General features: G+C 45.3%; 1 protein-coding gene across 1 annotated transcript; it reads right to left on the bottom strand.

The window, feature by feature from the left end:
- Positions 1–31,849: 31,849 nt before the first annotated feature.
- On the bottom strand, positions 31,850–37,334 carry Spata31e1 (SPATA31 subfamily E member 1). The gene is made up of 5 exons (XM_085830839.1): positions 37,073–37,334; positions 36,485–36,536; positions 35,910–35,973; positions 35,222–35,636; positions 31,850–35,182 (listed from the first exon to the last, which is right to left on the bottom strand). Exons 1-5 carry the CDS (start codon positions 37,268–37,270, stop codon positions 31,850–31,852), a joined length of 4,062 nt encoding a protein of 1,353 aa, XP_085686965.1. The 5' UTR covers positions 37,271–37,334.
- Between the last annotated feature and the right edge of the window lie 34,755 nt (positions 37,335–72,089).

Below are 72,089 nucleotides of genomic sequence, written 5' to 3'. Positions count from 1 at the left end.
ACCAAATTTCACGCATATGAAGATAAACAGTGTCACTTCTGAAAGCATGAGTAAGTTTATACATTGAGATACATGTTGTTACATGCTACAGTCCCGTTCTTCAACCACTCACTTCCATCACAGTTTGGGCAGCTGATAGAATTTAGAAGTTATCAGGAGAACAATCGTGATGGTCTCACAAACCACTGCAAGTGCTTGTACTTATACAAAAATCTCAGAACTTAAAGAGAGTGGGGACTGATGATCGCAGGGGCCGCATTCCGGCGAACCAGCTAAGCCTAGGACTGGCTAGATGCTTGGCTTTGGAGCACGTAGTTAGGAATTTGAACTAACTGTTAAGTCTTAAAAATTGCCAAGTCTTGTTTAAAAGAACATAAATGATCATAGAACCAAACAAGAGGAATACTATAGAATACATAACAAAATATTTAATACAGAACACTGCTGACAACCCTTTCAAATTTCATCAGGTTGTTGGTTTTGTTTCTAGGGTTTTTGTTTGTTTTGTTTTGTTTTATTTTTAATGTTGAGTGACAAATGTCTTTGTAAAAACAACTAGCGATTTCATCAATGCTTCTCTGTCCTTTGCTATAAAATACAGGTGCTTACTAGCCTGTTCCAAGTTTAGGGTAGCCTTGGCTACCTGTTGAGACAGTGTGTATGAAACTGGTTTTGTTCTTTGAGAAATGTCCCTGGGGGAGTGAATGTCCTGGAACATTCACTGGTTTGTGAAAGACTGCATGTGTTTTAATTCCTTATCCCAATCTTTAATAAAGAGAGTTATGTTTGACTCTAAAAAAAAAAAAAAAAGATTTGGGGTTTGTGAGGATTTTTTTCCCAATATGTTGGTTGTAAATTTGTTGTATTGGCTATGTCCTTTGCTTTACATAAGCTTTTCAGTTTCATTGGGTTCTGTTGGTCAATTTTTGACCTCAGAGTTGTGTTTAGGAAATTTTGCCCCATGCCAATGAGTCCAGGGCTCTTTTCCACTTTCTCTTCTAATAGATTCATTGTATCTTGTTTTATGTTGAGGTCCTTGATCCAGCTGGATATGTGCTGTGTACAACATGACAAATATGGATCTGTTTTCATTTTTCTACATACCTACTACCACTTAAACTATCACCATTTACTGCAGATGCTTTTTTTTCCATTGTATATTTTTGGCTTCTTTGTCAAAGATCAACAATCCATAAGTGTGTGAATTTATTTCTGTATCTTCAATTCTATTACATTGATCCATCTGCCTGTCTCTGTACCAATACAATGCTAAGAGAGCACAGAATTCTACCAGACTTTCAAAGAAGAGATAACGCCAATACTTCTCAAACTATTCCACAAAATAGAAACAGAAGGAATAGTGCCAAACTCTATGAGGCCACAGTCACCCCAATACCAAAAACACATAAAGAATCAGCAAAGCAAATTTCAGACACATTTCCCTAATGGCCACTGATGCAACATTATTCAAGAAAATACTTGCAAACTGGATCCAAGAAAACATCAAAGAAAGCAACCACCATGATCAAGTAGGCTTCATCACAAGGATGTAGGTTAAATATATGAAAATCCTTCAATACATTGTAATCCACTAAATAAACAAACTGAAAGGAAAAAACCCACATGATTATCTGCCTAGATGTCTAAAGAGCATCTGATAAACCAACACCCCTTCCTGATAAAAGTCTTGGAGAGAGCAGGAGAGAGGCCCAGAGGGTCAGGAGAATGAATGGAAATACACAGCTGCTGGGCCAGGGTGGGGTTTGGGAGAGAGTTCTCTAGGAAGCTCCAGAGACCTGGGATAAGGGAGGCTCCCAGGAATCAGTGTAGGTGAACTTAGCAGAAATTCCCCACAGTAGGAATATGGAACCTGAAGCAACCACTTCCAGTAGCCAGACGAGACCCTCAGTGGAAGGTTGGGGACATGAACCCACTTGTAAAATGTTTGACCCCCAAATTGGTCCTATCTAAAAGAAATGCAGGGATAGAGATGGAGAAGAGACTAAAGGAATGGCTGACCAGTGACCTGCCTATTTTTGGACCCATTCTATGGTCAGGCACACTATTAGTGATGCTACAATGTGCTTGCAGACAGGAGTCTATCCTAGCAGCTCCTCTGAGAGGCTCTCCCCAGCAGCTGACTGAGACAGATGCAGACACTCACAAAACACTGGAAAACCTTGGATGGAGGTTGGGAATTCCTGTAGAAGAGTTAGGGGAAGGACTGAAGGATCTTAATGAGATGGCAACCCCACAGGAAGAGAAACAGTGTCAACCAACTTGGACCCCTGGAAACTCCCAGAAGACTGAGCCATCAACCAGGGTATACAGGGGCTGGTCCAAGGCCCCCAGCTTAAATGTAGCAGAGGGCTGCATTATCTGGTCTCAGTGGGAGAGGGCAGGCCTAATCCTGCAGACTACAGGGGTGAGGGGATACTGGGACATGGGGGAGAGTGCTGCTGCCTCAAAGGCTAAAGGGGGGGGGGATGGGAGAGGAACTCTGTGAGGGATGATGGGGGCAGCATTTGGGATAAATAACTAAAAGTAAAAAAGTCTTTAGTGTACTTGGGTAGATCTATAGACTGATCTATAGAGTGTTCCAAGACAGAATTATACAGAGAAACCCTGTTTGGGGTCAGGAGGGAGGATCAGTTGTTGTATAAACACAATGGCAAGTAAGCTGCAGTTTAAAAAGTCAAATCACTCTACCTCAGTCTTCTTTCTCTTCCATCAGCCTGGCCTGGTGCAGCTTCCCTGACCGGCCTAGGCCCTTAAGTACCCCACTCAAAAGCCGCCCACACAGGTTCCAGCGCCCTGGACACAGGCCCTGGGGCAGCAGAGTGAGCATTGCTGAGCCGCACTGTCAGTGGCAGCAACTAAGTGGGGAGCAAGGAGAAACTGCTGCTCCAAAGCCTGTGATCACTGGACTCAACAACCAACTGCTGCACAGGAGATCAACTGCTTGAAGACCTAGAACCATTTTTCACCTGAGGCTCCAACTTCACAGTCTGACCCTGCCCCTACAGAATCACCTTCACAGTCCCGCCCCCTGCTCTCAGCCCCGCCCCAAATAAGAAAGCTCCGCCCACTTGCCCAGTTCTTAAGCTCTGGGATCCTGTGAATGGGTGGGGATCACTAGCCAGGGCAGTGGCTCTGTGAAGGGTCTGCCTCCCAGGGACTATGCCTCCTACTGGAAGCTGACTAGCAATGTACAACTGAAACTGCACTCCTGCAGGATCAGTTCTCCAGATTCCCAGATCTCAGCTGACAGGTAACTTCAGGCCTGGTGGTCCCAGGAGTCATTCGCCTAGCTGCTTGCCCTACAACTAAAACACATTGGCATCGACCTTTAAAAGCTGGGTTTAACCTGTGAATCTCTAGGCAGCCTCTGCAGCTCTGTGCGTTTATTAATCTCCAACTGCAACAGGTCAACTGCTTAAACCACTACAGAAAATTATTCAGACAGCAGCTTAGTCTCATATATACATAAAAAAAATGAAAATATCTTCTATGGACCACATGAAATATGGAACAGTGATATACATAGCTATTTACACACAGAGAGAGAGAGAGACATGTGTATATGTATGCATATGTATATGTTTGTGTATACATATATACAAAATTCAAGCTAGAAAGCACTAAGCAAATTCTTAACTCTGGAATCATGTTCCCAGGCAGGAAGGGTTTCTTGTTTTGTTTTTGTTTGTTTGTCTGAAGTGTGGCATAATAAATTCCCATTTGGGAGGATGGCCAAAGAAATGACATCTCCATGGAGTATGCGTTAAACACTCATTGGAGTAAACTGATTGGCTGATTTTTTTTCTCTATCTAAAACAACCATACAAAGTATACATTTATCAGAAACACCACAAATAGAATACCAACAGCATAGTTGTCTTTTGGGGACACACATACATACAGTTAACACGACCAACAGGAATGTTCTCAAATTTTACCACTTTGACTATATCAGCCCGCTGCCTTCTGGCCTCCCAAATTCCTGATGGCAGGAGGATATACTCATCATTTTGAGTGGAGATTTGCCTTCTCTTGGTGTTCTCTTGAATGTAGAGCTTCATGTCTGTTTTTCCAAGCTTTAGGGAGATTTAAGTCAGGATTGCAGAAAGTTTTAGTCTACCCTGTGCTAATAGCAAGTCCTTGTCTCAAAAGAACATCAAACGATTCTTTTTGATTCTCCTCTTACAAAGTTTGATTTTAGAGAGTGTCAGGGTAGTGTTAATCCCACAGATGGGAGGAGAAAGACCATTGATTGACCCAAATCATCATGTTTAAATTAATCAATGCAGGCAATTGATTGGCCTGCGGATCAGATGCCTGTTGCCAGGTGGTCTGCAGGAATGAGCACCTCTCAGTCACCCTGCAGTGAGGAGTCCATCTGCAGCCTGTAAGCAGTGGGGCTCACAAGCTCCTGAGCTACCTCTGAGGCCTGACTGTCAAGCTGTGCAGCTTTGCTCCCTGTGCCTCAGAGAGGGTTCTGAGGAAGATTGAATGTCAGCAATATTGTCTGCCTGCATCTCTTAGGAATCTCCTTAATTATTGAACAAAGAGTTGCTCTTCTTTCCCACCAAATCGCGCCTTTATAGTCAAAATACGAAAGAAGGAATCCCCAAGAGTGCTGGGCTAACCTGGCACTGTGAACTTTGTAAGGAATCCTTAAGATTCCTTTAAATCCTGGCATACAGTGGCAGGGCCCATCAACGCTCATACTTGAGTGACCTGGAAGGACGAAAGAAATGGGACTGTTGAACTCTAGTTTGGACAAAAACCAATGAGGTTTGTCCAATGTGGCTACCATACAGAGACCTGTGACCTTATTTGATATATGAACCAAGGGTAGGTTAATCCTGAAACTAAGCAGTCGAGTGTCAGCCAATCACAGCAAAGAAATTCCAGCCAATCACAGAAATGGAGCCAATCACAGGCTGCCAGAGGATCACATGGAGCCCGGTGGCCATGATGCCTACAGCCAATCAGGATGTATCTGAAAGGTTTGCAGCTCTTCCACTGTTTAACTACCTGGAGTAGAAAGATCTGGACCTTGTTAATGTAACTGCTGGAAGCCTTCCTGTAAGGATCCCTACCCAGGAACCTATGTCTCCCATGGCTTTTGGGGGAATTCAGAGGTGATAGGGGTGCTGGGACTTGACTGGGGGAGCTGACATGCCTGGCAATATTGAAACCATAGCATCCGGGGCCACTAATCTGCGAGATTACTTTGCCAACCTGAGAGCCTAGCCTGAGAGTCCTGCAGAGTCTGGCTTGGGAGGAGACAAGGAAGTCTCAGAGCAGGGCTGTGGAGACCAGAAAGGGGAGGCAATTTCTAGGGGAGTGCTGGAGGAATGTTTGGAAGGGGGATTGGAAGTGGGAGGAGCCCCTAGGAACTCAGGCCCTATACTGCCCCCCTGTGGGCTACCGAAAAGGTTCAGGCCTCCAACTTCTCTTCCTCTTCATCCCAGGGACCTGTCTGGAGGAAGAAGGAACTACAACAACACAGGAAACAAAGCAGGATTTCATATCAGAAGCCTCCACAGGTGTTGCAGGTGTGTGACGCACATGTAATCAGACAGACAGATATGCACGCATTTGCACCTAAATTAGGGGAAAGGTGACCTGTGTTCTCATAGTGGGAATCTCTGGAAGACTTTAGAGCAGCAAAACAGGCTGCTCCTCTGTTTTGATGCATCCTCATGCCCAAGTGGACAGACCCTAGGACTTGAAGCTTGCCCCGAGATGAGTGCTGCCTAGCCAGGGCCCTTCCTGACCTGCTCAGTGCCCAGGTAATTCCTACACTTTGAACAAGCCCCTTCCTTTGTGTGAGCCAGGCCTGTAGGATAGCCTTAGCCTGGCCTCTGGCTAGTCTCCTAGGACAGCAAGTGCTGGAAGCCCAGAAGGACTTGCTGTATGAGCCCAGGTCATGCTCTTGATAACATTAGGTACCCTCCTCTGCCCTAAGTGTGGTGTTAGTGCTTTGTGTATGTATAAAGTTCACCAGGGTACAGAATTCTTAGGTCTGGCTTTCCCATCAATCAGGAATTCATGCTTTCTGGAGTTAAAAGTGCTCTTAGGAAATAATATTTCCTGATTGAAGGCTCTGCTTGCTTTCAGAAGTCTGTGATGGAGCTTTTCTGTGTGCCCTTTCCTTCTTGAAGCTTTTTCAAGGATGACCAAATGCTTACCCAGCCTTGTGCCCAGCTCAGTGCAGAGAGAAGTCACTACACTGAGAGAGAAACAAAACCAGGAAGCAGTCCCTGCCCTGAGAAGAAGCAGCCATTAGTACACAGAGGGTATGCTCACATAAGAAGTAAAGCTTTCCTTTGTGGGACATATTTTTATTGAAAAATATTTCTTCTGTTAACATGCATGAGAAGCATTGTGTTGATCTGATGTGCCACCTTACTGATGTATGCCTGAGGGACATGGGAAAGGTGACCCAGACTCCTGTCTCCTGTGGACTATGTGGGAAGAGTCTCCTGGACACAGACTTTCTGGGCAGCAAGGCCTGATTGCTGTCCCTATTTGTGATCAACTTGTTTTTCACTGGATGTCTGTGGCCTCTGGGGCTGATATGATTTATGGCCATGGTTTATGTCTCTCATCACTCTGCTTTGTTCTAGGTTATAGCGACCCCCACTGTTGATAGGAGTAGCTGCCCTCAGAGGGCTGGGCATTCCTCAGCATGGCATCTTCATTATGATGGGCCTCTTTGTGTCAGAGGCTATCTTTTGCACTAGGCTGTCTCTAATGATGTTGTGAGCATCCTACTGTCCCATGTATAGGAAGAGATTTCTTTGGACTTAGATCCAGCTCTGGACAGTAGCTGCAGGGACTTTATACTAATCTAAGAGTATTCCGTTCCCTAGACAATGTTATTCACATACTGCAGAATATTCCTAATCCTTCTCTTAAAATGCCTTTCTGGGTGAGATGTCACTTCTCTGATGGGCGTAGGGAGGGCATGCTCCCAACAGTGCCCACCTAGTTTCCTGAGCTGAGCATGGGCTCAGCTCACCAGCATGGGAGGCATTCACTTCTGCAAGCCCTTTCCTTGCTGTTCCGCTTGGGACTCCCATGGCCACCTCTCTCCTGGTTGTAGAAGTATCCTGCTGGGGCTCCTTCTGAAACCTTCTCTTTGGCAACATGCTCCTTCTGCTCTCTGCTGTACCTCAAGCTCATTCAGAGAGCAGAGAGTCACCAAAGTCTCCATGTTGCTACTAGATGCTCTGGAAGATGGAGAGAGAGAGAGAGAGAGAGAGAGAGAGAGAGAGAGAGAGAGAGAGAGAGAGAGAGAGAGAGAGCAGGCTGGCTGAGGTGGGGAGTGTGGCACAGTGAGTCGGTGGAGGACCAGGGGACCATTCTGAGACTATTTTGTTAGTGTATACCTCTCACTATCGTGCTTTCAGGCCCACATGCCTGCATTCTAGAGTAGAGTAAAGGTTTTTAAAGGTCTCAAACCTGACTTTGCCAGATTCATTGATAACTCAGGCAGTGACACCAGGCTGCCAGAGAGGCTCAATTAGCACTCAGCAGTGACCTCACTGCTGCAATTCCAGTGACTCCACAGTCATGGTGATTTCATCATTGACGACTGGAATCCTATTTCAGTCTTCATGATAGTCTCATGTCTTCTGTGTCTTCTGAGGCCACCCACCCACCCACCTGCTGTGTGTCACCCGTCATCTTTGCAAGGCTCGGGCTTGACTACATGCTGAATCTCTGGGCTCCCAGGACAGCCTTGCTCTGGCAGGTTCTAACCAGGAGAGAGCAAACTTGGTCCTGACAAGGCAGGCAGTGCCTGTGTGCAGTTGTATGGCCCAGGCAGAAGCAGATAGGGTCCTGCTTTGAGGCCCCTGAAACCCTGCAGATAACCAGGAAGAGAGAGGATTCTGTAACATGGCAGCTGAGCTGCCTGTGCTCTGGACCACCTGCTACCCGGCTCTCCTTGCCCTTGGGGGTTGGAGATGAGGTAGAGCACAGACTCCAGGAACAGGTGAGAATGCTACAGCAAGCACATATGAACGCTACTGCAAGCTTGTTCTATAATCCTCGGGGTGCCCTCGGGGGCACCCTTTATACCCTCTACCCACATCTTATTGGTCCCAAGCCAGCATCTCTTCCAAGCAGCAATTCCCAATTGGCTGATTTTTGTCTGTGTCAGCAATCCTTGGTCTCTCAGGCAGTCTTCAATTAGGTCCTCCTGCAGAAGTTGCCTTTGTGGGTATGTGGGCCCTGGCATTTATGCAGAGGTAGCCACTGCCATTCCTCCTGTAGACTTGAACCTTTTGATGAAGGAACATGGGAACGTTAGCAAGAGACACAGATGGTAGAAGTTGGAAAGGCAGCCCAGGGAAGGGATGAGGCTGGACTGTCCCTCAGCATGGCATCCCCTGGCTCCAGAACCTGCAGGTTTGGAGCCTGACATCACAAGATGTCAGGTGTCTTACTTTCTGACTTAGGTGAGACCTCAGGTCAAGGAAGTTAGGCTCCTGGGGGTGGGCATTCTCATGGGATGTTCAACCTTTCCAGGATGCTGGGTTTATGGGCTGAGGAAGCTGGGCTTTGGGCAAGTATGGTAGACAGCAGGCAATGATCAGCATGCATAGCAATCACCCTGCGTGTCCTGCTCCAACTTCCTGCCATGATGACTTGCAAGATGTTCTATAGATGTTTCTTGCTTGGGTCACTAGAAAAGGGACTTCTGGAGTGGCACTTGCCAGGCCTCAGCAGGCAGGTGATGCTTCAATCCTAGTGTAGGTCTTCTGTTCCACTCATCTCCCTCTAGTCTCTTCCTTACATCTTTAGTTTCACCTCTTGGCCCATCTTACAGGGCCTTTCAGAGCTAAAGGACCCCATCATCTACACAGTCTTGCTGCCTTCACAAACAAATGTGGACATTTCTGTCCCTGGCATTGACATGTCCTTGAGAATTTACCCTTCCCACATCAGACTTGCCCCATCTGAAGTGGGAGCCTTGGTGCTGTTCATGTCTGGTGTCTGCTCCTGGCTGTGTTGCTCCTTCACTGGTGATGATGGAATCTGCATGAATGACAGAGACTGACATGGAGATCTGGGTGGCCTGGTTGCCCAGGGAAAGGTTGAGAGTGGGCTCACTAATTATATCTTGATACACCTGGAGGAGAAATTTTACCTTTGCTCATTTCAGTCACTCCAGGAAGGACAGTTCATTTAATTGGCACCTTCTGCTGAGATAGAAGGCCGTTATTACACAGTCTAATCTAGGATGTAGAAGGTTCTGGTTTTTGCTGAGAGTATAGGAGTTTGGCCTGGGTCTGGACCTTAGCCACAGGTCATGAGTTGGGGCTAGGTCTCATTGCAAGGCAGCACTAGACCTGGGAGGAGAATGGAGGTCTCAAGTAGTCAGAGCCTGCTGTTGAGGTAGGAAAGAATGAGAGATTGTGTAATGAAGCAGCTTAGGGTGAGCAGAGGAAGAGTTTCCAGAGACCAGGCAGGAGCCAGCAGAGACTCACTGAGCAGGGAGCACATTCCATAGCTGCATCTCTGCTCCAACTTACCCTCCAAGCTCATGGGGGAGATGGCTGCTGAGAACCTGGGAGTCGCTCTTCCATTTTATGCTGCAGAAGAGAGAAGAGTGAACTCATCGTGGCTCAGTTATGAACTCTTGTGGTGGCTTCAGGAGGAATGGGGGTGCAGTCTGTAGCCCAGGGCAGGTGAGGTTAAGAGGCCTGGAAGGCAGAGTAGGGTCAGCACCTATTGCCCATGGGCCCACAACTTCCCTGATACCCTTCTTATCTCATGCACCATAGACATATCCTACCTTGCCTTAACTTTCTGTACAAGGTAAGGCCCAGGCCTTGGGGTCACATCAGAGATCCTGTTAAGAATTATGCAGAAGTGTGGCAAGTTCCTTCTTGTATTTGCACAGTTAAAGGCAGGTTCTGAGTCTCTTCTACTATGAGCCATCTCTACAGGCTGAGTGGGTCAGAGACTGGACAGAGAATGGACCCATAGACTGACAGGACATTGTCTTTTAGGGGAACCCAGGAAAGCAAAGCCCCAGCTGTCCTGGGTTATTCCCGTCCCGCAGGAACGCACACAGGACACAAGTCAAAACCTTTCGTGGTTACACTTTATTCATAATCGTGAGGTAGAACAAAGAAGGATAGAAACGTGTTGCTATATATACCCACAGGTGTGACGTGTTAATACTACTGGCGGTTCCACCCACAGTCTCAAATGTCCCGGGGCACGGACTAGTGACTTGGCGGGCATTTGCTCCGGCACATGCGCACAATGGAGCTTTAGCGCCATCTAGTGACGGCACGTATTATCACGGCTTCCTACACCCTGCATAGGTGTCCTGGGACAGAGGCCAGTGACAGTGACTGCAAAGGTTCAGTGGGCCCCATCACTTATAGGGTGCTCCTTCTACCAAACTGGTTTCCAAAGTCACTGTATGGGTGAGAAAGAAGGACTCCTTTGAAAGAGGATTACTTCTAAGGGAAGTGAGATGATTTGTGCACAGAAGGACCTGGAGGCTTATTTCTGCACTCAGTTTTCTGATACATGGATCTGTACTCAGGGACAGGAGAACAGGAGATGAAGGACCTACCTTCAATGGCGGGACTGTCGTCCCTTCTTTGCTATCTGCTAGCAAGACTCAAAGATGTTGGGCTAATGGAATAAGGGTGCCAACCCAATTATTACTAGTGCTCTCATTTTATAGACTATGCTGTTAGTCCTGAGAACACAATGTAGTATGGCATTTGTCTGCCTTATAACCCCCAGGCAGCAGGAATTATACCTTTTTGGCCAATTGGACTGAAGCCCATAGAGAAACATAACCATTGAACCCCACATGACTGTCCCTTATGTACACTATGGGGCTCTGGCAGTTTCCCCAGAGACTGACCCTGTCTGATCTGCACCCAGGTGGCCCACTGCCAGAGCTGATGATGGATGAGATAGCACTGCTGTAGTGTCCAGAATGCCTCAGGTCCCAGGGAGTGGGCAGCCCAGTGAGAGTCAAGTGGCTTGTCCACCAGGAGATGGGTCACCTAGCTCCTGTCACAATGTGAGCAGTCTCTGGCCTTCCTAACACAGTACACTTGATCCTCTTGTGTCTGTTCTGTTACTGGTTGTGTCCTGAATGGGCTAAAGAAAACTCCCCATGTCACAGTGGTCTCCTGGTCCTGTGCACCACTTTGCGGTCAGTTGCAGGAATGATGCATGGGCTCCCTCATGTTAGCAAGTGTGTGGTATGCTCCACACTTACACCCCCAGCAGCTTCCACCATGGTGTCTGTGGGAAGGTGCCAGTGGTGCTGTTTTTACATGGTACCGACTGACTGTGACAATTACCTAGTAATCACTTATTTTCAACTCTATTTCTGGTCGCCTCTATCTCTATATTGTGTGTAGAAAGTGCTGTCATCAGAACAAAATGCACCCTCATCTCTGATGTCACAAACCACATCACATTAAGCTCAAATTAATGCCTTGACTACTGTGTCTCTGCACGGATGATGCTGGATCGTTGGCTTTGTTCCTTAGTCTCCGCGTGTAAAACAGTTGGCTGTTGCTCATGTTGCACAAGTACTTTATGCCTTAGCAACACTTGCCTCCCTGTGGCTGTGGATTCTGTTTACAAGGTGCACAAATCACTTCCTGGATGTTGTCTACAGCCCCTCGCAAGCTCAGTGAACACTGCAGAAGAACAGGTGTGAGATTGTAAGAGCCTATAAGGAAGGGTATATAATAAGTAGATTTCCAGTTACCATGACTGTAGCTGACTTGAGGTCAGACTGCTAGGGGTATTACAGAATAAACCTAGCTACATTTTCCCACTTATTCTCTCAAATACTACAAATAAGACAATCCATAGAGAGCTGTGGGGAACTCTATAATAAACCCTTGCTCCAGGAGTGAGACTCATTGGTGTCAAGGTAACCATACCCCAGGGAGGATGGAGACCCTTATGTCCTCACCTATGTAGACCTCTGTGACCCAGACTTTGGCTGCTCACTGCTGCTGTCACCCAGGCCCATGCTTCTGTAAGTCCCCCCAATAAACTGTGCCTGTGTAATCAAGTTCTGTTACCTGTTATTCTTTCACCTGTGGCCTCTTGTTCCTGCTGTGTAGGCATTGGTTATTCTATAACGAATTCCCAGGAGAGAAACTAGAAGTCTCACTAGGAGAGCTAGAAGTGTCCCATTTTTTTGGCTAGACTAAGTTCTTGTCTTAAACATTTATAGACTTGGTATTCAACAGCTCATTCTAAGAAACATAACTTATTTTTCAGGGTAGACTCTGTAGAATTTGTCCCATGTGTGTCCTTGGATATGTTTTACTTTGCTTCTGTATTGGTTTCGATCCATGTCGAAGGTTAGACCTCACATCTAGGCTTGCAGATCACCCTTCCCATAGATAGCATTTGGTTTCCTCTCGGATTCCACTGTTCTTGTTATGTATTCTATTCCAGACCCTCACCTCGCTCAAGATTGACTTAATATGATTCTTTCCCATGTGGCGAGCCCACACTGTTGAGGTTTGCTCTGTTCTGTGTACTGGAGTGCTAAATATTGGCCCTCAAGATCTGGTTGTCTCAGGGACCAGGAAACCCTCATGCACACCAAGCGATGCTATGTGTACCCTTGCTCCTTAATTTAAAACTGTTGGTTGAATAAAGGTGCCTACAGCCTAGAGCTGGATAGAAGAGAGGTGGGCAGGGCTTTGGTTCCTCGGTTTGGGGTTAGAGACAAGACCATGGCAGGAAGAGAGAAAAGGTGGAGAGAGAAGACGTCATGGGGTAGGTGAGTCATGAAAACATGGCCACGAGGGCTGGCCAGTTAGAGTTAAGAGCAGACCAGGTAAAACATGGCAAGTCATAACTCGGGGTTACTGATAAGGAAATAGACATAATAGCACAGAGGGCAGATATCTATCCAACTTTAGTGCTGATTAAGGCTTATTATAAATATAAAAGTTGTTTGTCTTTTATCTGGGAATGATCCAAGACAGGGTAGAAACCCCCAATTAGTATTAAATATGTACCATAACACACAACTATCAACCCTTCTATGTCTCTCAGGACTATGTTTAATATTGAACACTTAAGTATAAATTAGGCTTTGGGTGGCATGGCTTTGCCTCAGTGTAATTAGTTTAAGTGTTCTGAACACAAGGCAGGCAGGACTGAGCTGCAGGAGTGAGCAGGACTTGATAGGTCTGTTCACTCCATTTTGAAATCAGGAAAATTATAGCTTGAGGGGTCTTGGCATGTGACCCCCATCTCTCCAGTCCCCACCAGCACTTTGATTTTTGATCATAGCATTACCACAGACAAGTAGTGTATTGTTCTTCAATCAGTCACTAGGCTGCAGATTTTCTAGCCTAATAAAATTGTATAGAACCACCTCACCTAGATGTGTCTGCATCCAGTATATGAATGTGTAAAGACTGGTTCACATGGTCATGCTTTGAGTATGATTCAAAGGATGGCTCATTAGTTTGGGAACTTAGTCTCAAGCTGGTGGCACTGTTTTGGGAGGCTGTGGAACTGTTTGAATATGAAGCCCAGCTGAAGGAAGTTGTTTGTTGTGGTGCAGGCCTTTTGTCCTGAAGCCTGGTTCTAGTTCTGGCAAGTTCCTCTTTGGTCCCTGTCTGCCACAAACCAAATGCAGCCCATGATTTGTTCACCATGCTGGACTGTACTTCTCAAGTCAAAACAGTCTTCCGTCAGCACCATGAGACTATTGATAGTGGCACTGGTAAGGGGAGTTGTTGTGATAAACCTAGACATATGACTAATGGTGTGTTGGAAGTGGTTTGGGAGAGGAATGTAAAAGAGTTTGTAGCTACACAGGCCAGAGAAGCCCTCAAACACCACAAACAGAGTGGAGCAGGTGATCCTGTAGAAGAGATTGTGGAAGGCCAGAATGTTGAGAGAAGGGAAGGCTACGTTCATGAGGCTCCAGGAGAGAAGAGAGAGCTTGATCAGAAATCCAACTGAAGGCCATTTCGAGAACATCCTGCTGGAGAACATGGCTCCTCTGTGCTGGTGCACGACACTTCTGAGTGAGGCTGAATTCAAAGGGGTGGATGAGTTTGTTGGGCTGATGAAATTTCAAAGCAACACAGCATTCAGTGGAGATGTGGATGGAGCTTAGGAAGTTTGTTGACTGAAAGAAACTAGTCAACAGACTCCGTTTTGTATCATACTGGGAAGAAAGGGATGCCAGAAGTAGGGAGGGTTAAAGGTAAAGTGGGGTTAAAGGTCAAATCACACTTTACACACAAAAACATTAAAACCCGGTATCTCATTTGTTTAGAGGTATGCTAGCCTCTAAACAAAACTAACCCAAAACTCTGCTCCTGGAAGAGATTTGTGTCAAAGAAACAATAACTGGATCCTATGAAAAAGTGACGTCTAGACAAAATAATAAGAAAAAAAAACCCAGCTGAGTGAACCCAAACCTTAATGGACAGAAACTATTAAGGACATCTAGAAAGTACAACTGAAAATTTGGGGAAGCCTTCCTAGACTGAAACATGGAAATTTCTTGATTAAAATGACCCATATTCAGTGTGAGGAGCAGATGCAGACTCAAAAAAAAAGGGGAAAGGAGTTACTACAAGCCATGACTCTGTAGTGATGAGAATTTAGAGTTTACTAAGACAAAAGAGTCATCAGAGAAGAAAGAGACTCAGTTGAGAAAAACATCACCATGAGATCCAGCTGTGAGGCATTTTCTCAGTCAGTGATCAATGGGGGAGGGCCCAGCCCACGGTGAATGATGCCATCCTTGGGCTGGCCCTTCTGGGTTTTATAAGAAAGCAGGCTGAACAAACCAGTAAGCAGCACCCCTCCATGGCCTCTGCATCAGTTCCTGCCCCCAGGTTCCAGCCCCACTTGACTTTCTGTCCTGATTTCCTTTTATGATGAACAGCAATGTGGAAGTGTAAGCCATGGTGTTTCATCACAGCAATAAAACCCCTAAGACATGGTGAAAAACACAGAAATATTATGAGAAGGTATTTTTGCTGTTGATTCCAGGTGTGGGCTATGGGGCTGCTTTAGACTGTGCACAGCAGCTGACTATGATTTGCCTCATACTCTAGCAGAGGCATGATTTTGCCAGCTGCAGGTAATTTCCACAGTTGTGTGGTACTTGGAATTCTGGGGACTTTTTAGAGGGTATAAGAAGAAACAAGAAGAGGTTAGATCAAATTTGCCCCAAGGCACCCAGTGCTCCTAATCAGCAGGAAGTTATATAACAATGCTGCCCCCTTTCCAACCCTTGACCTTATTCAGGGATCTCTTTCCTCTCTCCCCTTGGTCTTTCCCTTTTATCTAATGTTAGGGGGTTGAAAGAAAGCAGGTGGAGAAGGGTAGAAGAAAGAAGAACCGACAAAGTAGCCAAAGTCCAGCTACAGGGTAGTACATACTCAAGAGGTAGACTTAAGATCGACCTACTTTTTCTTTAGGACAATCAGCTCCTAAAAGTCAGGAATATTCTCAGCCTGTTGATTCCCGGGTCTCTCATCTGGCCAGGAGAGATCTGCACATAGGAAATGAATAGTGAGTGCAAGTCAATTGCATAACTCTCTTCCTTTCACTCAGAATTAGAAGCTGGAAGCAACCCCAAATTCAGACCTTCATTAAATAGGTGCACTTTGTTGGGGGTGAGAAAGGACCTGGAGGGGTGGTGATGCTTGGAGTAGGAAAGAGACTGAATGCTGTCAACGGGGCTTAAAGGGCCGTCCTAGGGGAGCTTTGGAAGACAGTAATAGTGAGAGCAGTGTGGAGTATGGAGGCCCAGCTTAAGAGACTCCAGGGGAAACCATATTAACAAGCAAGTTAGACACAATTCTTGTGATATTTAGGCAAAAAGCAAAACAAACAAACCAAATACAAAAAACAAAAAACAAAAAAACAAAACAAAACAAAAACATGGCTGCTTTCTGCCCTTATCTGAAGAACCTGCCTGAAGCTTGAAGCTTAGAAGAATTTGGAACTAACTTCTTAGATTTTAATAAACAGGAGATTTCTTTTTTTTTCTTTTTTTTTTTTTTAACTTTTTATTAGGTATTTTCCTCATTTACATTTCCAATGCTATCCCAAAAGTCCCCCATACCCTCCCACCCACTCCCCTACCCACCCACCCCCACTTTTTGGCCCTGGCATTCCCCTGTACTGGGGCATGTAAAGTTTGCAAGTCCAATGGGCCTCTCTTTCCACTGATGGCCGACTAGGCCATCGTCTGATTCATATGCAGCTAGAGACACAAGCTGGGGGGGGGGGGTGGTACTGGTTAGTTCATATTGTTGTTCTACCTATAGGGTTGCAGATCCCTTTAGCTCCTTGGGTACTTTCTCTAGCTCCTCCACTGGGGGCCCTGTGATCCATCCAATAGCTGACTGTGAGCATCCACTTCTGTGTTTGCTAGGCCCCGGCATAGTCTCACAAGAGACAGCTATATCTGGGTCCTTTCAGCAAAATCTTGCTAGTATATGCAAAACAGGAGATTTCAAGACAGTTTAATATTAATATTGACTCAGTTGTGTGGTTATTAGAGATCACTGCTAGCAGTTCTACAATGTAAAAGAGCAAGTTGGGCAAAAATAAATACAAAAGGAGAGTTTAAGGAGATAAGCTTTGGGGTCAAGGCTTGTGCTAATAAAATGAATGATGCCAGATGAGAAATAGGATAAAGGGCGTGGTACCCTCGGGGCAAGACTCCACCCACTCAGTACTACAGTTTATAGACTGGAAAGCATTTGCCACAAAGGGAAGTGACAATTCAAAGCTTCTGCAAGTGTAATTCAAGGAGGGTTCAGGTTCCATCCCAGCCAGGCAGGAGAAGTTTGTAGCATCAGCCATGTGGTTCTGGCTTCAGAGAAGGACACAGGGACGAATAGTCTGTGAAGTCCTAATCTTTGGTTAAGGAAAGCTGCATATAACAGCCAGTGAAAACAGTCATGACTCTGGGGAAGCAAGGAGTAGCATATGGGGGCATTTGAAGGGAGGAAAGAAGAAAGAAATGACTTCACAATCTCAGAAAGGAAGGAAGGAAGAAAAGAACGAACACTGAATTTCACAACTTCTTGGTTAGCCCTAAATTTACTAATTACTTAATGGGCAAACTACTCTTTAGTGCTTTCCAAGTGTGTGTGTTTGCATATGTATGTATACATGTTATAGAAATTATTTAATCTGGACTGGGGGTTTCTACCCTGACTTTGACCCTTTAGTTCCCAGATAAAAGACACACACAACGTTTATATTTACAATAAGCCTTAATTAGCACAAGAGCTGGGCAGATACCCACCCTCTACCCTATTAGAATCTACTTTCCTATTGATAACCCCGAATTATTATTTACTACTTACTGTGTTTCATTTGGGCTGCGCTTAGCTCCAACTGGCCAACCCTCGGGGCCATGTTTTTATGGCTCACCTAACCTGTGGTGGCGTTTCCTTCCTCCTCCTGCACCACCTTCTTCTCATGGCTCTCCTCTAATCCTAAGCCTAGGAAACCTAAACCCCACCAGTGTCTCTTCTGCCCAGATATTGCTGTTGGCATCTCTATTTAACAATCAGAAACAGTGTGGGAGCAGGGTCACTAGAGTCTATGTGCAGACTCCAAGTCTTGGGGGACCACACTTAGCACTACATACAATACACAGTAAAAGACAAAACTAACAATTTCCCTGTTTAGTCCAATAAAATGCTCCTTTCCTCTCAGATATAGAGTATACACTTATGACAGTTGTGCAAATTGTAAGGTATGATATGCACTTATAATGTCCAGTCCATTATATTTGGCAATTTAGATAAAAGTATTTTATCATCTATCCTAACTTAGTGAGTTTACAATTCTGTACTTCAATCATCTTTGATTTTATCATGTGGAAATCATCTTTTAGACCTAAAACATCTAAAATCCTGAACAACTTAAGTTTCATTGTGAGACTTTAATTATCTAGGCTTCAATTGTGTCAGAGATTTGAGAAGGAATAAATAAATTATATTTGTGTATGTAGGAACACAGCTTCCAAAATTTGAACAATTGAGGGAAGCAGAAACCGGCCTGAGTAGGGCCACAGGCCTCATCCGGCCGGATCAGCGCCGGGGTAGCGGGAGCACAGGGTTGCCTGACACCCGTCAGCTACCCACGACCCCCGCCGCAGGATTTTGGGACTGCTGGTGAGTGGAACACAGCTTCTGCTCCAATCCAATTGCACACGGGACCAGAGACTGCATTAGTTAGGGAAGCAGAAACCGGCCCGAGTAGGGCCACAGGCCTCATCCGGCCGGATCAGCGCCGGGGTAGCGGGAGCGCAGGGTTGCCTGACACCCGCCAGCTACCCACGACCCCCGCCGCAGGATTTTGGGACTGCTGGTGAGTGGAACACAGCTTCTGCTCCAGTCCAATCACACGGGACCTGAGACTGCTCTGGTTGGGGAGAGAGAAATCCGGCCTACATAGGGCCACAACCCTCTTCTGGTCAGAAAAGCACCTGGGCAGCTGGGACACAGGGTCTGCTGACACTCACCAGTTACCCACAACACCCGCCACAGGATCTTAAGACTTCTGGAGAGTGGAACACAGCTTCTGCTCCAATCCAATTGCACACGGGACCAGAGACTGCATTAGTTAGGGAAGCAGAAAACCGGCCTGAGTAGGACCACAGGCCTCTTCCAGCTGGACCAGCACCGGGGTACCGTCAGCTACCCACGACCCCCGCCGCAGGATTTAGAGACTGCTGGTGAGTGGAACACAGCTTCTGCTCCAATCTTTAAACAGTGACAACGATAACAACTAACCCCAGAGATTACCAGATGGCGAAAGGTAAACGTAATAATCTTACTAACAGAAACCAAGACCACTCACCATCATCAGAACCCAGCACCCCCACTTCGCCCAGTCCAGGGCACCCCAACACACCGGAAAAGCTAGACACGGATTTAAAAGCATATCTCCTGATGATAGAAGAGGGCTTCAAGAAGGACTTTAATAACACACTTAAAGAAATACAGGAGAACACTGCTAAACAGGCAGAAGACAATAAAGAGGAAGCACAAAAATCCCTTAAAGAATTGCAGGAGAACAATGCTAAAGAGTTACAAATCCTTAAAGAAAAACAGGATAACATAATCAAACAGGTAGAAGTCCTTACAGAAAAACAGGAAAACACATCCAAACAGATGATGGAAATGAACAAAACCATACTAGACCTAAAAAGGGAAGTAGACACAATAAAGAAAACCCAAAATGAGGCAACACTGGAGATAGAAACCCTAGGAAAGAAATCTGGAACCATAGATACCAGCATCAGCAACAGAATACAAGAGATGGAAGAGAGAATCTCAGGTGCAGAAGATTCCATAGAGAACATCGGCACAACAATCAAGGAAAATGTAAAATGCAAAAAGATCCTAACTCAAAACATCCAAGAAATACAGGACACAATGAGAAGACCAAACCTACGGATAATAGGAGTGGATGAGAATGAAGATTTTCAACTCAAAGGACCAGCAAACATCTTCAACAAAATTATAGAAGAAAACTTCCCAAATCTAAAGAAAGAGATGCCCATGAACATACAAGAAGCCTACAGAACTCCAAATAGACTGGACCAGAAAAGAAATACCTCCCGACACATTATAATCAGAACAACAAATGCTCTAAATAAAGATAGAATACTAAAAGCAGTAAGAGAAAAAGGCCAAGTAACATATAAAGGCAAGCCTATCAGAATTACACCAGATTTTTCACCAGAGACTATGAAAGCCAGAAGATCCTGGACGGATGTTATACAGACACTAAAAGAACACAAATTCCAGCCCAGGCTACTATACCCAGCCAAACTCTCAATTAACATAGATGGAGAAACCAAAGTATTCCACGACAAAACCAAATTCACACATTATCTCTCCACGAATCCAGCCCTTCAAAGGATAATAACAGAAAAAAACCAATACAAGGACAGGAACCACGCCCTAGAAACAACAAGAAGGTAATCCCTCAACAAACCTAAAAGAAGACAGCCACAAGAACAAAATGCCAACTTTAACAACAAAAATAACAGGAAACAACAATTACTTTTCCTTAATATCTCTTAATATCAATGGACTCAACTCCCCGATAAAAAGACATAGACTAACAAACTGGCTACACAAACAAGACCCAACATTTTGCTGCTTACAGGAAACTCATCTCAGAGAAAAGGATAGACACTATCTCAGAATGAAAGGCTGGAAAACAATTTTCCAAGCAAATGGCATGAAGAAACAAGCTGGAGTAGCCATTCTAATATCTGATAAGATTGACTTCCAACCCAAAGTCATTAAAAAAGACAGGGAGGGACACTTCATACGCATCAAAGGTAAAATCCTCCAAGAGGAACTATCAATCCTGAATATCTATGCTCCAAATACAAAGGCAGCCACATTCATTAAAGAAACTTTAGTAAAGCTCAAAGCACACATTGCACCTCATACAATAATAGTGGGAGACTTCAACACACCACTTTCACCAATGGACAGATCATGGAAACAGAAACTAAACAGGGACACAGTGAAACTAAGAGAAATTATGATTCAAATGGATCTGGCAGATATCTACAGAACATTCTATCCTAAAACAAAAGGATATACCTTCTTCTCAGCACCTCATGGTACCTTCTCCAAAATTGACCACATAATTGGTCACAAAGCAGGCCTCAACAGATATAAAAATATTGAAATTGTCCCATGCATCCTATCAGATCACCATGGCCTAAGGCTGATCTTCAATAACAAAATAAATAATAGAAAGCCAACCTTCACGTGGAAACTGAACAACACTCTTCTCAATGATACCTTGGTCAAGGAAGGAATAAAGAAAGAAATTAAGGACTTTTTAGAGTTCAATGAAAATGAAGCCACAACATACCCAAACTTATGGGACGCAATGAAAGCATTTCTAAGAGAAAAACTCATAGCTCTGAGTGCCTCCAAAAGGAAACTAGAGAGAGCACACATTAGCAGCTTGACAACACACCTAAAAGCACTAGAACAAAAGGAAGCAAATTCACCCAAGAGGAGTAGACGGCAGGAAATAATCAAACTCAGGGGTGAAATCAACCAAGTGGAAACAAGAAAAACTATTCAAAGAATCAACCAATCAAGGAGCTGGTTCTTTGAGAAAATCAACAAGATAGATAAACCCTTAGCCAGACTCACTAGAGGGCACAGGGAAAGCATCCTAATTAACAAAATCAGAAATGAAAAAGGAGACATAACAACAGATCCTGAAGACATCCAAAACACCATCAGATCCTTCTACCAAAGGCTATACTCAACAAAACTGGAGAACCTGGATGAAATGGAGAAGTTCCTAGACAGATACCAGGTACCAAAGTTGAATCAAGATCAGGTTAATGATCTAAACAGCCCTATATCCCCCAAAGAAATAGAAGCAGTCATTAATAGTCTCCCAACTAAAAAAAGCCCAGGACCAGATGGGTTTACTGCAGAGTTCTATCAGACCTTCAAAGAAGATCTAATCCCAGTTCTTCACAAACTATTCCACAAAATAGAAACAGAAGGTACTCTACCCAACTCATTCTATGAAGCCACAATTACTCTGATACCTAAACCACAAAAAGACCCAACAAAGATAGAAAACTTCAGACCAATATCCCTTATGAATATTGATGCAAAAATCCTCAATAAAGTTCTTGCTAACCGAATCCAAGAACACATCAAAACAATCATCCATCCTGACCAAGTAGGTTTCATCCCAGGGATGCAGGGATGGTTCAATATACGGAAATCCATCAACGTAATCCAGTATATAAACAAACTCAAAGACAAAAACCACATGGTCATCTCGTTAGATGCGGAAAAAGCATTTGACAAGATCCAACACCCATTCATGATAAAAGTCTTGGAAAGATCAGGAATTCAAGGCCCATACCTAAACATGATAAAAGCAATCTACAGCAAACCAGTAGCCAACATCAAAGTAAATGGTGAGAAGCTTGAAGCAATCCCTCTAAAATCAGGGACTAGACAAGGCTGTCCACTTTCTCCATACCTATTCAACATTGTACTTGAAGTCCTAGCCAGAGCAATTCGACAACAAAAGGAGATCAAAGGGATACAAATTGGAAAAGATGAAGTCAAAATATCACTTTTTGCAGATGATATGATAGTATATATAAGTGACCCTAAAAATTCCACCAGAGAACTCCTAAGCCTGATAAACAGCTTCGGTGAAGTAGCTGGATATAAAATTAACTCAAACAAATCAATGGCCTTTCTCTACACAAAGAATAAACAGGCTGAGAAAGAAATTAGGGAAACAACACCCTTCTCAATAGTCACAAATAATATAAAATATCTTGGCGTGACTCTAACTAAGGAAGTGAAAGATCTGTATAATAAAAACTTCAAGTCCCTGAAGAAAGAAATTATAGAAGATCTCAGAAGATGGAAAGATCTCCCATGCTCATGGATTGGCAGGATCAACATTGTAAAAATGGCTATCTTGCCAAAAGCAATCTACAGATTCAATGCAATCCCCATCAAAATTCCAAATCAATTCTTCAACAAATTAGAAAGTGCAATCTGCAAATTCATCTGGAATAACAAAAAACCTAGGATAGCAAAAACTCTTCTCAAGGATAAAAGAACCTCTGGTGGAATCACCATGCCGGACCTAAAGCTCTACTACAGAGCAATTGTGATAAAAACTGCATGGTACTGGTATAGTGACAGACAAATAGACCAATGGAATAGAATTGAAGACCCAGAAATGAACCCACACACCTATGGTCACTTGATCTTCGACAAGGGAGCTAAAAACATCCAGTGGAAGAAAGACAGCATTTTCAACAAATGGTGCTGGCACAACTGGTTGTTAACATGTAGAAGAATGCGAATCGATCCATTCCTATCTCCTTGTACTAAGGTCAAGTCTAAGTGGATCAAGGAACTTCACATAAAACCAGAGACACTGAAACTTATAGAGGAGAAAGTGGGGAAAAGCCTTGAAGATATGGGCACAGGGGAAAAATTCCTGAATAGAACAGTAATGGCTTGTGCTGTAAGATCGAGAATTGACAAGTGGGACCTCATGAAACTACAAAGCTTCTGCAAGGCTAAAGACACCATCAATAAGACAAAAAAACCAGCAACAGATTGGGAAAGGATCTTCACCTATCCTAAATCAGATAAGGGACTAATATCCAATATATATAAAGAACTCAAGAAGGGGGACTCCAGAAAGTCAAATAACCCCATTAAAAAATGGGGCTCAGAACTGAACAAAGAATTCTCACCTGAGGAATACCGAATGGCAGAGAAGCACCTGAAAAAATGTTCAACATCCTTAATCATCAGGGAAATGCAAATCAAAACAACCCTGAGATTCCACCTCACACCAGTCAGAATGGCTAAGATTAAAAATTCAGGTGACAGCAGATGCTGGCGAGGATGTGGAGAAAGAGGAACACTCCTCCATTGTTGGTGGGATTGCAAGCTTGTACAACCACTCTGGAAATCAGTCTGGCGGTTCCTCAGAAAATTGGACATAGTACTACCGGAGGATCCAGCAATACCTCTCCTGGGCATATATCCAGAAGATGTCCCAACCGGTAAAAAGGACACACGCTCCACTATGTTCATAGCAGCCTTATTTATAATAGCCAGAAGCTGGAAAGAACCCAGATGTCCCTCAACAGAGGAATGGATACAGAAATTATGGTACATTTACACAATGGAGTACTACTCAGCTATTAAAAAGAATGAATTTATGAAATTCCTAGCCAAATGGATGGACCTGGAGGGCATCATCTTGAGTGAAGTAACACAATCACAAAAGAACTCATACAATATGTATTCATTGATAAGTGGATATTAGCCCAAAACTTAGGATACCCAAGATATAAGATACAATTTGATAAAGGCATGAAACTCAAGAAGAATGAAGACCAAAGTGTGGACACTGTGCACCTTCTTAGAATTGGGAACAAAACACCCAGGGAAGGAGTTACAGAGACAAAGTTCGTAGCTGTGATGAAAGGATGGACCATTTAGAGACTGCTGTATCCAGGGATCCGTCCCATAATCAGCTTCTAAACGCTGACACCATTCAATACACTAGCAAGATTTTGCTGAAAGGACCCAAATATAGCTGTCTCTTGTGAGACGATGCCGGGGCCTAGCAAACACAGGAGTGGATGTTCACAGTCAGCTATTGGATGTATCACAGGGCTCCCAATGGAGAAGCTAGAGAAAGTACCCAAGGAGCTAAAGGGATCTGCAACCCTATTGTTGGAACAACATGATGTACTAACCAGAACCCCGGAGCTCTTGTCTCTAGCTGCATATGTATCGAAAGATGGCCTAGTCGGCCATCATTGGAAAGAGAGGCCCATTGGACTTGCAAACTTTATATGCCCCAATATAGGGGAATGCCAGGGCCAAAAGAATGGGAATGGGTGGGTAGGGAAGTGGGGGGCGCTATGGGGGACTTTAGGGATAGCATTGGAAATGTAATTGAGGAAAATATGTAATAAAAATATTAAAAATCAAAAAAAAAATTTGAACAATTGACAGAGACAGCTGACTACCTTGACAGTCCCCAACATTTCTTACAATTGTTGGAGCATCTACCTTCATCCTTCTGGCCCAGAACATTTGACGGTGAAACAGGAACTATGAAGGACTAGCTTGACAGAACTTAGCAACTATTATCCTCTGTCCATTTTTGGACAGAAATGTGTCTGCAGATAAAATTAAGTCATTTCTTGCCCGGTGACTAGCTTGCCACAATTGAAGCAACTCCACATGGCGATTTTGGTGTTCATCACCTTCTTTAAAGTGGATTGGGTATACTGTCAGGAGTAGGCATGTCTTGTAGACACAGGATCTTAGAATAATGAAAAAAACCTTAAATGCCATAGTCTGTGGATCACTGACACTTTTGAAGACTGTCTAGTATAACTGAATTGTCAAACATTGATTATTTTTAGCTATTTACTATTTGGATAACCCTGAAAACATCATATTGTAATTAACTAAATTAGAATCTAATATGACCATGAGTTTGACTGCCTGACTTTTAACTTGTATTAATTATCCTAAAGATTTTGTAATAGCTACTAAAATAACTGGGATGAAGCCTTGTATTCCTAAATGAGTTGCATAGGCACAATGCCCATCTAAAAGTAACAAAATTAATTTAAAAAATTGTATCAATATACAAAGATTTATACCAATGAAAACCTTAAGCCTGTACCAATGTAAGAATAATAAACTCAACTCTGAGTCAAAATATAAAGCTCTCTATCAATGTAAGATTGTGGCTATAAAAGGCTTTTGTTTCAGAGTAGATTTAACAAGCCATCTCTATTTGTGGGATATTACTATATCCCAATTTTTATTTTCAACTCCCATCCCTTTACCTAAGAAAGAAGGATAGAGAAGATGAAAGGAAAGATAGAAATCTCTGAGTCTAAGCTCTCTATTTAGTTTCCACCCTGTTCAATAATATAATTATTTGTAAATTATCTCTTAAAATTACAACATATCTATAATTCATAAAATAACTAAAACCATCCATCCCAACTTAAGGGATTGGGATAGTGGTTTTCTTTTAATTGTTTTCTGCTTAATTGAGGTAAAGAATTCCTAAACCAAAAGGCAATTGAAAAAATGGTTAAATCGAAACAAAGCTTGCTGGTGTTATTTATTGTCTAGTCGTTACGTGTTGAGAATGTTCAGGGCTTAACTGAAGTCCTGACTGGAAGAGTCTGAAAGGCTGGATGAACGGAGTCATCGGGGATTAGCAGCCCTTTCTGAAGCTGTTGTGGAAGCAAAGTCTCTGGAAACAGCATCAGTTGAGGCAGGGTCAGGCCGGGAGCTAGAACAGCAAGCAGGTCCTCTCAGCATCCCCGAGGGTGAGTCTGGTCAGGGCTGCCCTCTTTTGTTGTTTCATTCTGTAATATATGAACCTTGCAGCCAGTATTTACTTCTATAAAGATTTTGTATAGAATGTGCAAGGTGCACAGATGAGGTAAGGATGGATTTTTTTCTCTTTGAGCAGGTGAAAAACAACTAACTTTTTTATGAGTCAGTTTGATCAATAAATAAATGGTAATAAATCTCCATTCATGCCACACGAAGGATGCATGATGAATTGTGAGGATTCTGTAGCCTACACCGTCTATTGGCTATGTATAGTTGAGGTTTTGGCTAGAAGCATTTTTAGGTTTCAGTTTCAGGGTTGTTTCCACATAAAGGAATCAGCAAGTCATGTCACCTGGCCTGTTTGGTCTTCATATTTTCCTTCTGCCTGCAGCCAAGATTTTCAGGGGGTTTTCTTCTATCAAATCTGATCCTTATTGTTTTGAAAGAAGTCCAAAGCCTTTTTTTTTTCTTTCCTGTTAAAACATAAATATAGAGCCTCTCTCCAAAAATAGCATGTCCTTGGTCCTGCAACCCAAAGTCATCAAAAGTATAGACTGATTCAATTTAGCAGCCTCTCTTTTATTTAGATCTGTTCTACTTTGATCTCTCAAATAGAGGATTTGTAATATAATTATAATCACTGAACTTATAACCACCTTCATTTTGATATTTACAGCAATTTAAAACAATTAAAATCAATTGTTATTTATTGAGATAGGGTTTTTTCTGTGTAGCCTGAGCTGACCTGGATTTGATTATAGATTAGGTTGGCTTCAAACTCACAAGAAACCTAACTGTGCACGCCCTTGTCTTATAAGCATTAAGGTCAAAGGCCTGGATTATGCATTCATCCATGTATTCATCCATGTAGTCTTAAAACATATCAATTTCCATTTACTTCTTCCTTCTATCCTTAAAAACATCATATCAATTTCCATTTCTTCCTTTCTTTGGAGATTAATATCTCTATGGATAATATACTTAAAGCCCCATTCTCTTTATAGAAATTAAATTAATATCATTTTCTACATTTAACATTCCAATTTCCTTCTACTTACCATATCAGCCTATTTTTGGCCGACATGTGTGTTATGGGCTAGGCTAAGCAGCCCCAAGAGTCCCATTGAGCTCTTGTTGAAAGAATGCAGTTGCTTACGATAGCATTGACATCTTACATACCCATTTATTTCTCCCTTTTAAAAATCATTTAAGGAAATTTCCATTTATTATTTCCTTCTTCAGAGATTAATACCTCTGTCGAAGAATTTACCTATATTGAAGCCCATTCCTTAAGATAGCACGACATCTTACATTTCTATTTATTCTCTATATTTTGCTGATTGCAGGAGGCATGTAGCCTTGCTTTCTGCCCTTTGGGAAGGCAGGGCTTTGCCTGTTTCATTGTACAGCAGGGGGCTTTAGCATATGCACAATTAAGCTGCATCTCCAAGGGAGCAGAGCAGCATTTGAGAAGACCTCAGCTGAAGTCAGAGCCAGGTGCTTAGCATGTTTGATTCAGGTTATGGGGTGTGGGGAAGGAGCTTACACTATGAACCCCAGAATCATGTGGACAAATTAGCACTTTTTTTTTGGTTCTAGTCTAGAAATCCCCAGGAGATTAGGGAAAAACTGCTCAGCTAAGAAACCACTTCTCCCTGACCCCTAATCTTAAAAGGACTGTGTGTTTGTATTTCCATTTGAGAATCTGACATTAATTTTTAAAGTGAGATTTGCCCCATATTGGGCGCCAGTATGTTGTAGAAATCATTTAATCATGACCCTGGGGTTACAATTATTATTAGACTAAAAATGGGTATTGTAGAGGTTTTGTCTTTTAATGTGTATTTTAAATGTGGGCCCCCCAAGACAATCTGCACATAGACTCAAATGACCCTTCCCCCAAGATATTTCTGCTGGTCAAATAGATAGATGCCAAAAACTGGGCAGAAGAGACATAGGTGAGGTTTAGGTTTTCCCAGCCTTGGGGTTGAAAGAGAACCACAAAAAGAAGGTGGTGCAGGAGGAGGAAGGGGAAGCTGCAAAGGGTTAGGAGAACCATAAAAACATAGCTCTGAGGGCTGGCCAATTGGGAGATAAGAGCCCAGATGAAACATAGTAAGCAGTAAGTAATAACTTGGGGTTATCAATAGGAAAGTAGATTCTAATAGCTTAGAGGGTAGATAGCTGTCCAGCTCTTGTGTTGATTAAGTCTTATTGTAAATATGATGATTGTGTGTGTTTCTGATCTAAGAAGTAAAGGGAGAAATATGGGATAGAAACCTGGGATTCTACAACATATACATGTGTACCTGTTTGGCTATATGTGTGTGTGTGTGTATACATACATATATATATATATATATGTATATATATATATATATATATATATATATATATATATATATATATATGAATACATGCATGTGTATGGGTATGCATGTGTCCATTGAGGCCAGGTGTTGATGTCAGGTATTCTCTTCAGTAACTCTCCACCTTATGTTTGGAGGCAGGCTGCCTCACTGAAGCCTGGGCCTTGTTAACTTGTTTTGACTGATTGTCCATCAAGCCCATGACATCTATCTGCTTGTGTCTCCTATTCTACCTCTTGAGTTACAGAAGTGTTCTGTCATTCCTAGCTTTTTACATGTGTTCCAAAGGATGGAGTTTGGGTCCTCAACCTTGTGTGGGAAGGGTCTGACTGCCTGAGTTATCCCCCCAGCCCGTCTTTAGCATCTTTGTGAGATGGATGGACACATTAAGAAGGCCATTCTACCAGGGTTAATACTGTATTCCCAAACTCTGACAAGCATTTTCTCATTCTCTAATGGAAAGGTTTTTCTTTGCCACTCCCCTCCCTCAAACCTTTCTCTCTTCAGTGTCACAAATTCATGACATCATCTTGCCTGCACATGGTATGTTTGTGAGAATTCAGAACAGTGAGCTTGCTCCTCTGCACCAGACATGAGCCTGAGACATTTTCTCTGTCCCCTCCCCCAGAAGATTATTATGTCCTTCTGTAGCTGACAGGGCCCATGTGCTTTTGGGTAGTGTTTTTTATTCTTTTAGCACAGTTTTACTGTGTTTCCAACGTAAAGTATCCAGCTATCCTGAGCTCAGATCTTGTCCACAATGAAATGACAAACGTAAAAAAGTGTCACTGACATCAGTTGAGCAGATGACAACTGAAACTAGGTAAATCAGACCATGCCTGTCATTGGCGGGTGACACTGCTTTCTGTGCCTAAAATTTGTGAATGTATACCTTTTTGAATGAGAGATTTTTTTCCCCCCAGAAGACAAAAGAGGAAATGAATCACAGACCAAAGGAATGGTTGCACCAAAGCCCAGCTTGGTGAACCAGAGTTTTTTCATTGAGGTTGCTAACAGGAAGAGGGATGGGGGGTCATGTTGGGGTAGGAATGACCTAAAGGCAGCTGCATCACTGGAAAGGTCACCCACTATGGTGCCAGTTAGCATGGACTGCATCCCTGAGCATTCCTTACGAGCAGCTTGGTAGGTGCCAGCATTCCCTCTCCAGGGCTCAGCTGGTGGAAGTCTCCTCCCCAGCAGCCCTGTGCTGATTTATGGAGAAGGCTGTGGAGGGGCTTGCCCAAACCTGTGGGATGTGTTTACTTCCCGAGTCTCCTGAGCCTCCCAGCCACCTTCTAGAAAGAATGTTACAAGTTTGAGGAAACCATTATACAGCAAGCATGTTTCAGAGGCCAGAGTAATTGAAAACCCTGTAGAAAACATAAATTTGTATGCATGCACAGTCAATCTGTAAATCTGTATGGAGGCCATGGGATTACAGAGGAGAACTGAAATCCTAGTGCTTTACCCAAGCAGAGAGCCCAGTTTGGTGGCCATATCATCTGATCATTTTGGGGTTTTAGGTCAGGGTCCCGATGGTTATGAGGACTTCTTAGGGAAATGTCCGTGGAAACTCTGAGATGTCTGTCTGTGGACGTCTCTGTGTATCTGTTCGGGATCTCTATGTTGTGATCCATGAAGCTGTTGGGTACTTTCTGGAAATCGGGGGTATTTTCCAGTGTGGATCTATGTCAGAGCCTCTGTAGAGATCACTTTGAGGATATATCAGTGAGAATTACTGTGGAGGTCTCTGTGAGGTTCTCCAGGCCCACAGCTCTGTTCCTTATGGTTGACAAGACTGACATGGGCAGGGTGTATTCCAGTTGCTGCCTGGTCCTTTGGCACCACTGTCCCTAGTACTTGTCCCCTGAGGACTCCTGGGACCCGCTCCCAGGGCTTTGCTGTACCCAAATGTGACTTCTGGGTTCCTGGGGAACAGGGTAATGCCAGCCTCAGGGTCCTGCTTCACTCTGCCTTCTGGGACAATGTGAGGCTGTTGCCATTGATACAGGGCTGGCTCAGAAGAGGATGGAGAAGCTGCTGGTTCTCACCTGTGGACCTTGGGAATGTGTGCTGGGACTGTGCCCATGGCTGGCACCATTAGGAACAGGGTTTTCTACCAGGGAATAAATGCCAAAGTAGGAGCCCTCTGTGCAGAACAGTGCAGGGCTCACTGGAGATTGGCTACTCTCCTAGTCTGTTATTCCCCCCCCCATCCCCCTGTTTACAAAGACTGGAATAAGGAAACCTGGGCAGGTAGCCAAGGGAGGCGGAGCAAGGGACACATATTTGCCTGCGCAGAGATCCAAAGAGTACCTGCGCTTTAGACAAGTCCCTTCTACTGTGTGAGCCAGTCCTGTGACATGGCCTGTTCTGCTGGTCTCCTGGGAAGACAGAGACTGGAGGCCTAGCATGACCTGCTGTGACATCATAGTGTATCCCCTCAACCCTTCTCAGGTGTCCTCCTTTTCTTCCCCTTGGGAGTAACGCTGGCACAATGCATGTGTCCAAAGACCAGCAGGCTGTGAGTGAGTGACACTGAGAATTCCTAGCTCTGGCTTTTCCACCAGCTCAGTTTATGGAGTCCAAGAGGCAGGGACATGCAGACTATTACATGTGCCGTGAGACAATTAACCTTCCGTGCTTCCTGGGCTTGTTTCCAGGCACTGGAAAGGTAAAGAGCTCCTCCAGCCTGTGGTGGAGAGCCAGGGGTGAGGCCACTGGGAGTCCACAGTCTGCACTGGGAAGGCAGGGGCTGCGCCTGCATGGAAACATTTAGGGCATCCTCATGCTGCGTGGCCTCCTGCCTTGACTTTTCTACCCCCCTCTGTAGGCTCATTCATGCCCCACATCTGGAAGGGTATTGTAGATACATTGGAGTCTACAAAGGAATGGCAAATGACCAGGGGCCCTAAAACCCTCAGCAGACCCTCTGTAGCCCCCACCCTCAGGTACACGTGTAGTTCTGTAATGGCCACCACTCTGGAGTTGAAGGTAGACACTGGGCAGTATGAGCACTGCTTTGTCATCTGGGCTGAGCTGAAATGGCCTGAAGGGACTCAGCTTGTTGACAGCCTCATCAGGGTAAGTAGGAGTTCCTAGGATAGGAGTCCTTAGCAGGATATCCATGTGATTCTCCTGCTTTGAACTCAAGGCTGTCACAGGACCACCATCCTCCCTGTGATCTGCAAAGGCACTGGGCTCACTAGTGTGTCTGTGTACCCAGCCACACAGCTGACCCAAAGTTCAGATTAAAGCAGATCAGAAGACATGGTGAAGTGGTCCCTGGGGTGGGGTCCCTAGGGTGGGGTACCCATGAATTTAAAAGACTTCCTTACCACAGTGATAGAACTGGAGATGGTGGAGACTTCAAATACCACTAACCCCTACCCGTGGAGCCATGTCCCCTCCAGAGAAAACAGGGATTCACAGAAGCCTACCCTGAAAACAAGAGTCATTTGCACTCAGAGATCTTTTTTTTTTTTTTTTTTTTTTTTTTTTTTGGAAAAAAACTAATTTTTAATGGGGACATTCACTTCTACAGAGACAGTGCCGGGGACAGTGGACAGGAATGCCTGGGACACACAGTAGCTGGACCCTGTGCTGACAGGCATTATTAGCTCTGCACACAGCTTCTCTGCACAGCAGGGCCTGGCTGTTGTAGTCCATCCATTTGTGTGTGGAAGGTCGCCTGTGTACCTTGGGATTATTTCCGAGAGTTTCGCTTCTTTCTGCAGTGGCACTCCTGCGGAGACAGACATGTGGACTCACGGGAGCCTGGGGTGGTTCTTTGTGCAAACTTTTCTTTGAGGCTGATCTGGCAGGGCCAACCACCGCTTTCTCCTGTAGAATAGGCCTGACGGAGGGCATCAGGCCTTGAGCCTCAGCCACTTGTGGGGTCATGAGCACCCTGCTCATGACTGAGCCTTGACTTTGGGGCATGGCTGCTGAGGCCTTGACTTTTTGCAGGGAGTTCTCCGGCACTTGGCTTTTGGTAGTTATAGCTGACATAAAGTCTTTCATAAAGTTTTTTACCCTGCCCCCAAATGTCTTTTCTGTAAGAGGGGAGAGATTGCTTTCATGAGTATCTGCTCTGTAGGCTTGGGCAGGTCTCAACTCTGAAAGGTACAGGTCCTGCCTGGGATCCCTCCAGTCTTCCTTTTTGTCAGTTGGACCAAAGATATGGCTAGTCCATGGTTTTTCAGGTTTGGGATTCTTGGGGACATTCCCTTTTGACAAGAAAGGGTATATGTCCTTGGAGGATGTTATGCTGGTAGTGGACACCGTCTTGAAGCTAGTTTGCGGGGGCTGGGAGGCTAAGATATCAGCAGCCAGCAGGATGTCTGGGGAGCAGCCTTGAAAGCAAATGCCAGTGGCATAGTCCTGCAGGATGATGTCAGGAGCTGAATCTTCCGCATCCTGGAAAGTGGTCTGGGAAGGGGATTGTCCTTTACTGGTTTGCAGGGATTTCAGACCTCCATTGTTAGTTTGAGAGTTTGCCATCTCCCTGGTTTCCATGTTGAGTGCCCAACCACAGGACTCCTCCTCCTCCTCCTCCAGCTCCCTCGCTTCTCTGGTTGTTGCTAACTGGGAGGCCACAGTGATCTCCTGAACAGACAGCCCACGGGAGAGATCTCTGGCCACACCCTCATTCTTCCGTGGCTCACACCCACTCTTGACTAGGTTTGAACCTGGCTCCGGGTTGTCATTCTGACATCTTAGAACTTTATTGCTGGGGCTTGTGGTGCACAAGGAGGTCACATTGTCCTTCTGAACAGTTGAAGGGACCTCAGAGGGCCATAAGTTGTCATTAGGTAGAGTTCTATTTGGAAGTTGGAGGCAGAGGGCAGCAGGAGGGGTCTTTGTACCTGAAGCTGTTTTTGTTTTCAAATCCTCTTCTAAGCCTTTCTGAAAAGGTTCTCCCAGGATACTAGCTGTTTTGACAGTGGAGTCATCTCTAGAGTCCCAGCAAGTCCAAGAGGGAGTTGGGGATTGTGGAAATGGCAAAGCTACAGGCTTGCTCATGTTGAAAAGTTGTATGGTCTTGAGGCCTCTGAGGGGCAAGATCCATCTGTGCTTCACCAGGCGTCTTGTGAGATGTGTGTCCAGTACCTGCTGAGTGCTGGGATCTAGGAAGGGAAGCCCAGTAGAAGTGTCCTTGAAGGATGTCTGAGGTTCCATATTTGTTTCTGGGTTTTTAAAATTTGTCTCTGAGTTTTCCATAGGTATCTCTGAGTCTTCCATAGGTCTCTCTGAGTCTTCCATATGTGTCTCTGAGTTTTTAGGAGGGACCATTTTGCTGTCCACAGGAGTTTCACAACAAGTGCCCACAGGCACTGTACTGTCATCATAACACCCCCACTCGCTGCTGTTTCTTCTCAGTAAGCCTTGGAGCTGCTGATCTCCTGGTGCCCCTGGCTGGGGACTTGGTGAGTCACTTGGCTGTCTCACACAGCAGTTTTCCACCTCTGTCGCAGAGAGAGTCTCTAGACCTTTGCCTAGGGATCCCTCTGCGATTCTGTGCAGCTCACTCTGAGATCCTCCTGGAGACTCTGTCAGATCCCTGCATGGGTCCTTCCCTATCTGGACTATCTCTGGGTCCTTTGATGAGAGCCTATGTAGATGCTGGCTGCTTTCATCTGCCCGTGCTGAGGAACATGAAATCCCTTGATTATCTTCTGCGTGACCCATCCCTGGGAGTTTGTCCTCAGCCTTTGTCAGATCGGGAGACAGCTGGATCGTGTGGCCCCCGTGTTTCCCACAACTGTTATTCAAGCATTGTTCCCACTGCTCCTCAAGCTCAGGGTGAGAGAACTCCTCCAGGACGTGGGGAACAGATCCCTGTCCCTGGGAAACCAGACTGTTGGAAGTGAGTTGATTAAAGATTTCCTGTGACTTTTTAACCATGTCAGGTAAATCGTTCCTACTTTCTTGGTACTTCTTCAAGAGGTATTTCTCTAGGCATTGAATAGCAGGTGGGACAATAAATTGGGATCTCGTAGCTGTGGGGCAAGAAGTCTTACAATCCTTAGTTGGAGATGGATGGGGTGGTTGGCTTGGGGGAGAAGATGGGTCATAGGCCTGGGTTTTGATTTCAGACACTGGAGAACAGGGCCAGGAGAGGTTTGCAGTCAACGGTTGGGATTCAACCAAGTGTTGAAGCAAGGGCTTTGGAGAGGTGAGCTGTGAGGGTACACTTCTCTCAACTTGTATTGAGTTGTAAGTGGAGAGTCCGTTGAATAAGATGGAGGGGGGATCTAGTGGAGAGCCTGCTATGCTGACAGTCACCATAAGGGACTCACTGTGGAGAAAGGGGAGGCCCCAGAAAAGCTGCCTACAGTCCTGTTGTACGTTGTTCCCTAAGACTTTCTTGTACAAGAGCTGCTGGTGACCTGAGAACTGCTCTGGCTTGTAGGTAACGGCCTGCTCCCTGCTCCATGACTGCAGCAGATCACCCACGTAGCTCAAGGAATGGGCTGATCTATCTTTCTCTCTCCCTTTCCAGAGTTTTAGTCCGACCCTCTTGCTAATCTGCAGTTCCAGCATCTCCTGTACATCAGGATTGATGAAAGGGGGTTCTCCAGCCTCTATCAGCCTGTGCCTAGGGTCTTTCCAGAAGGAGGCCTCTTGGAAGCTGAGAGAGTGATTCTCTTGCAGGGTCTCACCCTGTGATGAGTTGGAGTGACACCAGATTCTGGCAGCTTCCTTGTACCAGAAAGTGCCAGTGATCGGCCTATTTGAGAGCTCATGGCCTGGGGTGCTTGGGATGGGAGAAGGCAAACCTGGCAGAGGTGTGCTTTGTGAGGTCACTCGTGTTTTCCAGTTACATCGAAGAGGAGGGAGAGGAGGAGGAGGGGGAGGAGGAGGAGGAGGGGGAGGAGGGGGAGGAGGGGAAGGAGGGGGAGGAGGAGGAGGAGGCAGAGTCATGCTAGGATCTGTCTTGGATAGAGAGCAAGGCACTGGATCTTGAGGACAAGTTGGGGAGGTTGGTCCACATGGTGCCTGTGAAGAATGCATTTCAGGAATCAAGGTCACTGGTGGCCTAGAGGCACACATAAATGACTGTGATTCCTTAGAAGCAAGGGGATTTAGCAGGACAGGTGACAAGGTCAAATCTTTGGGCAGCAGGTGTTCCTTGAGCAGAGGCAAGGAGGCCACTAGAGGTGCATTGGTAGCCGTAGACTCCTGTGTGAGGTGCCTAGGTGGCTGGTGCTCTTTCCCAGCTTCTGGCTTAGGCACTGCTGCTGAGGTGTCACTTCTTAAGAGCTGGCAAAAGCTGATGGTGTCTGTAAGCTTTTCCAGCATGCTGTGGGAGACAGGACAGAAGGTTGCAGCTTGGAGCGATTGGGACCAGGGGGCGGGGCAGGCTGAGTGGGAAAGGCCACTTGCAGCTCATCCCAGCCACAGTTCCACACTCTGACTTGTACCAGGCCTTGTCATCTCAAATGCTAGGGCTGTGCTCACACCCCACCCACCTCCGGAGGGCCCCTAGTCCCACGATCAGCCTTAGCCCTGGTCAGAAGTGATCACATCACATGCAATGGGAGTGTGGAGCCAGAAAGCACTGGAGACTTCTCACCTCCGCAGAAGAGAAAGTAGGAACTTGTTGTCCTTCTCTTTCTTCCGACTGTAGTGTCTGTAAGCTAGAAATACAGACCCGGTTATGTTGGCGAATGGAGGGACCTGAGATCTTACCAGAGCCTGAATGGAACGTCCCTTCAGTGCAAATGAGAAATTAAACAGGAGCTCGGGCATCCCCGAACAAGGCCACAGGCCCCAAAGCACTGAGTGTAGGACACACGTGGGACAGGGCCAGAGGCTTCCATTCCCACCAAGCTCCATGGGCTTCATCATGTCCCTGTGGAGGGGAGGGAAGAATCAGGGTTCTGAAAGAGGAAAATGTCTGAGAAGCAAAACAACCAAGTTGTCTACAAATGCAGGCAGCATGGATCCACTCCTACCCACACCACCCTCCTGGCAGCACCCAATCATGGCTGTCCACAACTTCATCTGAGCACAGAGCCTGGGCAATGCCTTCAATTCTGGGTCCCTTTCCAGGAGCAGCAGCCTCAGGGCTCTACAACGCGTTTGGTGTTATCACTTGGGGACAGGGGAGATGGAGCCCCTTTCTCCAGGGGAAAGGAAGGAGCCTACCTTTCAAGGTCCTGATTTTCTTCCTGGCCTTGTTGTGGTCCCTCTTCACCACCTGACAGAGACAGATAACCATCTGCAGCCCCGCCCACTCACCTATGCTGTGGCAAAGTATGTATTCCTTTTCTCTTGAAAACCCCAAATGTGGATTATCTCTGTGAGATCCACCATGGATGTCATTAGTAAGTGTTTGCCTCCACCACCAGAAGGTTGTCAGCTCTGAGCTGCAAGGTCGTTTCCTGAGGCCAGAGGTGACTCAGGTCCTGCTCTCATATCCTGGAGCCCATCATCTCCTTCCATGAGCTCAGCTGACCAAGAAAATGTCCTGTTGACATGAGTGTTAGGAGCGGGACAGAGGAACCAGTTATTCAGAACTTTTCCTCTTTTAGGGGTGCCTATCCATTGCAGGTAAATAGTTACCTGCCCATTGAGACACAGTGCTTCTTCCTGGCCTGGGAGGTCTGAGAGCAGGTATCATGGAGCCTCCTGTCCCCTCTGTCCTACCTGTGAGTGCTCAAGCAGATTCATTCCACTGTCTGATAGATAGATGCCCTGCCAGTCTCTGTTGGTCTGGGGCTAAGGCATTCTTACCTTTTTGTAAGTGGTGGTTGTCCCTAGTGCAGGAGAGGGTGAGGTAAAGTGGAAGTAGTATATGAAAACGTGGAAGAGCCCCAGTCCACACACAAAGGCAGTGATCATGTCCATTGCCCATGTAGTGGAGCTGAGGCTTAGCCATGGGGCTGGGAGAAGTGGAAGTGCCTCGTCTATGGCATAGTCCTGGAACTCCATAAAGTTAGGTGTGTAGCTTTGTTTCTGAACTCCTGTTTTAATTTGTCATTCCTATTTAAAGAATATTTCCTGCAGTAGGGAGAGAAGGTTCTTTCACACTGTTTCTCAGACAACTGAACTCTGAGAGTTCTCTCTGGGAGTTGGCAGCTGGGCCCAGGCTTGCATCACAGAGCTCCTGATTCCCTGTCACAAAGGGGTCCTGGGGGAGTGGGGGAGGGGCAATAGGAAGAGATGGCCAAGCAATCTCCCCATCCGCCATCTTCTGTCCTCCACAGGTCTTCTGTCTTCCATAGCTTTTCCCGTCTCTGCTTCAGATTCCACTTCCACACCCTGTCAAAAATAGTGTTGCCCACTTTCCATTCCTCCTCACCCCCAAAAGGATTCTGTGGGCTTTTGAAACCTCAAAGACATCCCCAGTGACACTCCTTCAAAATGCCATACCTCCTGATCCTTCTCAAACAGTTCCACCAACTGGGACCAAACATTCAAGCAGATGAGCCTTTGGGGTTTATTCAGACCAACCACATTTCCCCCTCTTTGGCCCTCCATAGGCTTGTAGCCATATCATACAAGTAAAATGCGCTTATGTTGTAGAAATTATTATAATTATTTAAATCCTGGCCTGTGTTTCTACACCACTTTGGTATTTAAGTTCCCAGATGAAAGACACAAAGGTTTTATATTTACAATAAGCCTTTCAAGAGCTGGGCAGATGCCTACCCTTCACATGCTGTTAGAATAGAATCTACTTTCCTATCAATCCTGAGTTATTACTATTTACTATGTTTCATCTGGGCTGCCCTTAATTCCAATTGCACAGCCCTCAGGGTCACATTCTTATGGATTACCTAACCCATGGTGGCTTCTCCCTCCACCTCCTGAACTCCTCTCATGTTCCTCCTCCAACCCCAAGCCTGAAAAACCTAAACTGTTGGCTGTCGAGTTGGCTTCTTTATTTACCAATCAGAAATAACTTGGAGAGTGGGGGCAGAGTCACTCAGCATCTTAGGTCTTACTTACCTGCAGGCTCTCTCATCTCTGGGACAAGTCTTGGGGACCTGAACTTAGCATTAGAATACAAGCAGCATTAGGCTAACCCACTACACACTTAGTCAAACTCCAACAGTCCCCATAGTCTTTCACAGTTTCACTATTTTTCAAAGTCCAAAGTTTCTTCTGAGACTCAAGACAATCTCTTAATTGCAACCTCTATAAAAGCAAAATTACATATTTCAACATACAGTGATGCTGTATGTTGAAGGAGGAATACATATTTCCATTCCAAAACAGAGGAAAGGGGGTGCATAGTAAGGAAATACTAGATCAGAGTAGGACCAAAACCTATCCCGGCAAACTCCAAACGGCATCTCCATGTCTGATATCAAAAGGCTTTTCAGATCTCCCATTCCTTCCAGCTTTGGTGACTGCAACACAATTCTCTTTCTTGGGCTGATTCCACACCCTATCTGCAGCCCACCAAGGGCAAGCATCCCATGACTCTGGTCTTCAACTCTTGTGGTCCCCAACACGACCCAGGCATAGCCCTCACAGCCTCATGCAATGGCCTCTCTGGGTCTTCATGCAGGAACTCCCCTGTCCCAGGCAGGCTTGGCCTCAACAGCCTGCTTTAACCCCAGAGTATGATTCTACATCTCTCTTACTCATGGTTTTACAGCAGGAACTACACGGCCAGTGCTGCCAGATTCTTCTGCCCGCCTGGGAGAGAACCAGGGCCCTTCTTGAGTTTCGCTTGTATCACGAGCTTTGGTTTACTGTTGCCCTTTAGAAACAGCTGATTCAGGTTTTCTTCCTCAATATTTTACTTTTCCATTCACTCTACATCCTTATTACAGCCACCCTTTCTCCTCTCTTCCCAGTCCTGCCCTCACAAACCCCTCTCCCCACTACTCCCTCTCCTCCCCAGAGAGGGGGAACCCCAAGACATCCAGTCCCAGCAGGACCAGACACATCCTCTCCCACTAAGGCCCAACCAGGCAGTCCAGCGAGGGGAAAGGGATTCAAAGGCAGGCAACAAAATCTGCGACATCACCTGCTTCAGTTGTTAGTGGACCCACATGACGACCATGAGGCACGTCTGCTACCAATGTGCAGGGGGGTGGGGGTGGGGCAGGTCCAGCCCCTGCGTGCTCTTTGTGAGCCCCAGGAATGGATAATTCTTTAGTCCCTTTTACAAATTGCAGGATTAGTTTGGGTGGGAGGGCACCACTCCCTTTAGTCCATTTCTTTTTATCTTTTTCAGCACCAACCAAGGCTACAACATTAAATTTCCTGTGTTCTTTTTCTCCTCAAACTATACATTCTCTTTATATTTTTTGCTCCACTTTCTCTTTTTCATTGTAGATCTGCTAACTGTGATCTCTAATAACTGGGTTACAGAGTCAATATTAACCCGTCTTAAAAGCTCCGGTCCAAAAGTCTTCCAATGTAGCTTCAGGCGGATTCTTCAGACGAGGGCAGAAAGCAGCCTGTTTCCCCTCTCTACGATCACAAGAATTGTCTCTAGCCTAGTTTGTAAAATTAGCTTTTGTTCGTCAGATATAATTGTTGTCTCAGAGGCTTGCTGCTGAATAAGCTCGCCTTTTTCTAGACTCTGGCTGGCTGATTCAACTTAACTTTCTGACGCAAAACTCCTCTTTGTTGGGGTCTAGGAATTGCCTCACAAACCACACGGACACCAATCTCAGATGGGGGAAGAGTTTATTGAGTGTACGCCCCGGGATTGGTCAATCAGGGCCATGGTACAGATTCAGAAACTGAGCCATGATCCCTTTAAAAGCCCCAACTCCACAAACATCTGTGCCAAGCTGTTCCACCAATCAGGATTTAGGGATGGGGAGTTCCTTGGGAACATGTCTGTGTTGTACACTTACCCTGCTCCCATTGGTTGGGGTGTTCAACTGTGGCAGGGGACTAGCCTTGTCTAATATTCATGTCCTAACTTGTCTACCAGGATGGGGCTTGTCTAACATCCATGTCTTAACTTGCCAACCAGGTACCCACATACATGTCTCTTTGACTGTCAAGTAGAATGTCAGTTTCCAAGGAAGTCTTGGGAACTTAAACTTTACTGGACCACTACTTAAAATGGAAGTCCTATTCCAAATAGTTTCTTATATTGGTACATACATACATCTATATTCCTAACTATAACCTGTTCAGTCTGTATAATGGCACCTTTATGTGTGTTTTGGGGCTGACCATTTGGCACTGGACAACCAACTGGCATGCTCTTCCCTGGGAAGACTGCTTCTCCCATTCACTCCCAGCTTTCTGCAGTTAAATGCCAGCACCTGAGCTTATGGCAGCATGCACGTGCTTAGCTGGGCTCATAAAATCTAGTATATTGACGACATCAGAAAGTCAACGTCCCCTTAACCACACCACATCATTCACACCAGATGCTGGTGACTTGTTTTAACTAGTCCTTTCCCCAGCCCAACAGTGTGCCTGCCCATCTGCACCTGGCTGTGCTATTTTCTGAGTGCTTGAGAGAATTTGCTCCCCCACCCCCACCCCAACCCCATTGGTCTCCCCAGCCTTCTGTTTCTCTGTCCCTACTTCTCTGGCTTTTAGAACCTCCTGAGGGAGAGTTTTGCTGGAATACGCCTGGTATACAAACTCTTCCACTGAAATAGAACTCATAGCCCCCACGGTTATAAACATGCCTGTATCTTACCACATCCTGGCTCCAGTCACCAGTCTCTCCTCTGCCTCTTTCCTAGCACTGTAATGCCACCAGCTTCCTCACTGAATTGTCTCTGGCTGCAGCTGGCTTTTCTCCACATAGTGAATTTGAGGTTCATGGGGGCGGTTTTTTTTCCCAGTAATTGTTCTATTTTTTTCTAAGTCAGCTTCTTTCACGCAGAGTAGTTTGTGTAATGTGTAACGGGTGGCAAGTGAGCAGCTGACAGTAGCTCAGAAATGCTGCCGGAAGCTGGTCCAGGAGCCGCTGTGTTTCGCTGTAGCGTTTATACCGAGTGGGGCTCCTTCAGTAGAGAGTACACGCAGCACTCTACAGACCAGAAGCACTGTGCGCCAGGGTCTGTCTCTACACTGGGGGCCTTTGTTTGCTTTCTTTTGCTGTGATAAACACCAGGACCAAACTCAACTCAGGGAGGAGAGGGTTTTTCTTTGGCTTCCAGATTGCAGAGCATCACTGAGGGGAGTTGGGGCTAGAGTTTAAGCAGGAATCTGGAGGCAGGAACTGAAACAGAGACTACGGAGGACCACTGCTTGCTGGCTCAATCTCCATGCATGCTTTGCTCCGCCCGCTTGTTCTACAACCCAGGACCACCTGCCTGGGGGGTAGGGGATGGGGTAGCACAGCCCATAGGCCCATCCGATGGAGGCAGTTCTTCAATTGAGATTCTCTCTTCCCAGGTGACCCTATTTTATATCAAGTTATCAGAAGCTAAGCCACACACTAGGAATGAGGAGAAAGCCTGTGATTGTGCCTGTACTGTGAACTAGCTGGACTCAACAAGTGGCAGCCATCCATACCTTCTGAAGACCTTCAAGTTGCACTATGAGGACCCGATTTCCTGTAGCTGCTGTGTGCCCTGGGTGAGGCCCAGATGGGCTTGGCTTGCTGTTTAGGACAAGCCTCCAGGTCATACAGCCAGTGAGAAGAATGTGGAGGTTGGCTCCCAGCCTGTGACTCAACCCCTACATAGGGTCTCCTACTTAGCCAAAACCTAAGATATATCTTTATATGGCTTAACAACCCGTGACGTTTTTGGTTTGAGGATGCTGTGTCCGTCCTCTTGGGAGACTAGGAGTAACTGAAATGAGCAGACACCATGCTTACCCTTTTAATACCATCCGCCCTGGCCTCAGGAAGCTCCTCCCTTTATTACACTGACTGGCTTCCAGTGCTGTGTGGCAGAGGCCACGTTGTCTGGCCTGAGAACTGCACACATGGCTATAGCTTTCCCACTTGTCTTAATGTCTGCTTAGTGTGAGCTCTGACCAGGAGGATTACGAAACACATTCCCAAATCATTAGATCAGAAACCTTTCGTTTACTTCAGATGTAAATTTTAGTCAGGCAAAAGAGATGGAGGAGTAATTAACCCTAACGGTTAATTAACCCTGAAGGCAGCCCATAAGGCGCTCGGATTCCAGCACAGGTCTCCCTTCTTGCAGTTGCAGCCCCTTTGCCTTGTGTGGATCGCCCCCTAGTGGTTGTCAGCGTAAGCATGCCAAGGCACAAGTGTCCAGATCGCCCTCTAGTGGTCGTCAGGGTAAGCATGCAGAGGCACAAGTGTCCAGAGAGCTGCCACCAATGATATAGCTCACGTTGACCTTATTTCTAACTGAAAATCGGTGCCCTGCCACCTATGCTGATGGCTTTTCTTTGTAAGTTGTCCGTGGTTTTCCTTTATGGGATACCATTTTCTCCAGAGGCAGAAAAAAATCACCACTAAAAGGTCCAAGGATGGGGCATAGCATAGGTTACTACTTAATATTTTTTAAATTAAGCATCATAACCACAGCCAAGCTGGTAGTTAGTGCTTCCTCTCGATCCTAAAATCATGCCACAATGGAGATTTCATTAGAAATATACATGAATATTACAATTTAAACCATTTAAAATTACATTTATTGATTGATTGGGGGTAGGAGGGGGGCTGTCTGTGCCAGAGTGCACACGTGCAAGTCAGAGGACAACTTGGGGAGTCTATATTCTCGCCTGCTACCATGTGAGTCCCAGGAATTGAACTCAGGTCATCAGACTTGGTGGCAAGCACCCATCTTCACTGAGCCAGTCTCACCTATCCCTATTTTAAGCATTTTTAATCCCAGCACTTAGGAGGCAGAGGCAGGTGGATTTCTGAGTTCAAGGGAAGTCTGGTCTACAGAGTGAATTCCAGGACAGCCAGGGCTGCACAGAGAAACCCTGTCTCGAAAAAACCAAAAACCAAAAATCAAAAAGTACAGTTTGGTGGCAACAGGCACATTCACAACATTGCCCCCACAGGCCTTTCATGGACGCTGACAGTAGACCCTCCCTCCTCACCTTTCCCTCACCCCCACACCCCTGCAGGCTCTGTTGCACTCTCTGACCCCCTGTCACTGTCTATTCTAAAGCAGAGTGCAGTCCCGTGGGACCAGGTCCTAGGCCGTATGGTGTGCTGAGATATGCTCTGCAGTGTGTATTGAGTTGAAGAACCCTCAGTAGGCACCTCCACAGGCACCTCCACCTGGGTGTCTGTGGAAATGACCACTCCCATTTCTGGCATACCAGGGTTTTGTGCTGGGTGATGAGCATTGAGGGTTGGGGAAAATAGCTGGCTTTTAAAATACACACCTAGGACTGAAGTTCCTGGATTTAAGGAGCCACCAGGCTTAAGTTCACAGTGGAGTTGCCATTTCCATTCCTACCAGCAAAGAAAGGGTTCACTTTTCTTGACATTCTCACCAGCAGTTGTTATTATCTGTCCTTTAATCGCTTTCCTAGTGGATATGTGACCTCATTGTGGTAAGTTTATCTTTTTCTTGTCTTCAGAGCAAGCACACCACACATTTATAAAAGCAGTTATGCTTTCCTTTTGTTTTATGAGTATGGATGCTTACCTGCATCTATGTATGTGCACCATGTGGGTGCAGTACATACTGAAACCAGAAGAGGGCATCAGATGCCCTTTGAGCTGCTTGATGTGGATGCTGGGAACTGAAGCGGGTCCTCTGCATGTTCTTAAGTGCTGAGCCATCCCTCTAGCTCCATAAATCCTTTCTATGCAACATGAAGCACTGTATAGACTAGGTACTTTTTTTTTTTTTACTTAATGCTCCCTTTAGTAAATAAAATCTCTCAATTTTAACTCGTTTGTAGCTTTAATTTTTTTCAAATCTATTTTTAATGATGGTTCCTAAATGTTTTAGCCTTCCTTATAACCCATCACCCACCAGAGGTAGTGGAAAAGAAAGGATACAGGGGAAGTGGACCTGTTTAGAAAGGTTCTTTGGAGCAACTCCCATCTGTGTTGTCTGGAAATCAGCAGTTCAGTGCACAGGTTAGCAGGTGGCAGTGGCAGCTCCATCCACTTGCAAACACGTCATGGATACACCAGAAGTCCAGTTCAGTAGAGTCAGGTTAGTGACAGCACGACAGGACCTGGCAGAGACAGCCAGGCCTCAGCTCAAGTCTGCAGGAGGGGCAGCAGGAACCTCAGGAGAAGTTCTTGGCTGTGCCTCTCTCAGGGAAGGGAAGATCAGCGAAGACTTGAGACCCACAAGTGTTGCACAGCTAGCTGTACCAGCAAGCCAAGATGTCTCCATCACTCCATGGAGTCCTGTTTGTCCCCTCCAAACATCACACATCCTCCACGTTCCTCAGAAGTGGCAACAAACTGCCACACACCACCAGAAGGTTTTTGGTGCATTTCTCTCTATAGCATCCTGACAAATGCAGCTCAACTACACAATGTAAGGTAGACCAATGCATGTGTGTAGTTAGCAAAGAATCCTTCATCACCTGTCCTTTCATGTGCTTGCTTTAGCAGAACATCCTCTCTCCTGGTGTCTGCTTCAGTAAAATATTCTTTCATGAGTCTGCCTTAGCCTTTCACACCTGTGTCCACTTTAATAAAACACTCCTTCACGTGTTTGCTCCAGCAAAACACGACCCAACAGACTTTCCATAGAAATCTTAAGTTTCCACTTCACTCATTTGTTTTTTAATTGTTATGAATAGAATTAAAATTCTTCTGATATCAAATCATATTCAGAAGTCTTGCCTTCAGATGTTTTCCCAAAAATTACTTCTTAGAAAAAATTTATTTTATGTGTATAGGTTTATATCTGTACCACTTAGATGCATGGTGGGATGTATCTAGAACTGGAGTTATGAAGTTATGAACAGTGGTAAGCTGCCACGTGGGTGCTGGGTATTGAACCTGGGTCCTGTAGAGTTGCAGCCAGTGCTCTTAGCTGCTGAGCCATCCCTCCAGCCACCCCGCCCCCCAAGAATCACTGTTGTGTTGAGATTGGATTTTTATTTACTTTGAATTAAGATAAAATATTCTTTTTAATAGTTTTTAAAGATTTATTTATCATGTGTATATGAATACACTGTCACTCCCTTCAGACCCACCAGAAGAGAGCATTGCATCCCATTACAAATGGTTGTGAGCTATCATGTGTTGGCTGAAATTTGAACTCAGGACCTCTAGAAGAGTACTCTTAACCGCTGAGCCATCTCTCCAGTCCCAAATAAAATATTCTTAAGGATACTCAACTTGCTTATCTCTCTTTACCCATAAAGAAATACATGATGAATCACTAACCAGAGTCTGCATCATCAGTCACTCAGACTGACTTGTGGTCCATTCTGCACATCTCATCAGAAGGGGCCCCAGTGGTCTGTAGCCAGAGCTATAGTTCTGTAAGATGCTGGGCATGAGAGAACTTAAAGGGAGCCACAGTACCAAACAGCCTAGTGACATGGTGACAACTCACAATAGCTGCATTTTTGGAGCTCCCTGCTGGATCTGTAGATGACCTTTTGGTCAGAGTCTTCTCTTTCCAACAGTTGTCACTTCCTGTGTAACCTTGGGAACCTTTGAGTCTTGTAAGTTTCAGGAGCTTCCTGTGCCTCCTGAATTTTACTCACCTCCTGAAGGAGCCTCCTCCCTCCCAGAAGGAGCCTTTCCATTTGGTTGAGACGCTATGCAACACATAACTTTAACTTTTGGGGAAGTAATTGGTCCAAGGTTAACCTGTTGTCTTAGGTATGTGGGTAATAGATGAAATGAACCTGTGGAACCAGAGGGAGCTACTTCTGAGCTCCCAATTTGTGAAGGGTTAATTCACCACAGGATTTTTCTAAACTAGACACATGTCCTCCTTCCCTGAGACCCGTGGGTGATTTGGCTGTTGTTGGCTCGTGGATAGTTTTTTACATGCTACAAAATCTGTCTGTAGTCTCTGTCATATCTATATCTATGCTTATATCATATCTAAATCTTAATATTTCTGAGAGGCATAAAAGCAGATGTAATTTTTCTCCCAAAATACAGATGCCTTTTCCCAGTTTGGATTCTACTGAATGAATCACAGGCATTGGATGTCATTTGTCATGTCTAAGGAAAGTCACACAGTCCCAGGTGTCCTTCTGCCCTTGGCCAACTGGGCTGTCTCCAAGGATGGAGGGATGCTCTAACGACTTGCAGAGGGAGCCTGGAAACTCCAGGCATTTGAACTCAGAAGTAATACAAACAACACACTTGAAGTTTTTTATTATTAAAGCAACCAAAGCTGAGGGCACATTTACAGTCAAATACAAGCAGAGCCAGAGGATACGCCTGCTATTACATCTTATCTTTGGCTATGTGAAAAGAGCCGGGAACGCTCCTCTAGGCCCTTGCCTTTCCCACAGAGATGATGTAGGCATGCCAGAACATTCTCTTCATGGTGTTGCTTTCAAGTCCATCCACTTACCATAGTTTTGGCAATTCTTTTGAGAAGGCCACCTTGTGGGAAGCAGAGTCTTCGCTCTGCCCTGTCCATAGTTCACAGTCACTTCACAGCCTTTCGACACAGGCTGTCACAGCAGGTGTGTCAGTGGCCCCCCAGTCCTGGTCATGGGCTTGCCAAGGTCCCCACAATGGCTTTGTTATCTTGGTTGCTCTTCCTGCTTCTGACTGATCTAGTTACAGTTTGGTTAGAGGTTACATACGTTCTGCTAAGCTGGTCATTTTTTCAGGCACAAAAATTAAGTACAATAGTATTATTGCTTTGCAGGACATGAATCTATGTTGTGTCATCAATGGTCCTGTTCTCTCGCCTATTCACGAATGAGCCTGTGGATCTTGCTATGTTTGCTTAAGGCCATCAGACTTCTGCTGAATCGTTTTTTAGCTTTTTGGAAAGCAGAGGTGTGTCGGTGGCTTTGTGACAGTCCTCTGCTTGGATATTGTCTCCATTGTCACGTACTCCTTATGCCCATGGGAAATGTAAATCAGCCTCCCACACATCCCCTCAGAGAAGTACCTCTCCACTCTGACTCTGTGTGCCCAGCTCTCTTAGCTGTTACTCAGGAGGCCTTGCAGCATCTTCCTGGGCCTGATTTTTCTCACCGGGTATAACATCCCTTAAGGTGCTTCAGATGACCACAAGTGGCAGCATTCCAGAGCTGATGCTTTAAGACTGAGGTCTCTGAATAAGATTCTGGCCACAATAATGTACTTAACTATTCTTTGTCTTAATGAATGGCACTTCTAGCTTGTCCATCTGAAAACCTTATTGTTTCACATCAGTATGTGGGGCTGGCTTCATCGATTCTTTGTCAGGGACCAGATTTTTCTTGTATCATGCGATGTGAATGAGGAGGAAGAGAAGTCCTGTCCCACACAGAGGAATATATTTCAGCTTGAAAACAGCACACGGGTCATTACCATTGTCCAGGGAAGCATCTGGACTTGCTCTTTTCCCCTTCCTGCCCTAGAGATTTCATAGACACAGTGCCATCCACAGGAATGCGAACAACCCATCAGCTGCCAAACTGCTGAAGAAAAGTGACTCCCCTCCTCCAGCAGGCATAGGTTGCCAGTGGCTAAGAGTGGAACCGCCTGAGTCCCCACCTCCATCGTTGCTGCAATGTGTGTGGCTCAACCTTGTGCTGGTACTCATGGCAGTTCTGGGTCCGTGAGTGAGATAGCTACCTCACTGACAGATGGTGACATTCTCATAATTCCTCCTCATCACCCACATCTCACGTTCTTTTCTTCTGGAATGTTCCCTGACTCTTGTGAGGGATAGTTAACATAGATGTCCCATTTGGGAATGAATCCTCATAGTTTCTTGGTGGTGGTGGTAGTGGGGTGTTGAGACAGGGTTTCTTTATTATGTAACTTTGACTGTCCTAGAACTTGCTATGTAGACCAGACTGGCCTTGAACTCACAGAGATCCACCTGTCTCTGCCTCCCGAGTGCTGGGATTAAAGGCGTGCACCACCAAGCCAGAATCTCAATCATTTCTTATTCTCAGCACTTTAGTCAGCTATGAGTGTCAGCATTAACTGCTTCCCACCGGAAAAAAAGAAGCTTGTCAGACCAAGGTTGGAAAAAGCATTAATTTGTGGGTCCTCATATAAACACCCAGAAGGCAGCTCAACAACGGCGTGCATCCCACCCTGTCCATCTGTTTCGACGCGTCCTTTGTTGCCATCCTCGTTCCTCTCATGTCTAGGCAGTGGAGTTGGTGAGACATTATAGGTGGAGCTTCTGACATTCCTGGGAGATATGACCTCACAGCAAACTCTGTGATCCTCTGGGCATACGGCCTTTCTGCTTGCTCGTCTGCAATGATCCCTGAGCCTGTGCTGTAGGAGCTGTCTGTTGCTATGACCTGATTCTTGACCGGTGCTCATCCCATGTCCCCTTGATGGTGAGCAAAAGGGCAGCATGCCTTTAGATGATTCGATTGCTTGTGTCATGGGGATCTTTCTGGAATTAGCACCCCAACATCACTGAGAGATGAAGAGAGGAGATGCCAAAGGCAGGATATACCCTGAGAGGCTTCACTGCCCAGTCCAGTTGGTGTTCTCATTTTGTACTCTAAAACCACAAAGTAGGGAAAACACACATGGCAGTCCTCAGGTTGTTAAGGGCAATGACCCGTGGTGTGAGCTCTTTCTCTAGGCTGTTCTGTTCCAGGCAGCATGCGAAGTTGAGCTTGGCAAATAGGCAGGATAAGCAGTGTGTTAAGTGAGTCACTAAATAAGTGAACAAATTAGAATGTAGTAATTGATCTTTCTGCCTTATTCTGGTTCCCTTGCTTTCAGGCTCTCTGAACTGACATGGGTGGGCAGTAAGGTCAGCAATGTTGTAGGAAATGTGCTTATATCAGGTATCCCTATTACCCAACGAGCATCCTCGATAATCACACAGCGTTGTGACAGGTAGAGCCAGGGCCAGCCCAGGCTCTGCTCCATGCCAGAGCACAGTCTACGGGATCATGAGGGCACACTGCTGGCAGCGATCTCTTCAGGGAAGAGAGGGGAGGATGGCGAGCTCAGAGAGACAGCAGGACAGCACAGGCAGTTAGCATGAGAGCGTGCACAGGCAGCTGTCTGAAACACAGCGTGCATTTCTTCACAATGCCACTTCATTCTGTCTTCTATTTTGTTACAATGAGTCTCTGGCTTTGGGATGCAATTCTGTTGTTTCCTTAAATTGTTCTTGTCAAAGTACTCCCGGTCCTAAGAGAATTAGGATGGCTCACATGTAATCTACGTCTTTTACTGAGAATCTGGCCATTGTTATAATATTTGCAGATTAAGTATAATGGCCCAGTGTTTGGATTTGTATTGGAGACATCTAAGTTCTTCCATGTCCTTCATAGGGCCTTAAGAAAGGTGCACAGCAGCCATGTTCAAGCACACCTGAGGACAAGCTAGGTAATTCTGCCTTCAGTTCAGTTTCAGTGAGAAACTTAAGATACATGAAGTATAAAAAAATCTGTGTGGAGCCACAAAATGAGTTATTGGCCTAATAGTCTGCTGCTCCAAGAGGCAGCAAGTTCCCAGTAAAAGATGATCGAAACCATGGCTAAAAATACTGTTTTAACTGACAGATCATAATTATATAATTTATGAGGCCTCAATGATATTTGACATATTATACAATGAGAAATGAGAAAAACAACTGAATAATCCTGTTATATAATTAGTGTGATTAATTAGTCATTTAATTTATGTGTATATGCACACACACCCTTGGCCTTCCAATATTTTAACATGACTAACTAATGGGAGTTACAAAATTTGAGTAATTCATGTGAACAAATATATAAATGGAGGCATTTTAAATATTTAATACTGGCCAGCTTTGGGGACTAGCATAAGCATTTGGGCAGAAGTTGAGCACTTCATAGGAGTCTGTAAAGTGAGTCACTTTAGAATTGACCTTAGAATAGGAAATGTCAACAAAACCCAACCATACTGGGGCAGCGTTTTTGAATCCACAAATCTACTCCCGAAGCTCCTTTGGATTTATCTGTAGTCATGGTGGGTCTCTGCTAAGGAACTGTAAGGAGCTGAGATCTTTTAAATTTGGGCATTAGGGCAGGGCCAGTACAAACAGAGGTCCAGAGTCCCTTGTCACAGCCAAGCTCTGGCTTGATAGAGGGCCAGTGACTTGCCTCTTCCTGCTACCTACTCTGATTTGGTGATTTTCAGATGGAATCACACTGAAAAACTCCATTTCAGGGAGAGACGTGGAGGCTGCACGGTTTTGTGAGATGTGCAGGAGCTGCACGCTGTGGATGCTGCACGCTGTGGATGCTGCACGCTGTGACCACCCCCTGGCCAGAAGCTTCTTGTTCTTACATTGGGAGCCATGCACCTGTGCGAAGCTGGTTCCTGGTCTTAGAAAGAGTCTTAGAGGAGCTGCTGGGCCTGTTCACTGCCCAGAACTTGGCAAAGCAGAGACATGGCTCTCTCCTAAGGCACCAGTGCGAGGAGCTTTTACTTCGTGGATCCCAAAGCTGCCTATGTATGGTGGTAGGATTTTCTCGGCATCCTTGCCCATGAGGGACATGTGTATCTCCTGACATTAAAGCTGCTTGGGAGCCTTCCCTGCTAGCCAGGAGGCCCCGATCTCACCTCCTACCACCTCCTTCCCTGGAAAGTTAGGACCAAGTAGCTCCTCTCTCGCGGTCTGTGTCATGGCTGAAACAACCCAGATATGAGGTTAGAGACAGCTGTACAAAGACCTCATGTTCCAGGTGGCATGATGACAGAAGGCAGGGACATAAGGACAATATGGGTTCTTTACAGAGATGTCAAGCAGGTCTCCTTTTCTTCTTTGGGCTCCTAAGCAGGAACATGGGAACATTCTACAGGGGAAGTCTCCCTTCCCAGGAGGTTGGGTAGAATCCCATGGCTTTGCATCATTTAAAGCACAAAGCAGATATGTTCCAAGATATATTACTGGGGAGGCAGACCTCCCCACCCACCCCTAAAGAAAAAACAGCTTAAGTTTTACATCCTTCGCAGTAGAGTATCTCCAAGGACAGATTTCTTCTGCTCTTTCCTCATCTGCATACTTTTGTGTACTCACATTTGAACTTAGGACCTCGAACACTCCAGGCCTTTACCACAGGGCCCCACTCCCAGCAGGTTAGTCATCTGCTCCTCCTAAGTGCTGTGATTACAGGCTTGCACCACCCTGCTGGCTTTTGGGGGGCAGCAGGGGGGGGGGCTGAGGGTAGAAACCAGGGCTTTATGCATGCTGCACCAGACACACTGCCACCTGAGCTGTATCCCCAGTCTCAAGAGAAAACCTTCTTGAAGGACAGGTTTTGGTGAATTTATTCCAGGTTTATCAATAAGTTCAAACACAGATGTTACACAGGTGGCCTTTTTATTTTAAAAGTGTCTGTCCCAGATCCCAAATCAGGGATCTGGCGACAACTTTATAACTTAGAAGTCTCCTGAGTATTACGTAAGCCCCTCTCACTAACGATGTGCTCTGAGAGTGAAATAATCTCGGGCTGTGGATACGCATGTAAACGCTGAATGTATGACGTGAGTGAGTCTGCCCAGTGCTAGCATTGACACACCTATCTGTGTTCCGGGCAAGGATGCAATCATGTCTTGTTTGTAGGAGCAAACAACATGTCAGAAATAACTCTTATTGGCTGGAGAGATGGTTCTGGAGGCTTGCTGTTGTTACAGATGACCCAGTTCAGTCCCAAGTACCCACATCAGGCTGTTTATAACTGCCTATAACTGTAGCTGCAGGGAGTCTGATGGTCTCTTCTGGCCTCTCATGGCAACTGTACTCATGTAGACATATCTTTATACAGACATATACATGCATACACACAAATTTTTAAAAAAGATTTATTTATTTATTATATGTAAGTACACTGTAGCTATCCTCAGATACTCCAGAAGAGGGTATCAGATTTTGTTACGGATGGTTGTGAGCCGCCATCCGCTGGGAGCCGCTGGGATTTGAACTTGGGACCTTCGGAAGAGCAGTCAGCGCTCTTAACCACTGAGCCATCTCGCCAGCCCCACAATTTTAAAATAAATCTTTTTTTTTTTAAATATACAGTTAATCTTCACATGCTCTGTCCTTCCTTTGAGTTGACTTGATTCCTGGGACTGATCTGCCTACAACGGGGACAACAATGCTGGTCTTCTCAGTATGTTCCAGTTGAGTCTGCTATGCTAACTCTCTGGCAGCACACAGACAGTACTGCAGACCGCAGCCCCTTCCGGAGAAGAGGATGCGCAAAGGAGGAGCTAATGGCACAGGGCCATCTCTGGATGTGCTAACAGCACAGGGTGTTTTTCCTAGGCTGACTGCCGTGGTGTCTTTCTGGCCTCTGCCTCGGGAGCAGGAAGCTCAGCAGTTCTTGACAATTTTCTAGCTACCAGGCTCCTGGATTTGCCAGTCTGTATCAAAGAGATGGTGAGCCTGCCACTGCCCCCTTGTCGATCCATGATGAAGTTCCTTCAGGGGCTTTTCATGATCGGGTTTTTCTTTTTAAATATGGGTGTGCTGTTCCCATAGGTCCCAGAGCACATCCTTGGGCAACATCCTTAGGAAGTCTATCCACCTCCTATAAAACAGGGTCTCTCACTAGCCTGGGGTTCACCTGTTAGGTTAGACTGGCTAGCCCACGAACCTTAGGAATCCTGTTTCTGCCTCTTCAGTGGAGGGATCACAAGGTTACAAACGTACCCCACCATGCCTGGTGTTTTGTTTATTTTTGTTTCTTTTTTTTTTCTTTTTCTTTCTTTTTTATTTTTCTCTTTCTTTCTTTTTCTTTCTTTTTCTCTTTCTTTCTTTCTTCCTCTTTTTCCTCTCTCTTTCTTCCTTCCTTCCTTTCTTCCTTCCTTTCTTCCTTTCTTTCTTTCTTTCTTCCTTTCTTCCTTCCTTTCTTTCTTTCTTCCTTCCTTCCTTTCTTTCTTTCTTTCTTTCTTTCTTTCTTTCTTTCTTTCTTTCTTTCTTTCTTTCTTTCTTTCTTTCTTTCTTTCTTTCTTTTTGAGGCCGAGTCTTACTGTGTAGCCCTGGCTGTCCTGGAATTCACTGTATATTCAGGCTGGCCTTGAACTCAGAGAGCTACCTGCCTCTGCCTCCCAAGTGCTGGGATTAAAGGCTTGTACCACCATTGCTCGGCTGTGCCTGGCATTTTTATGTGGGTCTGTGGAGTCAAACTTAGGTCCTTGTATTTGTAAGGCGAGCACTCTACAAGTGAACCACACACACCCCAGCATCATTCTTAGGATTTGTTGTTGTTTGTAGCTCAGAGATTAGTTATATAGCATCTCACTGGGAGAGAGGAAGCTACCGATAGATTTCTTCTCCTTACAGATTTGGTCATCCCTCGTACTGATTACCAATGCATAGTCATAAAGAAAGCTCCAGCCATACGAGCATTGTTGGGTTTAGACCTCTAAGGTACCTATCTGAGTGACCTCCGTGTAACTACCAATCTGACTGGATGTATTACTCAGTGCCAGGGCTTCTGTATGGGGAGCTGAACGAGACGCCACACCACAGCTACATGGCATGAAGAAGCCAAGGCCAGTGGTGGGAAGTGACCACTGTTCCAGGACTTTGATTAGCTGAGGCCAGAGGATCCCCACCCTGTCAATGAAGAGAAACCTAAGAACCTAATATTCTGGGATTATTCTGTCTTAGGTGTCACGAGTCCCGTCCAGCTTAAGGCTGGGACGGAGAGACAGAGTCCAGACACCATTTGATCTCAAGCCTTATTTACTACAATGACAGGCATCAGTCCTCAACACAGGCACGGGTACCTGACTCAGAAGCAAGTGGCACAGAGGGTCAAAGGCAAGGCTCACTTGGTGTGTCTCGAGTGTCGAGTCCTTCCTCTGGGTCCTCTCTCTAACTTGATGCAGCTAAGGCGGCAGTCATCCTTCAGTTGGAGAGCAAAACAGCATGACAGCCTTCAGTGCCACAGCATCCAGGTCTCTGCCTACCTGCTGTGATCCTCTGCCTGTATTAGTGACAAGGGGCAGCCACCCTCTAGCCAATCACACTCTAGCATTCCATCATTTCATAGTACTTCATTCTTATCTGCTACACACAGCTGGCATGAGCTGGCTCCTCGAGTCACGTCGAGTTTCTTGTTTGCATGCTCTCTACATTAGGGTTTCAGTTGCTGTGAAGGGATCCCATGTCCAAGGCAACTCTTATAAAGGACAACATTTAATTGGGGCTGGCTTACATACAGTCTCTGAGGTTCAGTCCATCATCATCAACATTATTATCATGGTAGGAAACATGGCAGTGTACAGGCAGACATAGTGCTCATAGAGTCGAGAGCTCTACATCTCAATCAGAAGGCAGTCTGCAGACAGTCTGGATCACACTAGCCAAACTAGAGATGAGACCTCAAAGCCCAGCCTCCAAAGTGGCACCCTTCCTCCCGTGAAGCCACACCTCCTAATAGTGATGTGTCCCTTGGGCCAAGCATATTCAAACTGCCACAGATGTATAAACATGTTTGTGGTGTTCAGGTGTCATTGGGTAATTATATGTTTCGTTGATAAAATAAAACTTCTGTAGATTAAACACCACAGTAACTATTTTGGTCTGATGGCTACTGTGGTGTCACCATCTCAAACTCCCACTGTTTTATGAATGATTGTTCTAGTCAAGTATGGAATTTAACTAGAATATGACTCTCAAACACTTCTGTATGGTATCTTAGGAGAGAAAGTTCTCACAGTAAATATGGACAATACAGATGTGGCTGATTACAATGATGTGTTCGTAATTCCCACAGCATCTTCAGGCCTTGGAAAAGTTCCTCGTGCTTTAGTGATGGGCATGTGCCAGAATGTGTGGTTGACGCTCAGATGTTCCTGGACCACTTCTTGTGTTTTCACAGAATCGTATTGATCTGCTTGGAAACTTTCTCCTGGATCTTTTCCTGTGAGAAACTGCATCCCTAAGATGGGGTGAAATGACAGGTTTGAAGTGTCTCGGGAGGAAGCGGTTTTTCTTCACTATGTCTTTCCTGATGTAATTGCGTATTGGTTCTGGTGGCAATGAGTGTGAGCATTTGCAGTCAGCACCCTTTATTCATAACGAGTGTGTAAGCACAGACTCTGTCTGTGTGGCTGTGGATTCCCAGCTGATTCCCACAGACCAGTCTCAACCATGGAGTCACATTCAGTTCCCTGGGCTCTTCTACTGAGAAAAAGCCATCATTTTCCCAAAAAGTAAAAACAAAACAGACTAAGGGAGTCGGGGGCAGTGACACCCATCTGTAATCCTCGTATTAGAAGATTGAGACAGGAGGATTATGTGTTGGGGATAACCTGGGTACATAACTTTTCCTGGGAAGAAATGAAGAAATATCTACTGGCCCTAAACAGGGTACTAACAGAGTAAAGAAAATATCCTGCCCAAGTCTTTCTTGGTGACTCTGTGAGTTTATTGGGTGTCTTAGGGTTTTACTGCTGTGAATAGATACCATGACCAAGGCAACTCTTTTTTTTTTTTATAAAGATTTATTTATTTATTATATGTAAGTACACTGTAGCTGTCTTCAGACACTCCAGAAGAGGGCGCCAGATCTCGTTAAGGATGGTTGTGAGCCACCATGTGGTTGCTGGGATTTGAACTCTGGACCTTCGGAAGAGCAGTCAGGTGCTCTTACCCACTGAGCCATCTCACCAGCCCCCAAGGCAACTCTTACAAGGACAACATTTAACTCGGGCTGGCTTACAGGTTTAGAGGTTCAGTCCATTATCATCAAGGCAGGGAGATAGCAGCATCCAGGCAGGCGTGGTGCAGGAGGAGATGAGAGTTCTACATCTTCATCTGATGACTGCTAGCAGAAGACTAGCTTCCAGGCAGCTAGGATAAGGGTCTTAAAGCCCACACCCACAGCGACACACCCCCTCCAACAAGGCTACACCTCCTAATAGTGCCACTCCCTGAGCAGAGCATATACAAACCATAACATTGAGGTTCTATAGATGCAGAGGTGAGGGGTGACTCATAGGAGCAGCTGAGCCACTGAACATCCCCACCCCAGCGTGGATGAGGAAGCACAAAAGCTACATGGCTGGAGTCCCACCCCCGGTAACTCTACTTTCCAAATATTCTAGACCCCCAAGAACACCTGCAGCTGAGGAGTAGGGACAGCAATGGCCAGAATTTCAGATAAGGGCCCTGTGATCGTCACCACTGCTGCTGGAGAATGGTGATGCCCTCAGTTCTATCAGGCTGACTATTGCTGTAGCACTTGGCTTATTTTATTTCCGAGAGGTCAGCCACCAAGGCAACCTCTGATGCATGACTGCGTAGGCCATGCAACTGCTACACCACACTGGGGAGACCTTGTCTCAGACAACAAAACATGAACTCAAACTCTACAGCAACACCAGAAAAAGACAAAGTGAAAAACTCAGACAGCAGTTTAGTAATCATAAATTAAACGGCAGGTCTCTTCTGCTTGCAGGACCCAGTAGAGGGCGTGCGGAGACCGTTCGACTTGTGTTTGGTTCTTCGTCCGTCAATGGATCCCTTTCTGCCTCCACTGCCCTGTTTTGTGTGGAACAGGGTCCTTCAGGGTCCTTCAGCTTCAGCTTCAATGGAAACCCCAGCCGAAGACCTCAAGGTCAGAGTTGCTGTGGTTCTCAAAAATATGCACGGCTTCAGGGAGTACCCTTCCTTCGTGAGGTTTGATTGCACCCACGAGCCTTGCCTCATGCTGAATCACGTCAGGATGCTTTAAAGCCCAAGCTGCTACAGAAGTGAAGTCAGCCCACCGTGAGGTAGAAAGCCAGGGTACACAGCCTAGGGATTGGAAGGGCTGGGTTTCCATTTCCTGTTCTTTGGAAGTGCCTGAAGACAGGAGGCTTCACAGGTACCTTCCATCCCCGGACCCGTGCAAAGGTGGAGGGAAAGGACCATCGCCGCAAAGTTGTCTTCTGGCCTCTACCATACCCCATAAACACAACATGCACACACCCAATAAAAAAAAAAAAAAACTTTAAATATTCAAAAGCACATCAGGGCCTCGGAGATGAAAGGACAAAGAGAAGTTAACACAAAACATTTAACTACAGGAGTTTTGTAAAATAATTAATTTTTTCATTTGATTTTAAAAGTCAGGTAGTCATAAAATAAAGTAAGTCTATAAAATCTCTTTAACTCTTTAATATTAAATGATTGAAAAAAATCACAGGACCAATAAATAAATAAATAAATAAATAAATAAATAAAACAGAAAAAAGGTGCTATCTGCCAAGCTAGCAATTCTTCTATAAATAATACAAATTAAACAACTTTATAAAATAAATAATATATAGAAGAATGGGTTTTGTTACTTTATCAGTGTTTCCCATTAGTTTGTATTTTGCATAGTCTTTATATGAGATGAAAACAAAAGTGCTCTAACATTTTTATATCTGAACATTAAGTATTCAATGTGAGAAAAGCCTCGTAATTTTTATTCTGTATCGCTGTCGCAAGCAGACCTCTCACTAGGTGGCTTAGTGGGAATAACTATTGCAGATGGGGGGCGGGGCTTGAGTGAGTCACTGGGGAACAGAACACACAGAGGGCCATGCTGAGCTGTGATGTGTGTTACCCTAAGCAGAAGGCTTGCCAGGGATGTCTCAGCCAAACAGAAGGGGTCCAGACTTTGCATCCTGCTTCTATTACATCACCTCAGGTTGGCTGTCCCCCAAGAGAACCAGTTCTGAGAGATAGTCAGCTCCTTTCAGCCAGGGCAACATCTGAGGAGGCCTGTCACAGTCCTGGAAAGAGGCTAGCGGGGATTCTACTGAGACCGCCCACTCACCCTAGGGGATTCTATTGAGACCGCCCACTCACCCTAGTTGCCTTATGCAAATGATCAGTACAAGCGCTGAGGGCTCTCTTAGCCTCTGCGTTTCCTCCTCCTTGTGAAAGGCTAAGAGGCTGTGACAGGAGTGCTCAGCAGAGGGGTGGGGGAGTGGGGGAGAAGCACTCGGGTACCTGTCTCCTGGCCCCATGTGGCCTGGAGGATCTGCCTGGACAGATTCAGCTTTGATTTCTATTTCCTATCTATCCCTGTCCTCACTTTTAGTTGTTTTAAGAGCTCTGCTTTCTCAACAGACATCAAACGAAAGCCCTGCTATAGACATAGTGGTTTGGTCTGTAATAAGAAGTGGCCAAGACAGAAAGACTTGTCAAGTTTAACACTTAATACCAAGAAGAGGCAAGCATCTTTAAAACAACAACAGTAATAATTAAATCCCAAGCTGGCCAGAAACTTCCTGTGTAACTTACACTGGTTTTGAACTCTCAGGGATTCCCCTGCTTCAGTGTCCTAAGTGCAGGAATTGGAGATGTGAGTCACCGTGCCTGGCCTCAAGTATCTCATCTAAGCGGATACTTTTCACAGTTTTTCCCTCTGTTACTCATCACTGTGAAAGCTGTTTGTTTTGGTTGTTACTGTTGAAAAATAAAGTTTGAAAGAGATTGGACTGAGGTGCCCAATCCGAAAGCATTTGCAGAGCTAGGTATAAACACAGTTAGCTTTGCTTAAATAATAATTATCAAAAATGGTATTAAATTACGCCCAGGTGCACATGTACGTGTGTCAGAATAGACAGTGAATGCATTGAGATGCATACAGGTGTCTATCTGATGTAGGAATAATAGATATTTAGACAAACACACAGCATCACTTTTCATTTTTAACTCAGTGAGTCCTAGTAGGTGACATAGTTTTCTGATTCCAGCATCTCATGCCTTTGAGTTATTTCCTCCAGAAGCTAAAAGGAATGATTTCTTATGCAGCTTTGCTTAAGTGGAGTGCACAGACACCCTACCGGCAGGATTTTACATCTTGATTTCTACAGGCCTGGTTCTAGTGGTGACTTTTATGCCCCACCCCCATATCAGCAGCTTGCTTTGGTTTGGTTTGATTGCGACATGGTTTCACTATGTGAGCCTGGCTGGCCTGCAACTTAGTACGCAGACCAGGCTGGCTTCAGATGCATAGAGATCTTCCTGCCTCTGCTTCCTCAGTGCTGGGATTAAAGGAGAGCATCTGACACCAACAGCTTTAAAAACTTTTTAAAAAATTTATCCTAGTGGTGTGTATGCGTGTTTGACTGCATGAGTTTATGCATGCACATGCATGCAGGAGCCTGTGAGAGTGGCAAGAGGATGCTGGATACTACAGGGCTGTGCACAGATCAGTTCACTGAAGAAATGACATCACCACAGTGATATCACAGTGATGTCACAGTGATGATGTGACAGTGATGCCACAGTAATGTCACAAAGATGCCATAGTGATGCCACAGTGATGTCACAGAGATGCCACAGTGATGTCACAGAGATGCCACAGTGATGTCACAGAAATGCCACAGCGATGGCACAGCGATGTCACAGTAATGTTATAGTGATACCACAGTGATGTCACAGAGATGCCACAGTGATGTCACAGCAATGCCACAGTAATGTCACAGTGATATCACAGTGATGATGTTACAGTGATGCCACAGTGATGTCACAGTGATGATGTCACAGCGACGTCACAGTGATGATGTCACAACAATGTCACAGTGATGCCACAGCCATGCCACAGTAATGTCACAGTGCTAGTCTGTGCTAGAGAACTTGAGCTTCCCAGGAAAGCAGTGACTAAGAACGGGAGGAACCTTGAGAGATCTGCCTCAGTGTGGCCCCCTGGTGGTCATCTGTGTCTCCTGCAGCTCTGTATGAAAACTAATATGCCTACCAACACACCTAGCAGCTTCATTACTCCACTACGCAGAGTGCCCCCCACCCCCACCCCGGGGCCTGCCCCGGTGTCCTGACATACAACAGATAAGCTTTTCCACATTGGGTACTCCCTGCAACTGTCTGCATGCAGATCCATTGGGGGAACACAGAGGATCCTGCGTTACCAGCATCCTCCGGGACGCACTCTTGGTGTAATGAGTGTAGTCTCTGAGAGATGGTCAGCGGTGGCGGGGATGGGGTTTCAATGACAGCCCTCATGGGCAGTGAGGCTGTAGGTTAGTTGGGGACGGGGTACATTTCGGAATCCCAGTAGGACATGGAGACAACGGGAGCAACTGAATCATCCTGGACAGGGCCGGGGTTCTCTGCATGGCCAGCTCATCTGACGCCACCTCCATTTTCCCTCCTGCCTGCTTTCACTCTCCAGGCAACCTATGGCTTCTGGGATGTGCATAATTCTCTGTGTAGGGTAACTCCAATTAAACACACACACACACACACACACACACACACGGAGAGAGAGAGAGACAGACAGACAGACAGATAGACAGAGACAGAGCTTGTAGAATAGTAGGTTTCCCTATGGCCTTTTCAAAAATCCTTAGTGTTAGTCCCTTGTCTTCCAACCCCATCCTCTGTCTCCGTTCCTATCTCTCTTTCCTCTAAGCCTTCCCCTTCACGCTTTGTCCCCGTGTTTTATGAGCCCCGTCTTAAGATCTTTATTCTTCCTTCTCATCAACTGTCCCTTTCTAGTTTCCTGGATGGTAAAGGTACCCCGAATTAAACACACAAATCCAAAGATTTGATGCCAAGATTTACATATAAACGAGAACATGAAACATTTGGCTTTCTGGTTTGTAAGGATAATCTCATGTGCACTGAGCATCACCTGTCAATAAAGAGCTGGACAGCCTATAGCAAGGCAGGAGAGAACATAAGGTGGGACTTCCAGAAAAAGATAGGAATTCTGGGAAGGAGTCAGGCCCCAGTGATTCACGGCTCAGACTCTGAGGAAGTCTGACGTATGAACCTCAGGAGAAGTAACAAGCCAGATGGCAGATATAGATTAGAATAAACGGGTTAATATAAGTTAAGATCTAGTTGGGAAGCAAGCATAAGCTAAGGCCAAAAGCATTGTAAATAAACATAAGCCTTCATTTCATTATTAGGGAACTGGTGTGGACATAGAAAAGCCCAAAGGGTTACGCTCCATATGTTTTTCCAGCTCTGTCCATTCACCTGTCAATTCCATTTTTCTTCACAGCTGCATAGTATTCCATTATGTATATGTACCACACTTTCCATTATAGATTCTTTAGCAGATGTATCTGCGGGCTCCTTACTCATCCTGGCTATTGTGAATAGAACACTATGCACATGGATGACAGATGAGACCTTTAGGGACATGCTTGGGACTGGTATAGCTAAGTCACGTGGTAGGCATGTTTCTAGTGGCTACCTCACTTTGCATTCCCATCAACAGCGCACGCTGATCCCACATTCTCCACATCCCTCCCAACAAACTTGCAAAGCAGCTTCAATTTGCAGCTCCCTGATGGCTAAGGACTGTGAACGCTGCAAAACTTCACTACTTGCATTTTTTCTTCTGAGTCTCTACTCAGTTGCATTGCCCACTTTTGATTGGATTGCTCCTATCCCTTCATGTTTAGTTTTGGGTTCCTTATACACCATACATCTGTCAGATGTGAACATGGCCAAGATTTTTCCCCCTATTTTGTAGGTGATTTCTTCAATTAATTGACAGTTTCCTTTGTGTACAAAAGCTTTTTAATGTTTTGAAGTCCCACCTGTACACTGTAAGTTTTATTTCCGGGACGAGAAGAGCCTGATTCAGAAAGTCCTTACCTAAGCCTAAATCCCTCTCTTCCAGGAGTTTCAGTTCTGATATTGAGATCTGGGATCTCTGAAATAAGCATTTTTATTTCCTGCTTTAGGGTAAGAAGAAACTAATGGAATTTTTAGGAGCAAACTCTTTATGAAAATCCATCTGCAATCAACCTTCTCCAAAAGCTCATTATAATTCAGATTGGGAGCATAAGGCCCCAGACTTAGGATCCCTAGGGATAGACAGAAACACACAAAGTCGCACTTGTGTTCCTCTACTGGGGAGCTGCTGACTCTCGCTAACCAGACCTAAGATAACAAAGACACAGTGAGGTGCGCAAAGCCATGGTGGCAGGGGACAGCATGATCAGGCTGGAGGACCACGCCTTGGTCCATCACCATCTGTCTTCTCCTTCTTGTCTCCCATTTTGGTTCCTTTGTTACCAAGAGCTCCTCTGATAAAGAAGTTTTACACAGACACGTGCGCGCACACACACACACAATCACACGCAGACACATGTGTACACGTATGTATTCGTATCTCTAATTACATGACCTTTTCAGGCACATCATTGTTCATAAATTTTAAACACACAAAGAATCCATGGTCTTTATTTTATACTCCATAAAGAACAAATGAAATGATCTTTTTGAATATAACCTGAGGATCTACTTTAGAATTTTCACCAAGTTCAACATTAAAATTATTTCTGTTCATGGTTTACTTTTTTTTGAAACAGGTTCTTGCTTTATTGTCCAGCATGACTGGAGCTCAAAAATCTTTCCATATCAGCCTCAAATTGCTAGATAACAGATGTGTTCCACCACACCCCGACTATTCGATAATTTAAAAGAATATACTAAAAATAATAAAAGTTGGTGTTTGCTTGATGTGTGCCATATGTTTTGTATGTGTTTATAATGAAGGTTGGTGCTGCCTGAATGTTTGCTGTGTGCCGTATCCTCTGTGTACATTTGACAAATGTTCACAACAGCCCTGCCGTTGCTAGGTAAGGAAGTGGAGACAGTTAGCCAGGGCCACTCAGCATGTTATGACATCACGAGGTGTCACCACTGCCATCAGCTATCAATGTAATACACTAGGGAAGAGGGAACTGGAGCCCGTGGAACTGGAGTTACAGCTGTTTGTGAGCTGCTCTGTGGGTGCAAGGAATTGAGCCCAGGTCCTTTGCAAGAACAGCAAATGTTCTTAACCGCTGAGCCATCTTTCCAGCCCTCGGTGTTTTTTATTTCAGTTGTAAAAGCACTGTAGCCTTTTCTTCCTGGTAAGACTGCCTGGGAACATGAGCTTATCTGGAGGGGTGCTACTGTTGTCTCCAGGGAGCTGGAGCAGCGGCCTCCTAAGCCACCAGCTTTGCAGGGGGATCTTTTAGATGTTTGGAAAAAGCTGAACTTTGACAAAGATTCAGTGATCAAGAAACTTGTTCAGAAGGAAATCATGAAAAGATTAAGAAAATAAAACCCTCAAAACCAGAATACAACCAACAGGAGATGCTGGAGATGTTGGAGACGCTGGAGATGATGCTGGAGATGGTTTCTGAGAGAATAAGAGATGTGGGAATGAATCCGACCTGAATTGTGTGAATGGACATCTTCCTTGGATTTGAACTCTTCTTAATCATTCCACTTCGCTCTCTATCTTCTCTTCAGCACCTTCAAACTCAATTTCATGTTTTTAAAGAGTGAGGGCAAGAACTGCCAGAGGCCAGTGAGAAGAGCCCCCAGAAAGCTGGTGTTTACTCAGGACAACTTTAGACACAAAAGAAGACACATTTATCATAAGGATCCAGGACAGACCCTGACATCCAGTGAGTGGCCTGAGACTCCGGCAGTGGAGACAGAATACCACAGCAGTGCTCAGGGTCTGGGTGTCAAGGGGGTTGGCTCTGTTCCGGAATTTGGAGAACACCATGTCACTGATGCTGTGGAGAACTTTGAAAACTGAATATTAAACCTATAGCTTTGTCTATGGAGAACCTTTGACTTTGTTCTGATTTCTGAATTCTTCTATTGCGGAAATAAGTTTAGGCACTGACTGCTAAGAATGATGACCGGACCTCTGTCCCCAGGACCCACATAATGGAAGGGGAGGCACTAATCTTTTTAGCATATTAAAGATGGCCATGGGGCTGGAGAGATGGCTCAGCAGTTAAGAGCACTGACTGCTCTTCCAGAGGTCCTGAGTTCAACTCCCAGCAAACACATGGTGGCTCACAACCATCTGTAATGGGATCCGATGCCCTCTCCTGGTGTGTCTGAACACAGCTACAGTATACTCACATATATTAAATAAATGAAGAAGAAGGAGAAGGAGGAGAAGAAGAAGGAGAAGGAGGAGGAGGAAGGAGGAAGAAGAAGGAAGAAGAAGGAAGAAGGAAGAAGAAGGAAGAAGAAGGAAGAAGAAGAAGAAGAAGAAGAAGAAGAAGAAGAAGAAGAAGAAGAAGAAGAAGAAGAAGAAGAAGAAAGAAGAAAAGAAGGTGACCATGAGAGAAATTGCAGAGCCCTAGGATGGGGGAGGATCAACAGCCCCATGAATGACCCTAAGAAACACACCTTGCTCAGTGGAGCCCGTGTAGGGACAGTGGCCAATGTTGCAGCTGGCTGTGACCCTCTCTCTTAAGTCTCAAAGATCTGAGGTGGATTTGGAGGTTGTCTGCTAGAAGTTGTGATGCTCTTCTCAGAAAACACAGCACACGTTCTCTGTGACTCTCACCTTCGCCCTCTCTGGTAACACAGGTAGACTGGGTATGAGCATCAGCCAATATCCCCACCTTTCACCCACATGTGACTTTTAATAGCATTAATGCACAACGCACGTTATATTCTTCCCCCATAAACTATGGCTATTTTAATTTTAAAAGATTGCCCCAATATTAATAATGATACTCTGCTATGCTTGCAGACAGGAAACTTGCATAACTGTTTTCTGAGAGGCTTCATCCAGCAGTGGATGGAAACGGATGCAGAGAGAACCACAGCCAAACATCAGGCGGAGCTCAGGCATCAGAGTGGCGGGTAGAAGTGAGTAAGCCAGAGGGGTCAAGGAAACCACAGGAAGACCTGCAGAGTCAACTGACTTGGGCCTGTGGGGTGTACAGAGACTGAGACACTAACCTAGGCTCCCTACACATTTGTAGCATATATGCAGCTTGATCTTCATGTGGGTCCCCTAACATTTGGAGCAGGGGCTGTCTCTGACTCTGTTGCCTGCCATTGGATCCCCTTCCCCTAGCTGGACAGTCTGGTCAAGCCTCAGTGAGAGAGGATGCATGTAGGCTTACTACATCTGGATGTCCTAGGGTGGGGAAGGGGACTTCCCCTTCTCTGAGGAGAAGGGGAGGGGGTAAATGGGGAGGAGGGACTTATGAGGATGGAACTGGGAGGAGAGGAGGGTGGGGCTACGATCAGGATGTAAAGTGAATAAGTTAATTAATGAATGAAAAAAAAATGCTGTGTCCTGAGTGACCACAGCATTGCTACTCCCTAGGCAAACACTGCACTGTGCATGACTTTCCATGGGCACTGGGGTCACTTCCTCCCCAAACCACTCAAATGATTTTCTCACCCTCAAAGCGGTGGGCAGATGTAACACTTTTCCTACATCCGCCCTTCATTAGTTAAAGTTGGAGCTTTCATCCTTCCTCACTTCTTTTCCCTCTCTCTTGCCCTATGGCATCCTAATGTGAGACTCACTTCTCTTGTGAGCCGCGTCCCTTCCTCCCAGAAAACTCCAAGGCCCAGTCTTCTGGGGCGAGCGGCTCGTTTGCTGTGTTGGAAGCTTGGGGTTGTTTGGTTTTTTTTGTGAGCTCTGTCAGGGAGGTGTGGCATCGGGGTGGAGAGTCTGGTCTGATGCACCATCTCAGATCGGCTCCATCACAATACCAGCCTAGAAACCATGCACAGTGGCAAGGAGCCTCCTTCTCTGGTCGGTTTCCTCATTCTGGGGAATGTGTTTCCTGCATGGACTGGCTTCATTTTCAGATGAAAAGAGGACAAACCATGGTGTGTCTTCTTCCCAGTTTCCTAGTGACTTGTAGTTCCTTTTATTTTTCACCCAAATCTGTCCACCGCATTGCTGGAAAGTTGGATGCTTCTTCTTCTTCTTCTTCTTCTTCTTCTTCTTCTTCTTCTTCTTCTTCTTCTTCTTCTTCTTCTTCTTCTTCTTCTTCTTCTTCTTGTTCTTCTTCTTCTTCTTCTTCTTCTTCTTGTTCTTCTTCTTCTTCTTGTTCTTCTTCTTCTTCTTGTTCTTCTTCTTCTTGTTCTTCTTCTTCTTGTTGTTCTTCTTCTTGTTCTTCTTGTTCTTGTTCTTCTTGTTCTTCTTGTTCTTCTTGTTCTTCTTGTTCTTCTTGTTCTTCTTGTTCTTGTTCTTCTTGTTCTTGTTCTTGTTCTTGTTCTTGTTCTTGTTCTTGTTCTTGTTCTTGTTCTTCTTCTTCTTCTTCTTCTTCTTCTTCTTCTTCTTCTTCTTCTTCTTCTTCTTCTTCTTCTTCTTTTTCCCCTAAAAGTGTGAGACATTTGTAGGCAAATGAGAGAAAAGGAATTTTGACCTAATTTTGCTGGTGAGGAAATTTCCAAACCATGAGTGACAGTTCCTAGGGTGGCATGGGTTTCCTTGGCAGGATCTGCTGTCACATCTCAGTGGCTTTGATCTTTATTATTTGGTGTCTTCCAGTGGATGATCCAACACTGCACAGGAAGCTAAAAAGGAAAGGTCAGTCCCCGGCACTTACAAGCATGGTGTTTTCTAGTTGTTCTCAAACAGAAGAGACGAAGGACCGGAAAGATAAGAACAGTGCCTGTTTCATGGGGACCGAACACATTGAGAGAACCTTACCACAGTTAAGTCTCTCTGCCTACAAGGGACCTATGGGATCCACCATCACACCGGGAGATCAAGGCACCGCAAAGACACACATCTGGAACTCACAGCTCAGATCCTTCTATTCCTTGTAACTACTCCATTAAAGGCACAGAAAAGAAAACGGTGCCATTTTACTGATGGATTCAGTGCAACAGATGGACCATCCACCTGACCAAACTGCAGAGTCGAGGTATCCATGGAGATATCATCTTCACAGAGAATTAAAAATCCCAATTTTAAATCTCCATATAGTCACAGACTCTATTATATGGCTGTAAGCAGTTCCTTCCTGTCTGAGCCTCAGTTTCTCTATTACAATGGAGAGAGTTAAACTAAACAGATTTCCCCAAAGGATGCCACATGCTTTTCGGTCCTCCCATTCAGAGCTGACATTCTATGATCCTTCCCCCACCCCCACCCCCAAACAGTTGGAGTCTTATTTTTAACTACACATAGATGTCTCTTACAAATTATCCAGGGTCATGGATTAGCTGAAAATACAAAAGCTTAATTTCCTCTGCTTGGCTACTGTTATAAATGATGATCAAAAGAGTCAAAGAACAAACAGAGCTGGCTGCAGAGAGAACGCTGGGATGGGGGCGGGGGGGGGGGGTGGCAATCTTACCCAGGACCCCTTGCGGTCGGAACTCTGGGGTCTGTAATTCACTGCTGCTCTGGGCAGGCTGAAATGAATCATAACATTTTGAGCCCTCAATGGAAGAGAGAAGAAAAGGGAACAAGAGGCTAACGAGAGTGAGTGCCCAGTGTTTCCCCAGTTAAATACATGTTTTCATCACAGCGTTGATGGGTTCAGAGGAATGAATGGCCACGATTTAGTTATCTTTTGGATGGATGATTTTAAATGCTTGTTGGAAGGGTCTTTGATGAGACAGCCTCTTCAAGCCACACCACGGCACAGACTGGAAGTCTTCGGGACCGGGGGCTCTAGCTGTCTTTCAGAGGCCGGGAAGGCTTTGCGCTCCGAGATTCCTGACGCTGGCGTTTCTGTTTCTATGATCCCCACTGGCACAGGCTCACTTCCACCCTTTCAGACTCTCATCAGACAGCATGTCATAAGACGGGGATGGGGGGGGGGAGGGAGAGACTGTAGATTCTTAACTCATGCCATGCTTATTTGGGGCTGGCTATGGTTTGAATGTCTGTGTCTTCTCTGGAGAGATTCCTGTTGAAACTTAATCCCCATTACAACAGGATTAGAAGGTGGAGCCTTTTGACAGTGATTAGGCCTCAGGGCTCTGCTGTCACGGATGAGATTAGCACCTTCTCCACCAAGGATGGGATTAGCACCTTAATAAAGGGGCCTGAAAGGCGGAGTGCAGCCCTTTCGCCTTCCCCTCCCTTCTGCCATCCGAGGACACCACGCACTCCAGCTATGGATATGACAACAAGGAGACTCTTGGAGGCAGAGAGCAGCCCCTCTCCCAAAACACAACTAGTGCCTCGAACCTACATTCCCAGAAATGTAAGGAACAAATTTCTATTTTTAAAAACATATCATTATATTTTGTTCTGTCCGTGCAACATGTACCCAGTTCTGTGGTAGACTGAGGAAGGGTGACAGATCTGTTCACCTATACTAGAGAAATTGCTAGAACTTCTACTTTCCCCAGTTGGCTTTTGCAAAAAAAAAAAAAAAAAAAAAAAAGTTGGCTGGTGGTGTTGCCCAGCTGTGGCCCTGTACCCTGACATTTTCTCAGCTTGTCTCCCATCTAGGCACCAGGGAAACTAACAAATTTTAGTTGTTGGTCTTCATCGAAGACCTGTCTTGCAATCGTGCTCCATCAGGCCCTGGTCCTGCCCATTTGAGAGAGTCGTACGTCTATCCCAAAGATAAGTCCTAACAGGCACAAAACACACTATGCAGTGAGGGCTTTCTCTCCAAGTCAAGCACTGTGAAACATCCGCTGCCTCTTGTCTTCCTGTAGTCTCACAGCAACCCCCAGAGCTAAGCGCTGTTGTGTGGACATTGCATATGGGCCTCTCAGGGCCCATTGTCAACAGAGAATCAGTCCCCAAATGGGTGGTGTCCACTTGTGATTCCACGAGAGGCTGACAACTCACCAGGAGACATAGACCAGAGTTAGCTAGCGGCTTTACTGAATATTCCTGTTGGCTCTAGTACTTGGTGAGCACCGCTAAACTTAGTTCACTATAGTATTCAATGAAGAAAGTTAGCTATTCAGATTTTCCAGCATGCGGGGTGCTAGAAGTATGCTTAAAACACTAAAACTCGGATTTTTGGGGCTACTGATTTCTTGTCCCCGTATCTCAAAGAAGAACATGCCAGGGATTGGAAAATGCTGAGAGACTTGGAGTGCTTTTTTTTTTTTCCTACCAAACTATAATGCTAAGCTGTAACATTACACGAATAACGTATCATCACAACCACACATGTACATGCGCGTGCGTGAACACCTGGTCCCTTCATTCATACCATGTGGAATGATGACAGCACTTGGGATGTGTATTCAGAACACAATGTAAGATAGTACCCAGGAAATGATATCCACGATGCTTAACCTGGAGAAAGTCCTCCTTGGATAGTGAGTTTTAAATCTCATGCTGATGACCCTAGGACATAACTTTGAACATGGAATAGACTTTAATGTCTCTACCTATGCAATGAAAGATCAAGAAACCATAAGAAGGAAGGAAAGTCAGACACAGCACATCACACAAATGAACTCTGAATACATTGTGTTAATTAAAATAAGCCAGACACTGAAGGTTCAATGTCGCAGGACTCTGCTTGTGGGAAGTACCTAGAATAATCAAACCCACAGAGACTCGGGGCCTGCAGGGAAGTAGGCCCTGTTGTTTACAGGGAGTTTGAAAGATAAAAACCTGGGAGCTGGAGGTACGGCTCAGAAGTAGAGCATCTGCATGGTTGGACAGGCATGCATGAGACCCTGGCACCCAACAAAGAAATAAGTTAGCTCTAGAGCCAATAGCAATGAAGGCTGTACAACCTAGTGAATATACCTCACATCACTGAGCTGTACATTTTAAAGGAGGTAGAAATGATGAGTTTTCTGACAACTGAAAGAAAGGAAGAGGGGGAAGGTAGGAGGGAGGGAGAGAGAAAGAGAGGGGAAGGCTCATAAGGAAAGAGACTGGAATCAATAAGGGAGGCTAATGGTAACCACATTTCTGAAGCATTCCCCTAAGTCTGAATGTGGTAGTGGTAGAACTGAGAGTTCTTGTCTAGTCATCCTGTGAGTATGTGCATCTCACATCAAAGTATGGTGTGTGTGAGGTCACAGTGGCACAACTAGTAGCTACTTACCACTGTCTACTGAACTAACTGCAAATGGGTGAATGAATATTCCATCAACCTGTCCACTACCTCTCTCCCAGCCATGGTGTGCTAGCTCCAAATTCCTCTTTAAAGTAAACCTGATATTATTATTAATAATAATAATTATTATTTTGAGACTTGTTATATAGCCTTGGCTGGCCTGGAACTCAACCAAACTCACAGCAATTCTGTTGTCTCAGCTTCCCAAACACTGAAATGTCAATCTTGTTCCAAAGCATGCTGACTTTTCTGTTTGCACCTTGACATCTCCACTCTTGCGAGTACCTCATGCCCCCTCCCCTCTCTGCCGTCCCAGTCTCGCAGGCAAGCTACCCAGCTGGCAGAAATGACACAAATGACTTTGCAAAGTGTGAAGGGGCACCTGAGTGGCACTTCTTACAATCGGGCCTGAGATGGCTCTTGGATAAAGCTTTGCAGGAACAGTCCCCATGCCATAGGTTTACAATCCACGGAGTTACCTGAGTTCTGAAACCCGTGTAAGTACCCAAATAAATGAGCGAGCACAGTCCAAGCGGAGCCTCAGCCTTACAGAGTGCTCTTTGTCCACTTATTTTACGTGAGTTACTTAGTTTTAATTTATGATCATGTTTCATAACCTCCTGGCAAATGGCCTGTTATATAGTTTGGGGAGCGATGAAGGCTTAGTAATGGGAGACCTCATTCTGCCCCAGGGGTTTGAAATCTGGACTCTGATAAGTGCATGGGGGACTAGCAGCCTTTAGAAGCGACTTTCAGGGTCTATGAATTACTGATATGTATGTGATGTGGAGATCTGAGCGTGGTTTTCTTTTTCTTGCCATGACCTAGAGGCAGAAGTTACACTTCACGAGGTTCACTGTCCTCAAGATCTTTACCCTGCAACCTGTGTCTTCATGTCCTGAAAAGTCACAGCCCTGCCACTGCCTAGAGAGTGTTTGAGCTGAACATAGTTCAGTATAATATGACCCCTTTGATTCTGAAATTGTGCCTTGAACTTCCCAGCTAATGTCTGTAAGGGGAGAAATTTACTTGAGTCCCAGAACTGGCCTTGCAATGACTAGAGAATTTCAGGATGCTCATGGGGCATCAGAGGTGCAGGATCGCTGGTGTAGGCTGAGAGCCAGGACAAAGGCATTTTGGGTTTGCTGCTGACTTAAGAGAGCAAAGTTACATGCTGTCAGCATCACTGCGGCTGGGTCTGTAGCACGATGGGAGAACAAGAGTTTAGCATGTGCAAGATGACCGTGGAGTCACCCTCCAGCACATGCAGAGGTGACTGGTAGGTAGGTAGATACACCAACAGATAGAGAGGCAGAGTCATAAACAGTTATTTTGTACCCCGAAGACTTACCACATTTATTTCCTTCTAAAAAACATTAAGGGTATCACTTTCTTGACCCAGATATAGGCAGGGATAGCATATGGAGAAAATGTGGGCCTTGCTGTCCCGAGAAAGATGTCTTAGCATGACTCCATTTTTTTATTTGCCCTAAGCTTTACAAATATCTTGCCTCCTCTCTAGCAGAATCTGTCCTTCTGGGGCCCCAAGTTCATTACTATTCACTTGCTACTATGGCTAGGGACACCTAAAAATAAAAGGACAAATTTTCCTTTTCATCAAAGTGGGCTGTGACTTACCATTAGCCAGAAAAGGCATTAGCATCCCTAACCCAAGAACACTTTAGATCTGCAAACCAACTCTCAAATGTAGTAGCCACCTGGCACTGCCCCAGCTCACTGGAAGGTGTTACGGGGAGGTATCATGGTGTGTGTGTGTGTGTGTGTTCTCGAGTGCTAGTGCACGCAGTGAGTACATGCACACTTCTCTGTCCCCAGCTCACATCCATCAACTGTATATAGTTGCTTTCCTGGAATTCTCAAGTTCAGGATCATATTCCCCTCAGCTGCCCCTGGGATTTCCTACGTTGTCTCCTCTCTGCTCTCACTGCTAGCTAAACAAAGAGAAACCCAACCACAAAGACCAGCCAGGCTATGCACAGCAGCCTTTGGACT

The sequence above is a fragment of the Mus caroli genome, unplaced genomic scaffold, assembly GCF_978045245.1.
Source record: "Mus caroli unplaced genomic scaffold, Mus_caroli_1 scaffold_15, whole genome shotgun sequence".
Classification (NCBI taxonomy): domain Eukaryota; kingdom Metazoa; phylum Chordata; class Mammalia; order Rodentia; family Muridae; genus Mus; species Mus caroli.
The sequence above is the reverse complement of the archived record's forward strand: the minus strand, read 5'-3'. Positions and strand labels throughout refer to the sequence as shown.

Bases quoted from the DNA above. Each gene is read 5' to 3' on its own strand.
- Spata31e1 (XM_085830839.1), bottom strand. From the start codon at position 37,270: ATGGAGTTCCAGGACTATGCCATAGACGAGGCACTTCCACTTCTCCCA. The intron at 36,537-37,072 runs GTAAGAATGCCT...TGTCTCTGTCAG, and splicing joins CAACCACCACTTACAAAAAG to GTGGTGAAGAGGGACCACAA. The intron at 35,974-36,484 runs GTAGGCTCCTTC...CTGTATTTCTAG, and splicing joins GAAAATCAGGACCTTGAAAG to CTTACAGACACTACAGTCGG.